Source organism: Sapajus apella, unplaced genomic scaffold (genome assembly GCF_009761245.1).
Source record: "Sapajus apella isolate SASKATOON/1434 unplaced genomic scaffold, GSC_monkey_1.0 scaffold1, whole genome shotgun sequence".
Lineage (NCBI taxonomy): Eukaryota > Metazoa > Chordata > Mammalia > Primates > Cebidae > Sapajus > Sapajus apella.
In genome coordinates, this window is record NW_022436941.1 from 44,576,788 (window position 1) to 44,648,876 (window position 72,089).

Sequence of the window (72,089 nt, forward strand, 5' to 3'; positions counted from 1 at the left end):
TTACAATAATTGTAAAACACCGTGCTCCTAAATATAAATTCATTTTGTTCCTTCATTAAAATATACCCAGCAGAACTCAACCTGGCAAAAACAGAAGCTCAATGAATCACAGGTATTGGAAGCACTTGATTAAATGAGTTGAACTGAGCAAGGTGCATACTGAAAGCTCCCACTGACCTTCATGCATGTCCATTTGTTCCAGCTCACAGCGTCCACTCCCAGCCCTTTCAAATCTCAGAGAGATTTTATGGTTTGTTGTTGCCCTCAGGTATAAATGAATAGTCTTTTTTTTTTTTTTTTTTTTGGTAATTGAGCTCAGTGTAATAAATAAATAATAATAATTTTGTTGTTGCTTTCAGGTCATAAATAGTCTTTTTTTTTTTTTTTTTTTTAAATGGAGTCCAGTTCAATGTGATAAACCAAATGTTAATCTCATTTCATTGAAAACTTCTTCCCATTCCCAGTTGAGTTTTGCTCCAGGCTTGGAAGTCTGCAGTGGAGGAGTGAGGGAACTCAGCTGCTTTTCCTCTCCTAAGCTCCCCTTCTCCCTCATTAGTTTCTCGTTTTACTTCTTCAATGCTGCAAGAGGGAAGGAGAAAAGGTAACATGGGAAAAGCTCTTACTTAACTGCATGGTTATGACTGACATTGGTGCCCTTAGGAGTGGCAAATAACCCGAGGTAATTTGTCTCTTGGAAGCCTTCTGGGAGCCTTCTACTGCGTTTCTGGCCAGGTAACAATCTAGTCCCTGAGCTTCTAGAAGTCTGCCTGACACTGCCCCTTCAGCAGGAGTCTGCTGTGAGAATCTGACTGGCTCCCTTCACAGGTGCTTGCGTCAAGCCCACAGCTGGCTGTGAACTTAGCCTTCCCTCTCTTTACTCTTGACCATTACATGCTCATTTCATTCCAGCCCACCATTTTTGCTTATTTTCCTCTCCCACGTTTCCTACTCTGCCAATCTAAATGTAATTCCCATCTAATCTCAGGGCACAGCTTTTTCCATGAAGCATTGCCTTATTTACTCCTTCCCACAGTGATTCTCCCAAAGGAAAGTCCCAAGCACTCTAGTCTGTACCAAAAGAGAAAAGAAGAAATCAGTTTTACTTAAGAAGCTTGAGTACATATATTAAATAGTGACCCCAGGGAACACATGATTTTAACATTCCACATAATTAAATATGAAGTAGACATAGGCACTTCTGCTGCTTACTGAAACACATGATTGCCTCAAGGAAATGCACTTCTATAATTGTTTGAGCTACAAGCTCCTTTTTTTTTTTTTTTTTTTTCATGGAATGTCATTTTCACTTGAAAGAATGACTGACAAAAACACCCAACTGTGGTTATAGGAGCTGGGTATTTGGCAGATATTTTCTCAAATGTAAAAGAAGCGAGTCTGTCATTTCAAGGAAAACAACTGACAGTGTTTATTGCCAATGATAAAATGAGCTTTAAAGCGAAGATTAGAACTTGGGAAAACTTGCAACCGGCATGATGAGCTTGATAATTTATGGTGGTTTTGTAGCTATAGGTATACATTCTTTGATACAGCTCCTTTCAAGAGGCGGAGATTACTTTCCCTCCCCTTGATTGTGGAGTCAATTTTTTCTAATGACTAGAATATGGCTGAATTGATGAGCTATCGTATTGAGATTAGCTATAAAATGACTGTGGCTCCCATCTTGAGTGGACCATCTTGCTCTCTGTGTCTCTGTGTCCCCCTCTCTTTCTCTTTCCCTGCCACCCCTCTTTCTTTTGAACTGCTCACCATGGGACAATCCACCAGGTTGTAAGGTGGCCCTGAGAGAGGGAAGCCAGCTGAGGACACACTCAAGCAGCCTCTGGAGAGGCCACGTGGTAAGGAACTGAGGCTTGCCAGAAACCATGGGAGTGAACTTGGGAGTAGATCTTCTGAAGCAGCCGAAAGGCACATGAGTGAGCTTGGAATTAGACCATCTTTCAGTTGAGTCCTAATATGACCACAGTCCAGTCAACAGCTTGACTGCAACCTCTTAAATGATTTCAAGCCAGAACCATCTAGCTAAGCCACTCTTGGATTCCGTACCCAAAGAAAGTGTGAGATAATAAAAGTTTATTGTTTTAAGTTGCTGAGTTAAGGGTAATTTGCTATGCAACAAAAGATAATTAATATAACAGGTTTCTAATATTTAAAGCTTTTCTGATAAGAGCAGTGGTGATATTAGCAAAGATTGGTTTTTTGTTTTGGGGCTTTTGTGGGGGCTTATAAAACTAAACATATCAGTGAAAGATCTTGAGAGAACCGATAATCAATAAATGATGTTATAAAATTATGCATTCGTAAATGAGCCATTCAAAGTGCAAGATAGATCTATACACTTTTAACATAACAGAGCATAAAAAGTTCATTGATATGGTATCTAGGTTGCAACTAGTCTTTAAGGAACTACCATTTTGTTTTGTTTGTTTTGTTTGGAGACAGGGTCTTTGTCTGCCAGCTTCGAGTGGAGTGGTACAATTCTAGCTCTTAGTTCACTGCAACTTTGGACTCCTAGATTCAGTGCTGCTCCCATCTCAGCCACCTGCACACCAGGCTAATTTTTTAAATTTGTTGTAGAGACAGAGTCTTGCTATGTTGCTTCGGCTGGTCTTGAACTCCTGGCACCAAGCAATACGCTTGCCTTGATTTCCCAAAATGCTGGGATTACAGGCATGAAACACTGTGCTAAGGCATCATCTGTTAAGTACTGCTGTAGGATCAAAGAGCAATGCCCACTGCTATCTGGAAAAACTGTTACAACACTCTTTTCTTTTACAATTACTTATCAGTGTAAAGCATGGTTTTCTTCATGTATTTCACCCAAAACAATGTACTGCAACAGCTTAAATTCAGAAGCAGATATGAGGAACCAAATGTCTCCAATGGTACTAGACATGGAAGAGATTTGCAAAAATGAAAACAGTATCCCTCAGCTTACTACATTTTTTATTTTAGAAAATAGTTATTTTTCATAGAAAATGTTATTATTGTAAATCTGTTTTAGTTCTTTGTAAATCTGGATATCAGCCCTTTGTCAGATGGGTAACCTGCAAAAATTTTTTCCCACTCTGTTGGTTGCCGATTCACTCTAATGACTGTTTCTTTTGCTGTGCAGAAGCTGTGGAGTTTGATTAGGTCTCATTTGTCTATTTTGGCTTTTGTTGCCAATGCTTTTGGTGTTTTGGTGATGAAGTCCTTGCCTACGCCTATGTCCTGAATGGTTTTGCCTAGATTTTCTTCTAGGGTTTTTATGGTGTTAGGTCTTATGTTTAAGTCTTTAATCCATCTGGAGTTAATTTTAGTGAAAGGTGTCAGGAAGGGGTCCAGTTTCTGCTTTCTGCACATGGCTAGCCAGTTTTCCCAACAGATTTACAAGAAAAAAAACAAACAAGCTCATTCTAAAGTGGGCAAAGGAAATGAACAGATACTTTACAAAAGAAGACATACATGAAGCCAACAAACACATGAAAAAATGCTCATCATCACTGGTCATCAGAGAAATGCAAATCAAAACTGCATTGAGATACCATCTCATGCCAGTTAGAATGGCCATCATTAAAAAATCTGGAGACAACAGATGCTGGAGAGGATGTGGAGAAATAGGAACACTTTTACACTGTTGGTGGGAGTGTAAATTAGTTCAACCATTGTGGAAGACAGTGTGACGATTCCTCAAGGACCTAGAAATAGAAATTCCATTTGACCCAGCAATCCCATTACTGGGTATGTATCCAAAGGATTACAAATTGTTCTACTATAAGGACACGTGCACACGCATGTTCATTGCAGCACTGTTTACAATAGCAAAGACCTGGAACCAACCCAAATGCCCATTGATGATAGACTGGACAGGGCAAATGTGGCACATATACACCATGGAATATTATGCAGCCATCAAAAACGATGAGTTCGTGTCCTTTGTAGGGACATGGATGAACCTGGAAACCATCATTCTCAGCAAACTGACACAAGAGCAGAAAATCAAACACCGCATGTTCTCACTCATAGGTGGGTGTTGAACAATGAGAACACATGGACACAGGGAGGGGACCACTACACACTGGAGTCTGTTGGGGGGAAACAGGGGAGGGACAGTGGGGGGTGGGGAGTTGGGGAGAGACAACATGGGAAGAAATGCCAGATATAGATAATGGGGAGGAAGGCAGCAAATCACACTGCCACATGCGTACCTATGCAACAATCTTGCATGTTCTTCACATGTACCCCAAAACCTAAAATGCAATAAAAAATAAATAAATATAAAAAATGAAAAAAAGGAAAATGTTATTATTGTTCATTTTAAATGAATTGTATTAGTTATATTTTACTATGTAAAAATTACCCAAACATTTAGCAGCTTAAAACAGTTGATATTCATTATCTCAATGTTACTGTGGGTCAGATGTCCAAGTGCAGCTTAGTTGGATATCTCTGACTCAGGGTCTCTCACAAAGCTATAACTGTCAGTGGGGCGATAGTCATCTTAAGGCTTCACTGGGCGAGGATCTGTTTTTAAACTCACTATATGACTAGTAACAGGTCTCAGGTCCTCACTGCTATTTGGCCAGAGACATTGGTTCCTTACCACATGGATCTTTCCATAGGACAACTCTCAACATGGTAGCTGGTTTTCCTCAGAGAGAGAAACGGTGATTCAGAGAGAGAAAGAGCAAGACAGAAGCCACAGCCTTTTTGTAACCTACTATCTGAAGTAACATTCCATCATTTCTGCTGTAGTCAAGGGAATGAATAAGTCCAGTCCACACTCAAGTGAAGTGGATTACACCAGGGCATGAAGACTAGGAGGCAGGGATCACTGGGCCACCAAGAAGCTGCATATCATATGAATTAACAAATATTGCATATATTTCTCAGTGTTTGTTTCTAATAAGATAATTGTAAATAGATATAACTCACATAAACAGAAGCTATTAGGGGGTTCTCAACAATGTATAAGAGTGTAAACGTGTTTATTTGTTTTTGAGACAGGGTCTCACTCTATCTCGCACACTGGAGTGCAGTGACATGATCTCAGCTCACTGCAACCTCTACCTCCCGGGTTCAAGCGACTCTCCTGTCTCAGCCTCCCAAGTAGCTGGGAGTACAGGTGCACACCACCACACCCAGCTAATCTTTGTATTTGTAGTAGAGATAGGATTTTACCATGTTGGCCAGGCCGGTCTCAAATTCCTGCCCTCCCTGGTAGAAAGGGGAGGGCAGAGAGCTGTTCTTGTGTCTGTTTCTTTTTAATTGACTTCAGTTCAAAATAATTCTTATGTCGAAGAGGCACATTCTTCAATCCTTCACAGGTAAGAATTATTTTTGTACAAAGTAATTTAGAAATCTCTAAGATAGTTGGTATTGGTTAAAAATAAATTTAGTTTCATGGAAATTTTAGATAAATTCACAGAGTGAATTATGTCATGTCCGGGCTCCCTCCTAAAGAAGGTATCATCAACAACTCACTGGCAGTGTTGGGTTAAAAGAAAGGGTGGGATGTATCCTTTAGCATTTTTATTTTTAGCACTGTTGAATGAGCATAACACTTTTTTATAATTACGTAGAGTTACATAAAATGACCAGTTTTCTTTTTCATTACGTTTGAACATTGTTGGTTTGACTAAGGAGATTTGCTTAATAGCTAGGTAATTAAGTAATACACTCTAAGACCATGGCTGAAGAGATTAAAATACAAAATCTATACTTTTAGTCATGCTCTGCAGAGGTTACAGTCTAAGTAGATAAATTTAAGACTTCTAACTAAAGATCATAACAATATTTGGAACTTACATATACATATATACATACCATATATATGGACTGTATATATACTTAAAATGTATTTAATATTTATTTATTTGCCTTTTTTTGAGACAAGTTCTTTCTCTCTTTCCCAGGCTGGGGTGTAGTGGTGCCAGCGTGGGTCACTGCAGCCACAACTTCCTGGGCTCAAGCGTTCCTCCCACCTCAGCCTCCAGAGTAGCTGGGACTACAAGTGCATGACACCACACCAGGCTAATGTTTCCCATTGCAAAGCTCATATCATCACAACTAAGACCAGTAGGAACCATTTCAAGCTGGCCTGAATTTCCCTTTAAAAGGACCCCATCAATCTTCAAAATGATCCTAACTTTCTAGCATAAGATTTCCCTGGCTCACTTTGTGCTTCTCCTGCCCCAGACTTGGTATCACATATTTCTTTAAGGAGTCCTGCTTCATTGTACTGAGAAATGGTATTAAAGCCCAGAATTTAGACACTAGGGTGCTCTTTTCTACTGGGTTGGCCATGATTCTAGCCATTTCTGCCTGTACATCTAGAAAAAAATATAATCTTAAAAATCATGAGTTCACGATATTTCCAATTCTGTTTAACATTAGAGTGTTTTACATTGTTCTTTTGTTTTCTTTTTAAAAAAACTTTTATTTTAGTGGTTCATATGTAGGTTTGTTATCTAGGTAAACCCATGTCACGGGAGTTTGGTGTACAGATTATTTCATTACCCAGGTATTAAGCATAGTACCCAATATTTTTTCTCATCCTCTTTCTCCTTCCAACCTTCACTCTCAAGAAAGCCCCAGTCTCTGCTGTTCCCTGTGTTGTTTGTTTGTGTCTATGTATTCTTGTTGTTTAGCACTCATTTATAAATAAGTGAAAACATGGAGTATTTGGTTTTCTGTTCCTGAATTATTTTGCTTATGATAATGGCCTTCAGCTCCATCCATGCTGCTGCAAAAAACATGATCTTATTCTTTTTTATGGCTGCATAGTATTCCATGGTGTGTATATACCACATTTTCTTTATCTGGTATCTCATTGTGGTTTTGATTTGCATTTCTCTAATTATTAGTGATGTTGAACATTTTTTATATGCTTTGTGGCTGCAAGCATGTCTTCTAACTGGGTCTTTTCTTCCCTTACAATGAAATTTTTGATTGCCAGAGATCTTTGGCAAAGTCTTAGAGAATGCCTCTTTTCCCTTTTTTGTTTTGCTTTCTGTGGAAGGAATATCTAGTTGTATAGCTAATTTGTGCTCGCTGCCTTAGAAAGTTTAGGAAGAGGCCGGGCGCGGTGGCTCAAGCCTGTAATCCCAGCACTGTGGGAGGCCGAGGCGGGTGGATCACAAGGTCAAGAGATCGAGACCATCCTGGTCAACATGGTGAAACCCCGTCTCTACTAAAAATACAAAAAATTAGCTGGGCATGGTGGCGCGTGCCTGTAATCCCAGCGACTCAGGAGGCTGAGGCAGGAGAAGTGCCTGAACCCAGGAGGCAGAGGTTGCGGTGAGCCGAGATCGCGCCATTGCACTCCAGCCTGGGTAACAAGAGCGAAACTCCGTCTCAAAAAAAAAAAAAAAAAAAAAAGAAAGTTTAGGAAGACTACTTAAGGCTTATCTTTTCATCCCTGTGGAATGTGGGCTCAAGGATATTGCTGAGGGACATACACCAGGCTGTGCTCAGAGTCACGCCTCTCCCCTGATTATTAAGGCCTTACTACCAGATTGGATTTGTCAGAGTGGGATGCCTTACTGAATCTGAGTTACCCACCCTCCTCAGGAGGGTCCTGCAGTCTCATTCACATAAAATTTCATTAGGTTTTTCTTTCAGTTCTCCAACATCGGGACCCAAATCTTTAATAGTAGGTGTTGTGACTTCTTCTGCACACTCAATTGATTTATATAAAACTTTTCACTAGTCTCAAAGCAAAGTGGTACACAATCATACTTTCAATTCATGACATAAACCTGGTATTTAATTAATTAGACATAAGTGAACAATCTTATGGAAATAATATTTCCTAGGTTTTTTTTTACTTGGAGCTTTTTGGTTTTTTTTTTGTTTTGTTTTGTTTTGTTTTTTGTTTTTTGTTTTTTTTTTTTTACTGCTAGATTACTCTCTAAGTCTCATTTGTACACATATAACCTTGGATGCTTATAAACTATATTGTTTTACATAATTTTACATTTTACAAATGTAATGAACAGAAACTTTTCCATAATCTTGAGGTAACAATCATTTGATGAATGTTGGGTATTTGAATTATTTTCATTCTATACTATTCAAAATAGCCCTGCTTTAACGATCATTATAAAAACTATTATTGGCCAGGCATGGTGGCTCAGGCCTGTAATCCCAGCACTTTGGGAGGCTGAGGCAGGTGGATCACCTGAGGTCAGGAGTTCAAGACCAGCCTGGCCAACATGGTGAAACCCCACATTTACTAAAAATACAAGAATTAGCTGGGCATGGTAGCTGGCGCCTGTAATCCCAGCTACTTGGGAGGCTGAGACAGGAGAATCACTTGAACCTGGGAGACAGAGGTTGCAGTGAGCCAAGATCACGCCACTGTACTCCAGCCTGGGTGATAGAGTGAGACTCTGTCTCAAAACAAATAAACAAACAAAAAACCTATTACTGAGGACTGACGTTTGATATTGATAATACAAATGTATTCATACTGATACTTTTAGAGTGCTTTCAAAACATTCCTACGTCAGAGTTGTTAAGGGAATTAAAAAAGATAAATGATGTTAACTTAGTCCGTAGCACAGATACTAGTACTTAGACTTTAATCTATATTAGTTCTCATCCTCCAGATAATGAGTTTGATCTACTGATCCTCATTAGTGAAGCAAAAATAATCTGTTCAGAAGTCTTTCTGAATTCACTGCTGGTGTTTCTTTTCTATTTGGCATCACATATGAAGCATTTCTTTTAAAGCACATGCCAATTTTTTTCAAAGGGATCTTTGTTCTCAGGTGATCCATTATTTGTGGTATCACTGCAGAATTTGGGACAAATTTCAACTTATATCATAGAACTCCTCAGTGTCTTTATTATTCAATCCCCTCACTCCTTCCCTTATGACTCCAAGCACATTCTTCCTCCTCTCACTGCCAGAGTGGTTTCAGAATATTCTGTAGTAAGTTCTCAGAAGCCTATTGTGCAGTAACAAAGAATTCCAGCAGTGAGCTGTGAGTTCCGTCTTTGCTGGCTTTCCCAAGTGGAAGGCTACACTCATCCTTCACTAATGGCAGACTAGGACAAGCATTGCCCAGGCCTGCAAGCTTGTTAAGCAGTAGGAACCCAAGCAAGAACTCATCATGCTAATCAAACCTGTTGGGTGGATATGTGGGCAGGTGTTGAAGAACTTTTCTGGAAGAAGTACACACAATCTTGTCGTAAAGGGGGTATGGGTGTGGGAACAACTGGGAATGAGATCCCCTAGAGCTCCTTTCCTTTCCCAGTCATCTAGGAATTTGATTCAGTGTTTCATGTTCTTTTGAATCTTTCAGGGGATGTTTACAAAGGTTTTTTGTTTTGTTTTGTTTTTCCGTAACCTTTTTTTGTTTTAGTCGAGGGGATCCAGAAAGTAATCATGGACCTTGTAGATGAGTTTAAAGATGAATTTCCCACCATCCTAGGATTATCACAGTCTAATCAGGTAAGGTGATTTTATAACCTTCAAAAAGAATACAAAAATTATTTTCTATTTTTAGTATTGTAACAATCATTTAATACTTGATTTTGAGAACAGTGCTCAAACTTAAGAAAATACTAATTTTGCCTCAGAAAAACAAATTTCAAATATTCTCATTAAGAGAGGTCTATGGGAAGCAGAGAGATTGTGGACCAAGAAGTGAGGTAAATCAAAAATTAAGTTTAAAGACAATCACTATGTCATTAGGTTAAAAACCTGGCAATCTCTCATAGCTACAATTGCAATGTAAAATCAGAAAAATACCTAAGATATTCTTCAGCAAAAATCTATGTCAATTAAATCAGTGCAAAAACTTGAGATAAATTGTAACAATGGAAAGATAAATACAACATGGATGTGTGTTTTAATACTGAAAGAAAACAGTAGCATCAGTCTAAACAAAGTATACATGTATATTTTGTAAACTTCTGTTCCAAAAAGGATTTGAAACAGATAAAATAATGGGAGTGAAGCAGGAGTGAGGTATATATTTTGAAGAGACATAAAGTCAGGAAAAAGTAACATCTGTTTAGGGAACACATATAACCTAATTTACTCAAAGGTTCACAGCCCTTAATGGAAAAATGTGGTTCAGTTATTTTAATCACAGTTGGAATAGAATATGCTATGAGGGTACATGGTACAGTAACAATCCTCTTATCCAGAAGTCAGACTCTTGGCAATGTCAAACATGAAGTACATAGACAAAACCTGGAAGTTAACAAAAAGCACTCTGAGTAAAACAGTAATCACAAAGTATACACATTTCATTCCAAAGGAGAAGTGATAGAGCTACCTTTAACCATACATGCAGACAACCCGCCATTAGACATTTACTAGACACCTCGCTATTGCTTGGGACTGGAGAGAAGAAATACAGAGATAAATAAGACATGATCCTTTCTGCCAATGAGCTTAATCAAATGGAGATAGAGTTGTAAACAAGTAATTGCATTAGAATAAGGTAACTGTTATACCTCTATATCTAATTTTGAGGAGTCAGCAACTCTACTAAGCAATGTCAGAGAAGGCTTCATGGAGGAAGGATGCTTTTAAGTTGGGTTCCAAAGGATAAATAGTAGTTCTCAAGGTAAAGAAAAGGGTGGGAATAGTGGGTAGGGGCCGGAAGCATATTCCATTGGCAGTGTGGTTTAACATAGTATGTTTCCAAAATGTCAAATAAATGTAAATTAAAGGCATGTAGGATAGAGGGGTTGAGGCAGGAAATAGTAGAAAACAGGAAATGTAACCAGGAGTTATGATGTGGAGGTCTTTGTATGCCATGTGAAAAAGACTGGACTTTCCTGTATATGTAACACAGATATCAGTCACAGAAAGGTTTTGGTCTTGGAAATGACATTCAGTTTGCACATTGAAAATACTTCTTTAGTGGTAATGAAGTCTGAATGGAGGCAGAGCTTCTAGGAATATTTTGTTGCAAATGACAGCTAAGAACAAGGACATTAACACTGGGAATAGAAAGAATGAGTTGAACACAAGAGATACTAAGCGTATTTTGAAACTGACAGTGTGGGATGAGAGAGAATATGTAGAGGTTGAGGAAGATTCTGGATTTCATGGGTGGCTAGAAGAATGGTGATCCTATTAACTAGGATCCAAGACAAGATGAGGAAGAGCAGCTTTGGAGATAATGAGTTTGATTGGATAGCAGTTTAAGAGGTCATGCTACATCCTGTCCAAGCCTTGGAGTTGAGTTATAAATTGCATATGTAGGTTGGAAGTGCAAGGGAAGCCCAGGCTGAGGATGTATATTTGGGAATCATCAGTGTATAGTATGTTGTTATAGTGTAGAGTTAAACCATGTGTTTAACTAACTGTAGTGCACATTTAAACCTAAATTACAATCATCACTGCTCAAGAAGATTGTGTAGTAGCATGAGGGCATAGGATAGAGCCCCCAACAATGCCATTGTTTAAAGGGGTTAGCGGGGAATCAGGAAAGAGTAGAATGAAGAGAATGAAATTCTGTGAAGCCACAGAAGTGGAGAGAAAAAGGAGAGAGAGATTAGCAGCAGTCAGAATCCTCAAAGATGTCAGATATAAGGTACATTTTTGAAAGTTACTTTTCATGTCAGTAAAAATTTAGCCAACACTAAGGGTAAAATTTTAGTTACCCAGAAAATTTACTTATGTGGAACCCCCCATTCACCAATAATGCTTGCTGTGTACTTAAACTCTTGTTTAGCAAAAATAATTTTCTGTTCTTTGATCTGAATAGGAGGTAATTGTTATACACACAGATGATTCAAATCACTGAGCCCATACATTTCTAAAAATAAATTAACTGATAGGTATTCTTGTTTACCATTGAATCGGTTGAGTTTTAACTGTCAGGACCTGCTGAACTCCCTTAGCGATAGTAGAGTTCTGGGACTTGTAGAATGGACTCCAGATGGTACAATAGAAGACAATACTGATTTAGCCTGTAAGACAATAGCCCTGGGGGAGGTGGACATTGCCAGTGTCAGTCATCACAGGAAGAGGTGGGCATGTTAGATATATGACACCAGAATGCAGAAGGTTGGCCTTTGGCTGTCAGGGGAAGCAACTTTGCTTTCTGCCTTTGGCTGGTCCTCTCTTGGGCCTAGTGTTTGAGGAGGGGTGACACTGAAGTGTAGGAGTCTGCAGGCACAGTGGTAAGATGGCATGCAGATGCTGGTCAGATCAGCTAAGCAGGAGAGATAAGTCTTAAGAGTTTCTGAGGGCAAACTGCGTTTTCTAATACTGTGTCTTAGACTTGGCATCCGGTTGCTCCCCCTCTTTGCATTCCCCTAGCCTTGGTATAAAGTCTTTTGAAACATTGGAGGCAATTTTTGGCTATGCTCTGGAGTAGGAAGGAAAGAGATGTACATATCTGGTCAAGGTCAAATAGCTCAGGCCATCACAGTAGAAATTATTGAGAAAACCTCAGGGTGAATCCTAGGAAGCCGGAGACAGCTGTGGAAAATCTCATTATCTTTTTCAAGTTTTGATTCTCCCACCACTGCTGAAATCAGAGAAACTGGGGTTTGAATTAATCAAATAAATGGCGACTTCATTCATTCATTTTTATTTTCTGAATAGCTTCATTATCACTAGAACCATAAGCAGGGTTTATGATGACATCAATTGATATTGTGATCCCAAAAGATAAAGCTCTGAATTCCTATTTCCAACTAATTGAAGTCATTTACTTATAGAACTTTGCCCAACTCAGAGAGAAACATAAAGTTAATTAGTTACTTTATTTCTCATTTTCAAAACACTTGACATTGCTCTTTTCCCACCATTTCCTTCAAAGAATGTGTTGCTGAGATTGGCAAGAAACTTGAGTAGTTAGGGGATATTTTCTTGTATTTGAAGTTATTTGCTCTTCAAATATAAATTATGTGGAAAACATTACTAATACTCAGTTGTTAGCCAGATTATTTTTAAAAGGTTAGATTATAAGTGCTGCAAATTTTTTAATTTCCAGGATGATCCATACTTCCCAAAAACACAGTGGAAGGAATGGTTTTAAAAATATTTAGAGGGCTTTATTATTTGGGTTGTATCTTAAATTTCTAAATTTTGTGATTAGTATTTAAATCTTCTCCTCCCCAGGCATGTATTTATTTAGGAAAAGGCCATTTTGCTGGCCTAGAACAAAAAAAGATTTGATGGGAGTGATGATGAAATTTTTGTAGAGGAATATACGTAGAATACAATCAGAATAATGCTTACTAAATTGTTCTTACTGGATAAAAATTTTGAAGGAACTTTTCTTTTTAAGGCTGGAAAAGTTAATTTAATTTAATTTAATTAATTAATGTATTTTGAGACAGAGTCTCGCTCTGTCACAGAGGCTGAAGTGCAATGGCACAATCTCTGCTCACTGCAACCTCTGCCTCCTGGATTCATATATATATGTAAAGATTTAAGGGCTGGGCCTGGTGGCTCACACCTGTAATCCCAGCATTTTGGGAGGTCGAGGTCAGGAGTTTGAGATCAGCCTGGTCAGCATGGTGAAACCCCATCTCTACTAAAAATATAAAAATTAGCCAGGCGTGGTGGTGCTCGCTTGTAATCCCAGTTACTCGGGAGGCTGAGGCAGAAGAATTGCTTGAACCTGGAAGGCAGAGGTTGCAGTGAGCTGAGATTGTGCCATTACACTCCAACTTGGACCACAAGAATGAAACTCCATTACCAAAAAAAAAAAAAAGATTTAAGTACATGACAGGGAATTCAAGGGGTTTCGTGGAGGGATAGAATTATTGGACATTGAATAAACACAGGATACTATGCACAATGTAGTTATGCAGTAGTCAGTCTCTGTCAGAAGTAGTTTTAATAATGCATTGGAGAATTACAACAGTTACTTTTCAAAGGCCTATTTTTCAGAAAAGAGAACCTGCACAGAAAACATCCAAAATCAGGATGGCTATTGCTTTAGCCAAGATTAATCGAGAAACATTAATTCAAGGATTAAACAGCATATCCAGATCCTCCAAATCAGTGGCCAAACTTCTGCATCCTCAGCTTGCATGCAGACTTTTAGAGCTAAGGCACATATCTGCTCGTCTGCTGAGGGAAGTTAACGTGCCAAGGCAACCCCTGTATAACATGCAGGTAAGGGAATACTGCATATGCACAAGGACCCCTTTTAAAGAAACTGTTTTGAATTTGCAAAATTTGAAAAGTAAAATGTAGTGAACCTGATTTTCTATGTGTAAAACAAAAATACTTGGATAAGAGAAATGAATGGTTGGGACTTTTTAAAATACAGTGTAATCTTTGGTTTAAATAACTTTGAAAGGAAAAGCAATGTGGATTTTCTTCTACCTTACTGTTTAATTGAACTGTATGAAACTGTCCATTTCAAATGGTGCAACTTAAATACATGCATGCAAATTACCATTTATGTTAAATCTAACAGAAATCCTACAACTAGCCTTAAAAATTGTATTTTATTTTTTTCCTCATAACTTTGTTATGTTTCCAAGATAACTTTTGCTTGCCATAATATATTGAGTATATTTACCTGTAAATTCAAATTATATTTTCTACATTGTCTTACTGAGGATCTGTTATATTTTGTTGAGGATAACAACTCTTAAAAAGCTTTTTTGGAACCAATTTTTTGTTTTCTAAACTTTGAGTTTTTCAATGTGGGCATTATACAAAGCATCCTAAATTTCACCACAAAAGATTCAGAATTTTGCAAGTCTGGCACGTAAACTCCAGGATGAATTAATTTGAACTCTTTGTTGAAGGAGAAGAAAATGAGGCTCAAATTGAATTAAACCAAAAAAGAAGATGAATTAGCTCCCGTAAACAATCCAGAGCTGTTAAGATTCCCGACATAGCTGGATGCTGGTATTCAAACGAGACCTTCCGGATCCTTTCTCGCTTTTGCTCCTGTTCTTGGTTCTGCTTTCTCTCTTGATGCCATTATTAGGCTGGCTTTCCCCTCGAAGTTGCAAGATAATTTGCAGCTGTTCCATGGCTGTATTCTTCCAGGTTGAATTCCAGCAGAAAAAAAGAGAGAGAAAACCTCTGACTCCTCATCCCTGGCAAAGTCTCCAGGTTCACTCCAAGAGCACAGCTTATGTGGTCAGTGCTTACCTCTAAACCAAGGACACGAGACGCACTGATTGGCCTGGAATTTGATTGCTTACCTATCCCTAGAGCTGGGGTTGCAGCCCTGTCCAGATCCACATGAATTGAGAGTGGTGTGGAATGGGGGAATACGCAAGCAAAAATCTGGGTTGCTTTAAGATGGTAAGAAAATGGATGCTGGTTGGCTAAAATCAACAAGTACCCTTCATGTAGGAGTCTCTCTTTAATCAAAGATTTTGGTATTTCTAGAAAGCATCATATATTTCAGCTACAAATTGCCTGAAAGCAGCATTTATAAAAGACTCTTTTATAATTTCTGATGTCCAAGAAAGTAAAAAATGGTGTGTATTTGCTAACCACTGGTTTCTTTATGAACTGCAAGCCTTATTCCTGTATCTTTAGATCATTAAAAAGAAACACAGCTGTGGCTCATGTCTGTAATTCCAGCTCTTTGGGAGGCCGAGGTGGGTGGATCATTTGAAGTCAGGAGTTTGAGACTAGCCCAGCCAGCATGGTGAAACCCTGTCTCTACTAAAAATACAAAATTAATCAGCATGGCGATGCACCTGTAGTCTCAGCTACAGGAGAGGCAGGAGAATCACTTGAACCTAGGAGGCAGAGGTTGCAGTGAGTCAAGATTGCACCACTGCACTCTAGTTTGGGCAACAGAGCAAGACACTATTTCAAAAAAGAAAAGAAAAGAAAAGAAAAAAAATGATGAACTATATTATCTTAAATCCCCACTGAAATATCTTTCTAAACCTAATATTTTGATGTTTCTTTCCTTGCATTGTCAAACCTATAGTTTTTATGAGGGTTGGAGAAGAAATGTCTTTTGAAGAATATTTCTGTATTTAATACGAAATCATGTTTAAAAACACTGGTCATTATTCTATTTATGGTCTTCCTTTTTGCTTCTCTGCTAAATCAGAACTGTAAAGGATCTGAGACCTTACACTACCTGCAAGCTAACAAATTAGCCTGCCACAGTTGTACACACACATATGCGTATGTACACACACACACACACACACACACACACACACACACACACACTCGAGCCTTGGGTCACAAACACATGGTTTGTTATTCACAGCAAAAGCATCAGCCAGAGCAGTATCTTGTGTTGGTTCCCTATGCTTACATTCCTTAGCGCAGTGTGATGCGGGCCAAATGTTACCTGTGCACACAGTACGTTGCATCACAGGAGAGAGGAACCTTGAAATCAGGGGACTCAGCTCTTTATAGGGACACTGGCACATCTCCCTACCCTCCTCTCCAAAAACTTACACAGATAGAGAGACAGAGAGTGAGAGAATGAGATTGAGATTAATTATTCATTACCCTGGAATATAAGTACATGTTTCAGGGAAAAAGGAGAGGGCTTTATCTTTAGTGCCCTGTGACACGTTCGGGGAGGTAATTCTCTAGATGTCTCTAGAGGGATATACTTTTTCTACTTTGCAAGGCTGTTTGCTCTTCAAACATGTCCTTTGCTCAGAAGGGCCAATCTGCACAGAATAAGAGAAATCCACGTAGGCATATCTCCCAACACTCATGAAAATTCAGTGGCAAGAAAAAAACTCTATCTTTCCAGCTGAGTTTGTGTGTTTTTATCCAGTAATGAGATCTAAAAGACACAATATGTTTGCCTTTTTACTTTGTCTGATAATGAGTTTCTGAGGTAAATTTAGAGATCAAATGTGATAACTTATTCCAGGAACCTAAGATAAACAGGCTTAGGAACGAAGTGACGTGAGCAAGGTCCATGTGTTAACTGTGACTCTCTTTTCTGAAATTATTTAAAATCCACGACTATGAAATCTCTTCTTCTTTTCCCTTATTCTAATTGTCTTATGTTCTAGCTTTAATTTTACAAATTCTTATCAAAGAAATATTCAAAATGTATAGAAGTTAATTGATTAGAAGTCTCACTTGAATTTAAACTAGTAGTAATATTTTGCTATATTGCCTTCAGATCTCTCCTTTATAAAACAAAACATAATGAACCATGCCCCAATTCCTTATCCTTTCTTCTCTACCAGAGGTAATCATTTTTTTGAAGTTGATGTGAACATTTACATGCATACTTTTATATTTTCTCAACATTTGTATGCATATAGTAATGTTTTTTTCCCCAAATATCTTGCTTTCTTTAATTATTTTAAACATATGTATGTATGGTCTTTTTAATGATTGTCCTTGACTTATTTGGAGGTGCTAATTTTTCTGACTATTGTGATCTATATTGCTTCTCACTTATAGATAATTTTCTTATAATTTTAACTGAAACTTGAAAAGAGAAAAAGAAAACTTCAGAGTTTTTTGTTTTTGTTTTTGTTTTAATCCCTTTTGGCCTTGGTGGTGAAACTGTCCTTCTAGAGAAATTGTACTTGTTGCTCCAGGAGTGTGAGCAACCTGAGACCAATCTTTATGTTGTTTTCAGTTTAGGATTCCCTGCATCAGGCTGATAAGATAAATTCAGGTCCCTTATAAGGGACAAGCTTGGAATTTTAATCTCTCATGGGAGCCCCACATAGAGACCAGCTTCCTTACTTTCTTCCTGTACTGGTGGATGCAATTATTTGAGTCCCAATTTCACTGAAATTGCAGCTCTGAAAAGGCTTGATCCCTACCTCACATCTTTCCAAGTCTCATATCCAGTCTCTGTTTTAATACTCAAGCACCCAACCATTATTTTAGGGTCTAGCACCATCTCCAGAGTTCCTGGACTATAAGCTCACACACTTGCTGCTCTGGCTTTTAGTTCCCTCTTTGTTCCTGGCACTGGGGGTGGGAGGAAAGGTCCCTTTCTTTTTTGTAAACTCGGTCTTGTATTCTATCTGTTGAGTTTCATTTTTATAGCATTTCTAGGTGTTTTTGTGTGAGATGCTCCATATTAGCTCAGTCTGCCATGTTTGTGGAACCAGATGTCCTTCAGCTTTATTTCTTAATATCTTCTTTTACAAGTTTTAAGATGATTAAATTTGTTGGAAGTGTAGTTCTACTTTTTTATTTATTCAACAAATAGTGGCCAAGAGCAGTGGCTCACACCTATAATCCCAACACTTTGGGAGGTTGAGGCAGTGGATCACCTGAGGTCAGGAGTTCGAGACCAGCCTGGCCAATATGGTGAAACCCAATCTCTACTAAAAATACAAACATTAGTTGGGCATGGTGGCAGGTGCCTGTAATCGCAGCTACTCAGGAGCTGAGGCAGGAGAATCGCTTGAACATAGGAGGCGGATGTTGCAGTGAGCCAAGATCATACCACTGCACTCCAGCCTGAGCAACGAGAGCAAAACTCCATCTCCAAAAAAAAAAAAAAAATTATTGAAAACCCGATATGCAAAATCACTCGTTTAGGTACCAGGGACTCAGAGATGTCTCACTCTTGCCCTGTGGTCTGTGGGGCTCACAGATAAATAAGCAAACATTGTCAGTAGGATGTAGCAAGTGCATGATCAAAGTATGCAAAGTGCACTATGGAAGCCTCAAGAAGGGGCCTATCATTCCAAAGAGTGGTCCATGTGGACATTCTAGAGATAGGATACTGTATCTGAGTCTTGAAGGAGTAAGAATTAGCCAGATGAGAAGTAGGAGAATCATTCCAAGAAAAGAACAGTATATATGAAGATACTGAGGTGAGAGAGAACATGACTTATTTGGAGAACATAAGTAGTTCCATATGGCTGGAGTGAGACAAGTGAGAACAGTCCCAGGTCAGAGGTTCCAGGGTCCTTGAGGGTTGTGGGTTGGGAAGAAGCTTTATATGGGTAATATACAGTAGCTAGGGTTGAGAATCAGAATTGCCTGTGAGGGAAAACTAAGTTGTAGTAAACAATGTGTCTCAAATCTCCAAGACTCTGTGAAGACAGAAATAGAACTGACTATGAGGACAATGGCCTGGAGAGTCAAAGGTACAACAGGAATGTATGAGATGTGGCAGAGGTCAATGGATTGGTCCGTAAATGGAGGGTATCCATGGAACCAGAGTGTGCTGAGAGGAAAGTTCCATAGTATGGAGAAGCCACATCAGACAGAGTTCAGCTTACCCAGAGTGGATTCCAGCATGAATTCCTTTCAGAATTGTCAAACTGCCTGTCTCAGGTGGAGCTTTGTGTGGGGAAGTAAAAGGGGTGAAAGCTGGAAGGACTATGCAGGGGGATATGCTTTGTGAATGCATGAAAGGTATCACTTTAAGAAAACTTAGCTGTAAGAATGTAAGCAGCCTGGTTAATTTATCTGAAGGTATGTTTCAAAGATCTGGATGTGCTCTGTCTGGTCACTGATTTGTGGATGACAAATGATGAAAAAATGCATTTGCAGCTGGAGTAAGTAGCTCTACCAAATCTCTCTATTATATGGCTAGGAATACCAGTGAGGCAGGTGACTTCCTTTGGAAACACAGAAATAGAGGAACATTTTCATTAGGACACGAACAGTAACTAGAAGAGTGTTTTAGCCCTTTGACGTGGGGAGTTCTGAGATGCAGCATACAGTAATGGTTTCCTCAGGGTAATCAGAGAATGGACACTGGCTCAGGAACTCCCTCTACCATCACCAGGGCCTTTCTGATTGGATGTTCAGCTCTCTAGAGCATGCTTAATATGTCACAGCATACTGAAATGTTGTGCCAAATAGAAGCCTCCCAAAAATCTAACCAACAAGAGTGGCCTAAAGCGATTCTAATGGCCTGTGAGGGCACAGACAGTTGGGGTCAAGCCTTTCCAGCTAGCCACTTTGTTAGAAAAGGCTTCCTTTGTACCTGGCTCTATGGATGCTGAGTAAAATTAGTCCTCAAACCCCTCCAGGTTCTGCAAGACTGAGACTGCAGTGATAGAACTGTGGCTAGTTCTATAAAAAGCCTTGGGAGTGGAAAACTCTTAGAGACTTTCCTGGTAGGTTTCACCATCTCCAGTGCCAGTACTTACAGAATGGTGCATCTGCTTAGCCTTGTGAGCTGCCTGCTTGAGTGGAGCCCACAGCTGCTCTAGGCTGCAGTGACCTAGATAATCGCCTTGAATGCTGACTTCAGCCAAGCCACGTCAGCTCCCAGACATCGTTGTTGATTCTGGCAGGCCAATGCAGGGCCACAGGTCAAAGAGCTCTTCCTGTGATAGACTCATCCCTATAATGGCATTAGAGTTGACTGTTTCTACTTTGTATAAGCACTGTCACATGGTATAGGATAAGATAGGGACAAAAGTGAAGAAAATCCTCAGCCTCTACAATGCCTGGGCTGTGGGTGGATCCCAGTGAACTTGTGTTCTTTTCAGGATAAGGATCAGAAGCTTACCTACTTAAAGTCTCTTCCTCACCCCACCCTCTAAGTTAGACTCCAAGTTGGGGTTTAAACTATGACCTCAGAAATACCAGGAAGTTCTGTAGTTCCCACATGGGCCTGCCATGAGACTAACTTGGCTGGTATAATCTAGACCTGGGGAAAGAGGATATTTTCTAGATAGTAGAACTCCTGGGCTCTTAAAGACTCCTCCAGGTTGGCAAAGGGATTAGGACATTTGAGCCTTTACAGGACCACTGGATTAAAAGCTTGTTTAACAACAATGTTCTACGGAATGTGAACACTGGTGTTAATAAAGTCCAGGTAGCTCTCTCTAAAGTCAGGAGTCTTTCCTGTATTCAAGGGTGTTGTGAGTTGCTAAGCAAAAACACAGTCGTGTAGCTTTTCCAAACTTACATTTTTTTTTTTTTATATAGAGATGTCCAGGAAATATTTTTTTTTTCCTGGACATCTCTACAAGTAAGTCACTGTTTCCTGCAACATTTGTCTGAGAGTTAGAATTTCCCCTATGACACCCTTTGTAACTCTCATCAGGGTGGTTTTGGACAATGTAAGCTACGTGGGGCCTGGTAATTCTCTAACCTTCAGATCATGTATAAGTGAATTTTTATTTTCTAAACTGCTTACTGTTGGCTTTTTTGTGTGATTTATCTTAATAGTAAAAATAAGATGAACATACATACTTCTTTTATGAGATAAGGCAGTCAAAATTATGTGGAAAAAGTTGAGTTAAATGTTCCAAATGTTTTTACTGCTCAAATCTCCATATATTTTACATATTTTCCGTGACCAAAGTTACAAAGAAATATATGAACATAACATTGATACCAAGATATTTTTAACTCAAATATGCAAATAAAGTAAAATTAATATAATGAGGTTGAGATAAAAATTTTGAAATAGGCCAAGATCATCGAAAGATTGCCCCTTACCAAATTTCTCCAGCTTTTTATCTTAGCTTTTACCATACACTATTCCTGCTCAAAGCAAGACAAAAATGAAACAGCATGGTTTATAATATGAAAAACATGTTTTATAAGTGAGTCATAAAGTTGAAAAATGGCTACTTGCCAGTAGCCACATATATTTTGGAGGAAATATATTTTCTGTAGGGATTACTTGTTACAGGAATAAAAAGTATTTGTTCAAAGCATTAAAATAATAAAAATGACCCTTAAACAATATAAAGATTATTCAGAAGCGTAACACATATTGAATACATAATTTATTTTGAAACTAATCAGCTTTAATTACTTTTAGGTGAAGGACAAAACCCGAGAGAGAAAGATGTAATAAAACGAAAAGAGTAATTTCTCATGTAGACGCCTGTATCAGTCCATTCTTGCACTTCTATAAAGAAATGCCTGAGTCTGGGTAATTTGTAAAGAAAAGAGGTTTAACTGGCTCATGGTTCTGCAGGCTGTACGGGGAGCACAGCAGCATCAATTTCTGGGGAGGCCTCAGGGAACTTACAATCATGGCAGAAGGCAAAGGGGAAACCAGCACTTCACATGGCTGGAACAGGAGGAAGAGAGGTGGGAGAAGCCACACACTTTTATACAACCAGATCTCAGAAGAACTCACTATCACGACGATAACTCCAAGGGGTCATGGTGTTAAACCATGAGAAGTCACCCCCATGATCCAGTCACCTCCCACCAGGCCCCACTGCCAGTACTTGGTGTTACATTTCAACATGAGATTTGGTAGGGACACAGATCCGACTCATACAACACCACTTTTATTTTTATTGTATATGGCCTACCAATTATTGAACGTGGACCTCCCACTATGAATTCATATATTCACAAACTCAAGAATCTTTTCAGTCTGCTAGGAGGTAGATCTGCCTTTCTTCCTCCTAGAGAGCCTGCTCTCTACTTGTATGTTTGTCTCCATGTAGCCTAAAAGTGGGATTCAAAGGCATGCTATCAATTTGATTCTTCTAGCAAGAGAGAAAAAGTAGCAGCTGCTTCATTTCCTGGAAACTCTTTCTTGAAGCCAGGAACTCTGGGAAATGCTGCAGGTGACCTGTGTAGGGAGTGGGGAGAAACTTTCCCTACCTATCTGTACATCTAGGAGTTAGTATGGCCCAAACAGAAAGGGGGAAGAAAGAAAACAGGCTTTCCCCAACCCCCAGCACTCCCATCCCCCACTCTTAGCTACTAAGCTAGATCCGATTCTTGGTTTCCTTGTTCTGTAAATCACTTAAGAGGGAAGAAGGAAATTGCAGTGGGCAATTTTGTTCTGCATTCAGCAGTGGCAGCACTAAGCAAACACTGAGCATACTAGAACAGGATGCACACGTATTTTAATAATTTCATTTACAAAAATACCATATGTGCTTTCAACTTACCATGGAAAATACAGAAAACAAGAAAGAATTGAATCTCTCTGAACCTGTGTTCCTATTTCACATGCTTTTTAGAGGATAAAATGAGACAATGCAAGGAAAGCCATTAGAATAGAACCTAACATGTAATGATTGTTCTACAAATGTTAACTATACAAAGCCACATTACTAAATCATAACAGCAATTAAAATTTGGGTGAATTTCTGTCCAAACTTTTTCTAGGCAATGTTAATTGTGTTACTTTTAATCATAAAAACATTGGACATAGAATTTTTAAACTTTTCAATTGAAGTAGATAGAAGAGTGTAGCTCCATGAATTTTCATAAATTGAACATATCTTGGTAAGCAGCACTCAAGAAATCTTCTCATGCTGCCTTACAGTCACTAATTCCCCCCCTTGCTAGGATAATTGTTTCCTTTCCTTCCAGCAGCATTGTTTTTGTATGCTATCTACATGGAATCAATCATACTTGTTATGCTTACTATTTTGAACCTTGATCTTTCTCAAGTATCATGAGGTACTATTAATGTCCCCTAATGCTACCCATGCACAGACATTCTGCTAAAAACTTTACGAGCATTTTCTTATTTACCTTCACAGCAAATCTATGAGATAAACATTAGCTATTATTCTCAATTTGGAGATTAGGGAACCAAAGCTTAGAGGGAAGAATTAATTTGTCAAAGATTTTATTACTCAAGAACTCTGGGGCCAGAGATGAACTACATCTGTTTACTCCAGAGTCCATCCCTGTACTGCATTCCTTTACCATTCTTCATAAGCAGTGTGTCCTAAGGCAGCGTAATTTAATGATTAGGGTAACAGCTTGTGCCCTGTAGTATGATTCCCAGTTTAAATCTTATTTTGCTACTTACCAACTATATTACCATAGGCAAGTTTCAACTTTTCTTTTTTCTGTTTTCCAGTTGTGGAATGAGGATAATAATAACATAAACTTCATAAGATTGTTTAAGAATTAAATATGAATTTTTTTTTTTTTTTGAGACGGAGTTTCATTCATGTTACCCAGGCTGGAGAGCAATGGCGTAATCTCGGCTCACCGCAACCTCCGCCTCCTGGGTTCAGGCAATTCTCCTGCCTCAGCCTCCTGAGTAGCTGGGATTACAGGCACGCACCACCATGCCCAGCTAATTTTTTGTATTCTTAGTAGAGACGGGGTTTCATCATGTTGACCAGGATGGTCTAGATCTCTTGACCTCGTGATCCACCCGCCTCGGCCTCCCAAAGTGCTGGGATTACATGAACATTTATAAAGTACATTGAACAGGACCTGGTAGGCAGTGCCATGTAAGTGTTTGTTCAACAAAAGGTTATCACATGTTCTTCAGAAGTACCTTTTTTATATTTATTTTGAGATGTTGTTTCGCTCTTGTTGCCCAGGCCGGAGTGCAATGGCATGATTTCAGTTCAGTGCAACTGAGGAAGGAGACCCAGGCATCTAGGATCACCTCCCCCTTGACCTCCACAATGCATTTCAATAGAAGAAAAGGCTGGTGTCGCCTCTTGAATCACCTTCCTATAAAATAGCAGGCATGGTATGGGGGAATCTCTCCGGAAGACATTGCTTTTACTTAAACAAGATCACACCCCCACCCCACTCCTCCATCCGGAGACCAGAACCCTTTCATAGGTGATTTCTAAAGCTGTAAACCCAAGACCCTTTCACATGTAATTCCTAAAACTGTAAACTCAAGACCCTTTCGTATATGATTCCTAAAGCTGTAAACCCAAGACCCTTTCATATGTGATTTCTAAAGCTGTAGACCCAAAACCCTTTTCACTTGTAATTTCTACGGCTGTAAACCTAAGATCCTGTCCCGTGTAATATCTAGAGTGTAAGCCTATATAAAGGCAGAGCTTCTCTTTGTTAGGGGAGCTTGGCCATTTGGACAAAACATAAAGCCTTGTTCCCGGGCCGTAATAATAAAACCCCTTCCTTTCTAGTTTGGTGTCCGAGAGGTCTGTTTCTCGCAGCTGCGCCTGCTTCACAACCTCTACCTCCCAAGTTCAAGCGATTCTCCTGCCTCAGCCTCCCAAGTAGCTGGGATTATAGGCATGTACTACCATGCCTGGCTAATTTTTGTATTTTTAGTAGAGACGGGGTTTCATCATGTTGGTCAGGCTGGTCTCAAACTCCTGACTTCAGGCCACCCACCTTGGCCTCCCAAAGGGCTGGGATTATAGGTGTCAGCCACTGCGCCTGGCCCAGAAGTACCTTTTAAAAGGCTGCATATTACTGACAATACCCAAGATATAGAATCAACCTACATGTCCAACCACAGGTGAATGGATAAGGAAAATGTGATTTATATACAAAATTGAATACTATTCAACCATAAAAAAGAATATTCTGTCATTTGTGATGGCAAGGATGAATCATCTGGAGATCATGTTAAATGAAATAAGCCAGACACAGAAAGACAAATGACACATGATCTCACCAACACATGAAATCTCAACAACAACAATAACAAAAAAAGTTGTTATCATAGAAGCAGAGAGGAGAACAGTGGTTACCAGAGACTGGTTAGGGAAAGAAGAAAAGGGAAGGATAGTGAAAGGTTGTTAAATGGGTACAAAATTACAATTATATAGGAAGGAAGGAGAAATTCTGGTGTTCTACTGCACAGTAGGGTGACTATGGTTAACCATAAAATACTGTCTTACAAAATAGCTAGAAGAGAGGATTTTTGAATGTTCTCGCCACAAAGAAATGATAAATGCACAAGGTGATACAGATGCTAACTACCCTGATTGGATCATTATATAACATAGATTTGTATGGAAACATCAAATAGTACTCCTTAAATATGTACCATTACAATGTGTCAATTAAAAATACAGAAATTAAATGTTTTAAAAAATAAAAGGTTGCAAAATGTACCATTGAGTGAATACAACAGAATTTTCATAACTATTCTGGAATCATTGTTTTAGTTTTTTTCAATGTTATAACTTTTTAATGAACATTGTCTAATGAACATTATGTGCATGTTTTTACCAAGCATTTATATGATTTTCTTAGCTACAGCCTGTGCCTTTTGGAAGTTCATTGAATCCATTGAGTTGCTTGGCTCTTACTTCAGAGGAGCCTGGCTAACTGCCACTTCACTGCTGAATGGAAAGAGAATGTTTTTCCTAACGTCCTCATTTCATATCCTGCTCAAGGCAACAGAGGTGGCCCATAAGACAGTATAAACTGAATATGTTAGTCTGATCTGTTTGAGGCCAGTACACCTACTGCCAGAAACTGGAAACACAGGAGAGCAACTTCATTATTGGTGTAAACTGCTCTGTGTTTCATGAGAGCCGGTTGGATATGCGCAGAGAACATTTCCGAAGCTTAATGATCATCTAAGGTTAATGCTGGCCTTCAGCAGTCTCATGATTAACATTTCCAAGCAGGTCATTAATCTCTAGGAAAAGCTTATTATTTTGATTGCTGTTTACTTAATTGAGGTTGTGAATAATTAGTAAAGAATGGTTACATGAATTTGAACAAAGGAAAGACTGTTTTTCTAATATGCAGAGCAGCACCTCCTAGTGTGCACAGTTGGTAATTGTGAAAAGTTAAAGTCATTTAGATCGCAGAAATGCAAGGTTTTTATAGATTTGTGGCAGGTTTTGATTAGCACAAGAAAGTGTCTTCTTGTTAAAAAAGGAAAAGTAAACAATTTTCACAACGTGAAAAGCGCAGGTAGCTCTAAAGTAGATGACTTTCTTTAGAAAAAAATAAATTATCATTTTACAGTAACATTGTACAATATGACATTGAAACATTGAAAACTTTTAATAGAAAATCTTTTCTGTTTTTGCAGATCAGAAAGGGCTCTTTGTTTGAAATCATCTCCTTTCCAGCAAAGACGGCTTTAACTAGCATAATATATGCTTCATATGCAGCACTAATTTATTTGGTGAGAAAATTATTAGAATCTAGAAATAAATCTACTTATTTTATGTAATGTTAATGATAATACTATGCAGTAGTAAACTGTACAATATTTACTGTTACCATTCACAAACTATAACATTCTTGTTACACAAAACAATTTTATATTAAAAATTTCCTTTTCTGATGAGCCAGGTCAATTCACCAAAAACCAGTTTGCTTAAATAGCTAAACTTATTTTATTTTTATTAAGTTTATTACCACTTGAATATTTTTGATCAAGAAATTTTAGTTTTACTTTTATTTAGCTACAGCTGTTTTGGTTCACCATTGTGCCATGGTTGGCTAAAGTTCAGTATTCTATCATTTGGGGTCTCTCACTCTGGGGAACACAGGTATTAGTGTATTTTGGATTACAAGTGCTGTGCATGACAAAAATATCAAGGATTTCTTAAACTGTAAAGGTTTTATTTTCTATTAGTAGCCACTTAACTTAAAAAAAAACTATAACATACAAAATGAAAGTGCACAACTTATTGAATTATCACAAAATCTGTTAATCCTTATACCACCCAGGTCCAGAAGAAAAAAAAATTGCCATTATTCGAGAAACCTCTTTCTTGCCCCTCACAATCACTACCCTTTCTTATACAGGATATCACTATTTTGACTTGTAATACTACTGATAATTTGACTGCTTGAATTGCATATAAATGAAATCAGATAGTATGTATTCTTTTGTGTTTGTCTTTGCCCGACACTGTTGTGAGATTATTCATTGCCTGTCGCAGTAGTTTGTTCATTATCATTGCTGTGTAGTATCCAACTGATTGACTGTATCAACATTTATTTATGCATTCTACTGCTGATGGACATTTGGATTACTTCGTTTTGGCTGCTATGAATAAGGTTGCTATAAATATTCCTGTACATGTTTTTTGATGAAACTGCTAGACCGTAAGTTATACATGTGCTGATACCCAGTAGACATCGCCAAAGAGTTTTCTAAAATGATTTAACAATTAACACAAATCTCAGTAGATTTTATAAAAGTTCCAGTTGCTCTACATCATTACTGACACTTAGTATTGTCAATCTTTTTCATTTTAGCCATTTTCGTGGGTATGTAGTATTATCACAGTGTGGTTTTACTTTACATCTCCCTTATTATTAATGAGATTATCTTTGTATACATTAATTGGACATTTGGATATTCTGTTTGTGAATTTCTGTTAAAATCTATTCTTGTTTTTCTATTTAGAGATGTCTTTTTAAAAAAGATTTTTTTACTTTAAAAACCATAATTCTAGGAGCCTGTCCTTTTAAAATTATATATGGACAAATTTCTTCTCATATCCTGTGTCTTGCCTTTTCATTCTTTTGGCAATGTCTTTTAAAGCAAAAATTCTTAGCCAGGCATGCTGGTATGTGCCTATAATCCCTGATACTCAGGAGATTCATGGGGGAGGCTGAAGCAGGAGGATCCCTTGAGCCCAGGAATGAGACCAGCCTGGGCATAATAGTGATATCCAGTCTTAAAATAAATAGAAGCTTATCATAATTTTAATGTAATCCAATTTATTAATCTTTTCCTTTATGTTAAGTGATTTTTGTTTCAAAAAGAATCTTGACTTACACCTAAGGTCATGAAAAGATTCTCCGTTACATTCTAGAAGCTTTATTATTTTACCTTTCACCTTTAGATTTGTAATCCATCTTGAACTAATGTGAGGTAAGAGTCAAATTTTTCCCCATGAGTATCTAATTAATTCAATCCAATTTATTTTTTCTTTAAAAAAGCCTTTTTCCTATTGTCCTAGAATACTATTTTTGTCATAAATCAAGTATACCTTATATGTAGGTCTGTTTATGGATTCTCTGTTCTATTCAGTTGGTCTATTTGTCTATTCTTGTACCAATTCAGCAGTGTATTAATTACAGGAGCTTTATAATATATCTTAATAACTGGGAGAATAAGTACTCTTTCCATAATATATCCTTCTGTTTATTTTGGTCTTCTTTAATTTCTTTTAATTATTTTTATGGGTTTTTTTGTTAGCATTCTTACACATTTTTGTTAATATTTTCATATCATATCAAAACATATAAGAAGTCTCAATTAAGAGCCAAGCAGGGGTGTGTGTGTGTGTGTGTGTGTGTGTGTGTGTTAGGTTGACTAGATAGTTCTAAAATGTATAAGGGAGTGTACAGGGTCAAGAATAACCAAATACCCTTGTAAAAAGGTAGAACTTACTTTTAAGTGTATTATTTCAGTTTTTAAAAAATTAATATTTTCAAATATTTTGCCACTGTTTTAAATTTTCAAGAAGTGCTCAATATCTTAAATGTGAATCTCATATAAAATTGGCATTCAACTAAGCTAAGATGCAAATACATTGCAAAAAATGAACAGGATGACATGTCTATGTAGAAATAAAAACTAGACTAAAACAAAAAGAATGTTCATCATCACTGGTCATCAGAGAAATGCAAATCAAAACTACATTGAGATACCATCTCACGCCAGTTAGAATGGTGATCATTAAAAAATCTGGAGACAACAGATGCTGGAGAGGATGTGGAGAAATAGGAACACTTTTACACTGTTGGTGGGAGTGTAAATTAGTTCAACCATTGTGGAAGACAGTGTGGCGATTCCTCAAGGACCTAGAAATAGAAATTCCATTTGACCCAGCAATCCCATTACTGGGTATATATCCAAAGGATTACAAATCATTCTACTATAAGGACACGTGCACACGAATGTTCATTGCAGCACTGTTTACAATAGCAAAGACCTGGAACCAACCCAAATGCCCATCGACGATAGACTGGATAGGGAAAATGTGGCACATATACACCATGGAATACTATGCAGCCATCAAAAACGATGAGTTTGGGTCCTTTGTAGGGACATGGATGAACCTGGAAACCATCATTCTCAGCAAACTGACAGAAGAGCAGAAGATCAAACACCGCATGTTCTCACTCATAGGCGGGTGTTGAACAATGAGAACACATGGACACAGGGAGGGGAGCACTACACACTGGGGTCAGTTGGGGGGAAATAGGGGAGGGATGGTGGGGGGTGGGAAGCTGGGGAGAGATAGCAAGGGGAGAAATGCCAGATGTAGGTGATGGGGAGGAAGGCAGCAAATCACACTGCTACGTGTGTTCCTATGCAACAATTTTGCATGTTCTTCACATGTACCCCAAAACCTAAAATGCAATAAAATAAATGGGAAAAAAAATTAAACTTCAATTTCTCAAACGTTGTTGAAATCATCTCACACAATTTCTCATGCGATGAACTTTAAAAGTAGGTAACAGAAACAAACTTTTGGTGATCTGATAATTGGTCATATAGGCATCTAAGGCCTGGGAGAGGTGGGAGCTAAAATTTTGGTTTTGAAAACAATATATATGTTAGACGTTAATGTCCTATGAGTGGAACCATGTCAAGAGAAAAGAGTAGTACGTCAACAGAAATATGAAGAAGAGCAACATTTAGGTGAGCTGAAAAAGAATCCATTTGGGAGACAAGAAAACAATCAGAAAGGCAGAAAAAAAAATCAGGAGAAATAGTGCCAAGGAAACAGAGACTTAGGATGTTGTGAGTAGTTAAGTGTCAAATACAAGCAGAAGTCAAGTGAAATGATGATTTGAGGTGTCCATGAGATACAGTAGTAAAGATGTTGAAGTTAACCATCTCAAAAAAGATTTCAGTGGCATAACTGGATAAGGAAGACAGAAATAGCAGGTTTCAGAGTGAACAGAAGGTAATAGCATGGAAACAGACTCTGGTTTGACTAAGAACACAGTGTGTGTAGCAGTTAATGAGCATGTTACAGTTTGCAGGGGAAGAGCCAGTCAAGAGTAAAGAGGTGGAAGAGACAAGGAATAACTGATAGAGAAAATGGTAGGGTGTAGGTTGAAAACAAAGATAGAAGAATATTGACCTTAATCAAGACCATTCATTTTCTGAGACTGGAAAAATGTGGTTAGAATGTACACAGATATAATTTTGTTGGTGAGGGACGAGATAACGTTTCAGGTAGGATAGAACTTTCCAGCCTTTCTCACAACATGGCATTCATAGACAATGATCATATTTGGGATAAATGGATGAGGCTATTTACAGGTAAAGGTCATGACTTTACAGGTTTTTAGTGCTGGGTTTGGATACATAAAAGTGCAAGTCACAAAAGATATCTGAATGACAGTGCCTTAATCAATAAAGACATTTAAATATCTTAATTAGAAATTGGGAGTTAGGCAATTCCCAGGTTTGTACATTTAGGTCCAAAATGTTATCAAAACCCAGGTTTGAATGTCTGTACTTCCCCCGAATTCTTATTTTAAAATCTAACCCCAAGGTGGTGGTATCAGCAGGTGGGACCTTTGGGAGGTGATTAGATAATGAGAGCAGAGTCCTCATGAATGGGATTAGTGCCCTTAGAAATGAGGCCTGATATGAGGGCATAGCTAGAAGGTACCGTCTATGAAACAGAAAACCAGCCCTCACCAGTCACTGAATCTGCCAGTGCCTTGATCTTGGATTTCCCACTCTCCATAACCGTGAGAAATAAATTTCGACTGTTTATAAGCTACTCAGTTCAAGCTGTTTTGTTATAGCAGCCCTAAAAGCCTAAGACAACAGGGTCTTTCTCTTTTTTTTTTTTCTAAAAACTTGTTTTTAGAAGTCCCTTCTATGATTTAAGCACTGTATTTGAAGACTCATAATTCATGAATTTTCTGTTCTCATTGCTTGCCTTAAATACCATCATCATCTTTATCACTAGTAAATTTACAGAGTAAGTTTAATGAATGCAGTCCTTAGCTGTTCTGAATTTTTGAAGTTATTTTTCTTTGTTTTATTTTGACACTCTTCTCCTTAAAGTACTGAGTAGCATTTTTGGAGGGGACAGTGGATCACATATTTGCTGGGAAACCACTGATAGCAGCTTACTAAATTCTTACTGATATGTTGATGTCCTTCCATTCTGCATGTAAGTATAACCAAAGTCTAGGGGGAAGAAAATTAAAACAAAAATCCTACTTTGAGAAAAACATGTTTGAGGACAAATCCTATCTCTCAGAAAATGTTTCATTTAATTACATCAAGAGAAGATGTAAAACATCTGATGAATTGGGGGGAAAAGATGTAAAACATATATTTATTAAAGTATACTAGGTTTAAAATTGCTCTCTAGATTGTAGTGTAATATTTAGAACCATCTCCCATTGCTTATTATATTGTGTGCTGGGAGGTCTTGAAAAGAGGTGTTTTTTATTAGATTATGTAGATTAATGACTTTATGTTAAACACTATATTGTATTTATCTGTGGTTAGTAGCTTAAAAAGAAATTTTACTTTTCAACTCTTTTTATTATATAGGCAGTCTGTGTTAATGCTGTGCTGGAGAAGGTAAAGAATATCTTCCAAGAAGAAGAATCCATAAGGCAAAGCAGAGAAGAGAGTGAAAATTGTAGAAAAGCCTTTTCTGAGCCTGTGCTTTCGGAGCCTATGTTTCCTGAAGGTGAAATCAAAGCAAAACCTTATAGGTCATTGCCGGAGAGGCCAGACATTTCATGTTACCCCAAGCTTCCTGCTAATAAGCAGAGTAACAAGATCCAAGTTTTACATTCTGTGTTTGACCAATCAGCTGAAATGGATGAGCAAATCTGAATGCAGATATCACTGAACAGAACTTAAAAGTTACCTATTTTAATGGCACATTTCATCTGACAAAACTCAGAGACTAGTTTAAATATTCTGAATTGCTCTGCTTTCTTTTAAAAAAGAGAAGGGGACTACAATTAAAATGTCATTTTCTAGTATTTACATGATAGAGTAAATAAAATGAATATTGATGTGGAATATATGTACTGACTACTTTCAATGAACAAGAAAATCCACCCTTTGGTGGGTTACACTTTACACTGTGGTTTATAATATGAACATATATATATAAAATACATTAATGTTTTTAGTAAAGACGAGTGTCTAATTCTTTACTTGGGAGAAAAAAAGCACTATCAAAATAAAAGAATATTATTTTTTATATACAGCCTGCAGAGTTTGAGTCTGCCTATTATTTTATAAATCATGGAAGGATTTGCAATTCATAGATGCCATAAATTTATAAAACAAAGTATTATTTACAAATGTGATGAGAAGATTTCTGTATATGAAGACAGGACATGATATGATTTTTTTTATTTCTAGATTTAGAGATACAAATTTAGAATGAAAATTCAAGTGCACATTACTCACTATTGCCAGTGGCTTTTGTGAGAAGATATTTCTGTAATTATTCCTGCAAACCAGGGCTACAGTTTTTGGCTGCAGAAAGTACTTTGATTTCTTCTATACACTTTCCATTCTGGACACGTGTTAAGACCTGAGTGAGCATTGAAGGATTATCACATGATCGAATCCTTCTGGGATGAAGGATTAGAAACCTTCCTGAGAGATAGGACATTTTCTGTACTTAGTGAGTAGCTGCTACCATAAACAGTATCTATACAAAGCCCAAGTCTGGCTCATTGGTTGTCTGAGAAATGAGGACCAAGTGCTACTTATGCTACCCATACTCCAACAGAAAAGGAAGTGTGATAATATGTAGCAAAGGTCCCTGTAAGCAGAGTCTTTACCATACAGACCTTATTCATTTACTACTTTTATAATAACCAAGGGAAAGAGTCCAGGTGGGCTCCTTAGAATGTTAAGTATTACGTTTAGATTCTTATTTTAATTCCATTCCACTAAAAATATTACTGTTCTTTGAGACTAGGTTCCAATCTTGACAAACAGTTCTTTTCACTCTGAATTCATCGTCTACTCATTTTAGCTATTTCTTGTCCCAAATAATGGTGATTTTTGCATGAACACCGACCATGCAAAAATTACCACTATGTGCTGCTGATTTTTATGGTGGATGCTCGGGGCATTATTTTAAATACATAACAACCAGTATAATAGCACCAGGCAACAGAACAGTACTTACCACAGATAACTGACATGAGAAAACCAGGGTGAACCAACTGAACATCAGCCTTGCCTGGGAACTCCAAGGAATAGAACCCTAGATTTCCTCTCTAAAACATTTATAGGAAACACTTAGTTGTGCATATATTCACAAAGTTCTAAAAAAAAATTGAAAACCTTTATTTGAAAATTTCATATAGGCATTCAAAGTACACTGGCTCATTGAATAGGAGACTTTACATTTCCAATGGCTCAGCAGCAGCTGTGTGTGGCTTCCTTATTTCAAGATCTGCCTTGATCATAGAGAAACTAACCCAAGGTTTATTTGGTTTTAATGTCTAGCACAGTGGTTAAGTTTCTTATTTTCAAGTTTGGCAGGTAAACTTAGCTCATTTGTGGAGGCATTTTTTAAGTATAAAGAGTCTGCTATATTATTTGGGAGAATTGTACAGTCCAGATTTGAACATTTCAATGTATTTAAAATTTACCCAAAAATATAAAAATAACAATCAAATAGGAGAGGTAGGGAATCCACAGAGGTATAAATAAAAAAAGAATAGAAGAATGCTAATAACTGTTAGAGCTGAGTGATGGAAGTTCATTATATATTCTGTTTACTTTGTATATATTAAAACTTTTCCAGAAGAAAGTCTACTATGTCAAACAGGGATTTTTTCCTATTTTAAAAATTAAATTTTTTAAATTAAAAATTTTTTTCTGACTAAACATTAATTTTTACATATTATTTATTTTGTTTACTACAAATTTATTTTCATCCTTCTTAAACAGAACATCCCAAACCTATAACCTTCAGCTTCTAATTAATCCAGAGGATTAGACAAAATGTATTCTATTGATCCTGATGATAATCCTTACATCATACTAAGTATGTATGCTCTTTAACCTCTCAAATTTACATAATTTTTAAATTGTTCTGCCTACAGTGAAAAATATCATCACCTTTAAAACTAAAGCAGAGTTATTCTAAAAATGTTTTTAAGCATACACAATATTTTTCATTGCTACATATTTTTTGTTCAGGAAGAACTCTTAATTACTTTGAAGTCTCCAGTGGCATAAAAATCAGAGTCACACTTAAAAGGTTCATTAGAAAGAGTCACATAAATATTCCCATTGTCTACTGTCACTGTATGAATCCTTTGCTTTATTCCTTTGGAGCACCACTTGGGTTTTGCTGATGGATCTTTAGGGTTTATAGACTGGTACAGACTTTCTCCTGTTGCCAAAGTAATTTTGTATTTATGCCAGGGGCAAACTATACATGGTCGTCCATCAAAATCCTGGGGAAGAAAATAACTCATTAAAATTCTGACATGTCAAACATTCTTGATACACCATAGACTCTGAACAGAATCTGCTGCAAAAGAACCAGGTTAAAAAACAGGTTAGCTTCTCTTTCTTCCTCCTATTTACAAATTATTCAGCATAAAGCAGACCCTAATCTGAGAAGAGTCATCAAGCTCTTTTACAGTTGATTAGAAAGGCAGTTAGAGCTCTATCAGAAGACTGACATGCTCAGGCAACTATACCATGTGACTGCAGCTGTGCTGTTATCTATTAGGTGTTTATGTGCCTCCTTGACAGAAATGGGGCAAGGACGTCAAGTGCTTCTATAGGAATTTTCATTAGCTGCTAGAAGAATTGTAAGGTCTAGATATAAATTCTAAAGGAGTTACTAAAGGCATGAGTGCATATGATAATAGAAGAGCAATTTGTGATCCAAGGTAGTTAACTCCCAACTTTTTAACTGTCTTGGTGAAGTGCTTCTTAAACTTTAAAAAACATGGGAATCACCTGGATCTTGTTTAAATGCATGCCTCTCTGTTTAAATGCAGTAGCTCTAAGGGGTTGGGGTGACAAGATTCTGAATGTCCAAGAAGCTTCCATGTGACACCAAAGTTGCTGGTCTATGGACAACACTCTGGACTGAAACTGGGAAAAATTCTATGAAACTATTATCAGCTTACAAACATAAGTGGGTGCTTTCATTTTCCCCTCTACCACCAAAAGTGCAGGAATACTGATTTGTACTTTCATAAAACTGTCAGCATTCACATTTTCATAATTTAAACACACATATGTGGCCTTGGACAATGGGAAAAATAGAAAAAATAAACACACATATGTTCTTTAACATGAGGACAGGTATGTACACTCATCAAGTGTAGAGAGTGTGGAATGCTAAGTTCAAGCTTGTACTTTGCATCAGTTAGAGAGAGACCAATTTCATAAAGTAAGAAACAAGAAATTAGATGACTAGTTTTGGAATCCAAGGAAGCAAAGAAAATTTCCCCTATTCCTCCTCAGGTAAGACTTCAAAGTGTGGTTTACTTCTTTAAAAATATATTTATACTGCATATTTTTGTTATATTATAAAAGTAATATATACTCATTGTAAAAGATTCAAATTATGCAGAATGTATAAAGTAAAAGGTGAATATTCTTTTTGATTAAAAAATGGGATCTCATAAGAACTATTCTTATGACTTGCTTTTTTCAGCCATAAATACATATATTCACATCTCTCCATACTCATACAGACCTTCCTCATTAATTTAATGATTGCATGACACAGTTATTCCATAGCATGGCTGTATCATAATTTAGTTAACCAATTTTCTATTGTTAAAACATTTAGGTTGCCTTCAATTATTCATTATAATAAATAATGCTACAATGAATCATTCCTATAAAAATACTTGAACATCTGTACAATTATGGCCATAGAATATAGAGTATAATTGCTAGGTCAAAGGATATGCATATTTTTCATATTTATCTTATGAATTCCCAGAATACTTGAAATTATATTGAAAGCAGTAAAATGTAGCTCAAACCAATTTTAAGTTATTTCTGAATAAAGAATGAGATAAGAATATAAATAGGAAACATCTGAATTTGCTGAAAATAATTTTACATACCTCTATATCTCCCAAATGTAAAGGTCCTCCTGAGTCTGAAAAGGAATTGAATATTACATGTAGTCACTAAAAAAATGAAATTTTTATACTTTTATGGTTTAAAATTTTACAAATGAAAAATAAAATCTTACGGTAACAGCGAATATCCATGGCATGATATTCTCCCCTGTGGTAGAAAATGACCACTTCTCTATCATGGACAACAGCTGTCATTCTTTCAGATTTTTTAATGTCATCTTCTCTGCCAACACAGACAGAAGAACCTTCCCTCTCTTCAGGATCTTGTGCAGAGCCATCAAGATTCATGCTAGTTGAACATAAAGAAGGAAAGTTGCAAGAAGTATTCACTAATTTGGTTCCAACTTAATAAAGATAATCTTAAGAGTGAATAGTTTGAACTTTTCAAGATTAATGCAGGCACTTTCTGTAGCTATATAAAACATTTATAAATACTGGGTTATTATTATTTTGAAACAGAGTCTCACTCTGACATCCAGGCTGGGGTGCAGTGGCATGATCTTGGCCCACTGCAACGTCCGCACCCGGGTTCAAGGGATTCTCCTGCCTCAGCCTCCCAAGTAGCTAGGATTACAGGGGCCCACCACCATACCTGGCTAATTTTTATATTTTTAGTAAAGACAGGGTTTTGTTGTATTGGCTAGACTAGTCTCAATCTCCTGACCCCAAGTGATCTGCCCACCTCAGCCTCCCAGTACTGGGATTACAGATGTGAGCCACCACGCCTGGTCATGAATACAGGATTATATTAAACAGGTAGTCATTACTTTGGGTTAGAGACTCTTAAAGACTGCCAAAATTAGGAAGGATTCCTCACTCTGAGGACAGAGTTTTGTTAGATTCATTTCAAGGTCAAGAAGAAAATTTCAGAACTTGTAAAACACAGAGATTTAGATTCCTCTATGCCTTTATTTCCTATCAAATTCAACACTAAACAACATTCAGTTATTATCTGCATTGTTTTCAGCCTTCTGCTGATGGCAGGATTCTCTGTCTGAGCAGTCTTCAGCCCCCTGGCTAAGGTGGTCCACTTGGTTTTGCCTAGAGTACACAGCTGGCTCTTACAGGCACAACCAGCTAGCTATTACAGCAAGAAAGGATGGGTATGAATGAAAACCTTTTGTTTTCTTACCTCAGATAAAAACTGGTCACTGAGATGACAGTTGAGCTGAAATGCCAAAAATGCAAATGAACTAGGCTTGACATCAGCTGGGGGAAGAGAATTTCATACTGAAGGAATAGCAAATACAAAAGCCTGAAGGAAGGAAAAGCCCTCGTTAAAGTGTTCCAGATTGGAACACAATGAGCAAGACTGGTAAACAGGCAGGAGCCAGGTTGTGCAATGTTGTGTATGGATTTTACTCTAAGAGCAGAGGGAAGCCACTAAAGAGTGTAAAGCAGGAAAGTGTGACTTGATTTCTTTTTGGAAGAATGCCCCAGCTCTGTGGACAATGCATTGTAGTAGAACAACAATGGATGCACAAAAATCAGAAAGCTACTGCAGTGGTCCATGAGAAAGATGGTGGCTTGCCACAGGGTGTTGATTCCACAGGGGAGAAAAAGTAATAGTAACAGTAGCAGTAGTAGCTACAATTATATTGTGTTAACTACGTGCCAGGTATTTAATCCCCCATGTTACCAAAAAGGTATTATTATTTTAATTTTACAGTACAGAGAAGGTGGGTTGATGAACTAGAATGAAGATGCTACAGAAAAATAAATAAAGATGACTCCCAGGTTTTAGGTTTGTGCAGCTAGGTGAACTGTAGTGCCAAAGACTGGGAGTATAAAGGCCAAGAAATGACTGGTATTTTTACAGGATGAAAAATCAAGAGCTATATACATTTTGCACATATTGAGTTTAAGGTATCTCAGAGACATCCAAGTAGAGATATCAAGTCAGCAACCAGATATAAGAGACTAGAGTCAAGAATTTCTAGAGAGAAAAGTTTGGGAGTTTTCATGTTATAGAATTCTATGTACTCACTTGGAGAGGAATTGTAGATAAGGAAGAAGGTCTAAGACAATTCCTGAAGCACTTCAACATTTAGAGGTCATATGGAAGAGAGGTTGTAGAGAGGCAAGACCATTAGAGTGTCCAATCTATTCCAAATCAAATGAAATTCATTCACTACTTTCTTCTCTATCCTGTATTCTCCTTGAATTGCAAATAGGTAGTAACCTAGAAAAAAAATGCAGGCAATAAGGTCAGATAAATTCCAATGCTGGTCACCTCTGTGTACTAAACAATAAATAATACATGAAGAAAACTCGAGGTTCCTAGGAAACTGTCCTGAAACTTTGATTGTTCTATAAAGAGCTGGGCCTACCCTATACCCTTTTCTTTGTAAATTCACTTACTCCCTATATATTCACCCTCCTAGAAATCAAATACTGATGAGTATCCAAGTAACAGTTTATATTCAGAATATAACAATTACTACTCTCTTTTCCCTGTATTTCTAAAGTTTGTCTCCTATTCTACTCTTTAATATCCTTTTGGCTAAATACAGAAATTAAAAAGTGGGAAAAAATCAAGGCTAAGATATATCTCAGTATTATTTTTAGGAACAGGCTTAAGGGCTATAGGTTTAATCCTGTCTTTGAATCAAAATAATGACTCAGGCCAGTGGCTCACACCTGAAATCCCAGCACTTTGGGAGGCCAGGGTGGGAAGATCACTTGCCAGGGATTCAAGACCAGCCTAGGCAACATACTGAGACCCAGCTCTACAAAAAAATGTTTTTAATAAATTAGCCAGGCGGAGTGGTAGTTGCCTGTAGTGTTGGCTACTTGGGAGGCTAAGGCAGGAGGATCACTTGAGCCCAGGAGTTTGAGGCTTCAGTGCGCTATGATCACACCACTACACTCCGGCCTGGACAACAGAGTGAGACCCTGTCTCTAAAAATATTATTTTTAAAAAGAAGTTTGCTATGGAAGGCTCAAGATATTAAACGCACACTTGTCCACAAATATTTAACAAAATTACAAATCAGATGTCAACTCCAAATAAATATTCTAACTGTAGGAAGATACTTCATTGTCCATACCCTCTTCAAATATAGTAATATTGTAGTATTTCACAGGAAGTTAAAGAGGATGATAATGTACCTTTCCTTGATCAATAGGAATCTGCATTTTAATTCCACTCAATTTTAGGTTACCATCTTACATAGAAACACATATGTCCAACTTCTTTAAAGAAGGCATTTGGAAGATGGCCGAATGGGAACAGCTCTGGAGGGCAGTTCCCAGCGACAACACCACAGAGGGTGAGTGAACACCACATTTCCAAATGAGTTATTACTGCCCACAGACCAGGAGACTACTAGGCTGAAAAGCGCCATGAGTTTCCAGCATGGCTGTTTCAGCTGGCGCAGGGGGTCTCCACACAAAAACTCACACAAATCTGGGCAGCTGTTTCAACTGGCACCTAGAATGCCTAAGAGACAGAGTCGCCCATTCAACTGTAAAAAAGGGGGCTGAAACAGGGAGCCAGGTGATCTGGCTCGGTGGGTCCCACCCCCACAAAGACCAGCAATCTGAAATGCTCTGGATTAAGAGTTTTGCAGCAAGCACAGCTGGACCCAGGACGGTCTAGCTTTGTTGGGAGAAGGGCATCCGCCACTACCAAGGCAGTCCACCATTACCATGGCAGTCCACCATTACAGAGGCAGTCTGCCATTACTGAAGCAGACTGCTGTTACTGAGGCAGTTCTAACTATACCTCTATAAACAAAATCACAAGAAGTTCACACAGCAGCTGGGCAGAGCCCACGGCAGCTCAGCAATGCCTCTACTGGCAGACTGTGACTAGGCTACCTACTTGCTGGGCAGGGCAGCTCTGAAAAACGGTAGCAGCACATCAGGAAATTATAAATAAAGGTCCACCTTTCCAGGACAGAGCACCTGGGAGAAAAGGCAGTTATGAATTTGCTGCAGCAGACTTAAATGTACCTGCCCAGTAGCACTGAAGAGAACAACAGAACTCCCAGCTCAGCACTTGAGCTCCTATAAGGGACAGACTGTCTCCTCAAGTAGCTCCCTGACCCCCGTATAGCCAGAGTTACCTCATAAAGGAGAGCTCAGGCTGAATCTGGTGGGTATCCTTCTGGGACAACGATAACAGAAGAAGAAACTGGCAGAAACCCTTACTGTTCTGCAGCTGCCCCAGGTGATCCCCAGGCAAGCAGGGTCTGGAGTGGACCTCTAACAGTCCTACAGCAGAGGGGCCTGTTAGGAGGAAAACTAAAAAAACAGAAATAAATAACTTCAACAAAAAGGACATCCACTCAGAGACCTCATCTGAAAGTCACCAACTACAAAGACCACAGGTAGATAAATCTACAGAGATGGGAAGAAACCAGCACAAAAAGGCTGAAAATACCCAAAACCAGAATGCCTCTCCTCCTCTAAGGGATCACAACTCCTCACCAGCAAGGGAACAAAGCTGGATCAGAATGAGTCTAATGAATTGACAGAAACAGGATTCAGAAAGTGGGTAATAACAAACTTCTCTGAGCTAAAAGAACATGTTCTAACCCAATGCAAAGAAACTAAGAAACTTGAAAATACGTTTGACGAAATGCTAACGAGAATAAACAGATTAGAGAAGAAAAAAATGACTTAACGGAGCTGAAAAATACAACACGAGAGCTTCGTGCAGCATACACAAGGTTCAACAGCTAAAGAAGAAAGGATAGCAGAGATTGAAGATCAACTCAAAGAAATAAAATGAGAAGGCAAGATTAGAGAAAAAAGAGTGAAAAGAAATGAAAAAATCCTCCAAGAAATATGGGACTATGCGAAAAGACCTAATCTTCGTTTGATAGGTGTACCTGAATGTGACCGAGAAAGTGAATCCAAGCTGGAAAACACTCTTCAGGATATTATCCAGGAGAACTTCCCCAACATAGCAAGGCATGCCAATTTTGAAGTCTATGAAATACAAAGAACACCATAAAGATATTCTTCAAGAAGAACAACCCCAAGGCACATAATTGTGAGATTCACTAGGGTTGAAATGAAGGAAAAAATGCTAAGGGCAGCCAGAGAGAAAGGTCGGGTTACCCACAAAGGGAAGCCCATCAGAATCACAGCAGAAACCCTACAAGCCAGAAGAGAGTGGGGGCCAATATTCAACATCCTTAAAGAAAACAACTTTCAACCTAGAATTTCACATTCAGCCAAACTAAGCTTCATAAGGGAAGGAGAAATAAAATCCTTTATGAACAAGCAATTGCTGAGAGATTTTGTCATCACCAGGCCTGCCTTACAACAGCTCCTGAAAGAAACACTAACAAAGAAAGTAACAACCAGTACCAGCCACTCCAAAAACATGCCAAATGGTAAAAAGCATCAACACAATGAAGAAACTGTGTCAACTAATGGGCAAAACAACCAGCTAGCATCAAAATGGCAGGATCAAATTCGCACATAACAATATTAACCTTAAATGTAAATGGGCTAAATGCCCCAATCAAAAGACACAGACTGGCAAATTGGATAAAAAGTCAAAAACCGACCGTGTGCTGTATCCAGGAAACCTATCTCATATGCAAGGACACACAAAGGCTCAAAATAAAGGGATGGAGGAAGATTTACCAAACAAATGGAAAGCAAAAAAAAAAAAGCAGGAGTTGCAATCCTAATCTCTGATAAAATAGACTTTAAACCAACAAAGAGACAAAGAAGGGCATTACATAATGGTAAAAGGATCAATGCAACAAGAAGAGCTAATGATCCTCAATATATACACACCCAATACAGGAGCACCCAGATACAGAAAACAAGTTCTTAATGACCTACAAAGAGACTTAGACTCCCACATAATAATATGGGGAATAGTGGGAGACTTTAACACTCCACTGTTAATAGCAGATCAATGAGACAGAAAATTAACAAGAAAAGCCAGGACTTGAACTCAGGTATGGACCAAGCAAACCTAATAGACATATACAGAGCTCTCCACCTCAAATCCACAGAATTTGCATTCTTCTCAGCACCACATCACACCTACTCTAAAATTGATCACATAATTGGAAGTAAATCACTCCTCAACAAATGCAAAAGAATGGAATTCATAACTAACAGTCTCTCAGACCACAGGGCAATCAAATTAGAACTCAGGATTAAGAAACTAACTCAGAACTGCACAACTTCATGGAAACTGAACAACTGGCTATTGAATGTTGACTGGATAAACAATAAAATGAAAGCAGAAATAAAGATGTTCTTTGAAACCAAAGAGAAGGAAGACACAACATACCAGAATCTCTGGGACACATTTAAAGCTGTGTCTAGAGGGAAATATATAGCAATAAATGGCCACATGAGAAGCAAGGAAAGATCTAAAATTGACACTCTATCATCAAAATTGAAAGAGCTAGAGGAGCAAGATAAAAAAAAAAACCTCAAAAGCTAGCAGAAGACAAGAAATAACTAAGATCAGAGCAGAACTGAAGGAGATACAGACAGAAAAAAAACCTTCAAAAAATTAATAAATCCAGGAGCTGGTTTTTTAAAAATATCAACAAAATAGACTGCTAGCCAGATTAATAAAAAAAAAAAAAAAAAAGAGAGAGAAGAAACAAATAGATGCAATAAAAAACAATAAAGGGGATATCACCACTGATTACACAGAAATACAAACTACCATCAGAGATTACTATCAATAGCTCTATGCACACAAACAAGTGAACCTGGAAGAAACAGATAAATTCCTGGACACTTGCACCCTCCCAAGCCTAAACTAGGAAGAAGTCGAAACCCTGAATAGACCAATAACAAGGGCTGAAGTTGAGGCAGCGATTAATAGCCTATCAACCAAAAAAAGCCCAGGTCCAGATGGATTCACAGTCGAATTCTACCAGACATACAAACAGGAGTTGGTACCACTCCTTCTGAAACTATTCTAAACAATCCAAAAAGAGGGAATCCTTCCCAAATCATTTTATGAGACCAACATCATCCTGACACCAAAACTAGGCAGAGACTCAAGAAAAGAAAACTTCAGGCCACTACCCATGGTGAACATAGATACAAAAAATCTTCAATAAAATACTGGCAAACCAATTGCAGCAGCGCATCAAAAAGCTTATCCATCATGATCAAGTAGGCTTCATCCCGGGGATGCAAGGCTGATTCAACATACGCAAGTCTATAAACATAATCCACCACATAAACAGAACCAAACACAAAAACCACATGATTATCGAAATAGATGCAGAGAAGGCCTTCCACAAAATTCAACAGCCCTTTATGCTAAAAGCTCTCAATAAACCAGGTATCGATGGAATGTATCTCAAAATAATAAAAGCTATTTATGACAAACCCACAGCCAATATCATACTGAATGGGCAAAAACTGGAAGAATTCTCTTCGAAATCTGGCACTAGGCAAGGATGTCCTCTCTCACCACTCTTATTCAATATAGTATTGGAAGTTCTAGCCAGAGCTATCAGGCAAGAAAAAGAAATAAAGGGTATTCAATTAGGAAAGGAGGAAGTCAAATTGTCTCTATTTGCAGATGACATGACTGTATATTTAGAAGACCCCATTGTCTCAGCCAAAAATCTCCTGAAACTGATAAGCAACTTCAGGAAAGTCTCAGGATACAAAATCAATGTGCAGAAATCACAAGCATTCCTGTATACCAATAACAGACTTAAAGAGAGCCAAATCAAGAACAAACTGCCATTCACAATTGCTGCAAAGAGAATGAAATACCTAGGAATACAACTGGCAAGGAATGTAAAGGACCTCTTCAAGGTGAACTACAAACCACTGCTCAAGGAAATAAAAGAGGACACAAACAGATGGAAAAACATTCCATGCCCATGGTTAGGAAGAATCAATATCGTGAAAATGGCCATACTGCCCAAAGTAATTTATAGATTCAATGCTATCCCCATCAAGCTACCTATGACCCTCTTCGCAGAACTGAAAAAAAAACATCTTAAACTTCATATGGAACCAAAAGAGAGCCCACACAGCCAAGTCAATTCTAAGCAAAAAGAACAAAGTTGGAAGCATCATGCTACCTGACTTCAAACTATACTACAAGACTACAGTAATCAAAACAGCATGGTACTGGTACCAAAACAGAGATATAGACCAATGGAACAGAACAGAGGCCTCAGAAGGAATGCCACACATCTACAACCATCTGATCTTTGACAAACCTGACAAAAACAAGAAATGGTGAAAGGATTCCCTGTTTAATAAATGGTGTTGGGAAAACTGGCTAGCCATGTGCAGAAAGCAGAAACTGGACCCCTTTCTGACACCTTACACTAAAATTAACTCTAGATGGATTAAAGACTTAAACATAAGGCCTAACACCATAAAAACCCAAGAAGAAAACCTAGGCAATACCATTCAGAACATAGGCATAGGCAAGGATTTCATGACTAAAACACCAAAAGCATTGGCAACAAAAGCCAAAATAGACAAATGGGATATAATTAAACTCCAGAGCTTCTGTATAGCAAAAGAAACAATCATTAGAGTGAACTGGCAACCAACAGAATAGGAAAAAATTTTTGCAATCTAGCCATCTCACACAGGGTTAATATCTAGAATCTACAAGGAACTAAAACAGATTTATAAGAAATAAACAAACTCATTCAAAAGTGGGCAAACGACATGAACAGACACTTTTCAAAAGAAGACATTTATGAGGTCAACAAACATATGAAAAAATGCTCATCATCAATGGTCATTAGAGAAATAAAAATCAAAATCACATTGAGATACCATCTCACGCCAGTTAGAAGGTGATCATTAAAAAATCAGGAGACAACAGATGCTAGAGAGGATGTGGAGAAATAGAAACACTTGTACACTGTTGGTGGTAGTGTAAATTAGTTCAACCATTGTGGAAGACAGTGTGGTGATTCCTCAAGGACCTAGAAATAGAAATACCATTTGACCCAGCAATCCCATTACTGGGTATATAGCCAAAGGATTATAAATCATTCTATTGTAAAGACACACGCACACGTATGTTCATTATGGCACTGTTTACAATAGCAAAGACTTAGAACCAACCCAAATGCCCATCGATGATAGACTGCACAAGGAAAATGTGGCACATAAACACCAAGGAATACTATGCAGACACAAAAAATGATGAGTTCATGTCCTTTGTAGGGACATGGATGAATCTTGAAACCATCATTCTCAGCAAACTGACACAAGAACAGAAAAAAAAACACCACATGTTCTCACTCATAAGTGGGTGTTGAACAACGAGAACACATGGACACAGGGAGGGGAGCATCACACACTGGGGTCTGTTGTAGGGGAACAGGGGAGGGACAGCTGGGGTAGGGAGGTCGGGGAGGGATAACAGGGGGAAAAATACCAGATATAGGTGACGGGGGATGGAGGCAGCAAACCACATTGCCATGTATGTACCTATGCAACAATCCTGCATGTTTTGCACATGTACCCCAGAACCTAAAGTGTAATAATATATATATATATATAAATAATAAAATAAAATTAAAAAAGAAGTCATTTGTACCTCGTGTACCTAGCTTAGAATGGTTACACACTATGGGCCAATCCCTTCCCAAAAAATGGGAAAATGTTTTCATGGAAGTACCAACTGACTTCAGACCTTCTACGGAGAATAAATATTGCTCTAAATATTTATTTAATTCTGTATAACTGATTGGAAGTTTTAAAATGTTAACAGATAAAGAACATGGTTCATTTAAAAAGTAAGTTTATAAAACAAGAATTATTAAGAGTAAAATCTCTGTGTTAGTGTTAGGAGTGAACTTTAGAAAAATAGAATTTATAGGTCACTGTTTTGAGAAAAATAGTTCTGAGCCATGTGAAAGACAGATATCAGATATCATCATAAATCTGGGGTACAAAATTGAAGTGTAGGTAGAGAGGCATATGTTTGCATGTTTGTGCATGTGTGCGTGTGTGTTGGTGGGGAGAGACAGGAGCTTTGAATTCAATGTATAAACGAAGGCATTATATACATCAAGCTTGGAAAATTACAGGGATGTCAAATTTTGTACTCTGAAGTTTGTATTTTTAATTCTTGCTTTAACAATTTCTTTTAAAAAGGGGAGAAGGTAGAAAAGCAATACACATGCTATTTTTAAAAATTATCTCACAATAAAAAGCCAAAGTTTATTATTTTAAAGCAAAGGCAAAGAGGACCATGGCCACAACTTTCTGGATTAGCTCTGGCTGATAGGAAGCTGGAATACTATCTCTGAATTGTCATCTGGTTTTATTTGATTTCGGCAGGTACTCAAAGAACACAAATTGCTCAGGTGGTAGTATTTACCTTCAGAGTTGGGCATGCAGCCTTCATCACATTTTGTGACAGAACAGAGGAGTAATTATAAGAAAAATGGGAACAGACAAGGGAATGAACTGAAAGAAGGGGAAAGAAGCTAAATAAAATGAAACAAAAGCAATGTGAAATCTGCAACACATATAACTGACAAAGGCTTGAGAATCAACTCCTATAGGCCAGTAAAAAAAGTAACAAATAATCATAGAAAAATGAGCAAAAGACATGAACAAACATTTCACAAATAAAGAAATCTGAATGGCCAGCAATCACATATAAAGACACTCAACCTCATTAATAGGAAAACACAACGGAAATGCAAAGCAAAGCCATTAATGTGATACTTCAGACTTTTCTATCTGCCAGGCTGACAAAAAATTATACCAAGTTTTGGTGAAAATATGGAACTACTAGTGATAACACAAATTATTGCTACCACAGTTTGGCATTAACTAGTAAAGTTAAACACAATAATAATCTCCCACTTTGAGTATATGCCAGAGAAATGTGCACAGGTACACCAGGGAACATACACAAGAACGGTTACAACAGCAAAAAACAAGAACAACACAAAACCCTTCAACAGTGGAACAGATCGTGTACGTTCACTCAATGGAACACTGTACAGCAGTGAAAAATGTATCTCTACATCAAGTTGGATTAATTTCAAAAAACGCAACAGCAAGAGAAAAATTTGAAAAGGAATTCAGAGTATGTTTCCATTTTTATCACAAAAGTGGCAAAACCAGTGTATTATTCATGGATATACATACTATAGGGTAAATATATAAAGAAAAGCAAAGGGATAAGAAACATAAAATATCTTAAATGTCTAAAAATATTTACTTATTTCTTACATTTAAAATTATTCTGTTTTCAAGATTTAAGTTGTATCCTAGTTTATATTTATGTAGCAAACGACCCCAAGCCCAAGAAAAATGGAATAAAATTGTCCTTTCTAGCCTCAGAGAATATGACTGTGCATAGGTCATAAATGAACTATTTGAGAATTTTGTACAGCTAATTTCAAAATTTGGCATCAAAGGAGGTAATAAATAGTTCTTTTTTTTTCCCTCCAGGCAAAAAACAGAAAAGTACTACTATCAAAAAGTAACAGAATACAAGAGATGAAGTATAACAACAAAAGTGAACTACATTTTCCCAACTCCCAAATAAATGAGAACCAAATGCAGGCCTTTCTCAAATGTGAGTCTCTTCAAACTCCTAGTCTTTGCAGGGTTTTGCCTTCAACCCGAAAAGCTGTGGTGAACTTTGAAGGGGCTGATAAAGGAGCAGAGAAGACTGGGGCTAAGTGATAAAGGTTTCAGAGAACTATGATTATGGCCTTGCTTTTTACTTAGAAAAGTACTATTTTATATGTCAAATAATAGTTTCCTCTACCATAAATGACACTATTTATAATATCGGATGACTTTTTACATTTAACACCCATATTATTAATACTGTGAATATCATGATCCATTGAGACAACAGTAAAAGTCCATGTGTTCACCTTAATTATTATTTTGATGAACTATTCATAAACTCCCAATATATTTCTTCTATTTTAAGTGTACTTTAAGTTAGTAGAATCTTAAGTGAATGAAACAGAAAATCAAAGGACTCATCCACTTTGGGGGCTACAGGAAAACTTCCCTTTGAAAAATTGAGTTGTTTTCCATGTTCTCTTTGAGAAAAATTTTTCGCTTGTCCCTAAAATTGGTTTCTAAAGGTGCTAACTCCATATAAAATTACAAATTAACTAAATGCATACTCGGTCACTATTAGATCCCTTTCCAACATGGGGAATAAATATAAGTTGAATTTTTAAAAATATTTAGTGTAACTCAAATTTCCATAAGACATTGGAGATAAAAGCGACATGAAGTGAAAAGCACTTACTTGTCAGTGCTCTCAAGCCATGACTAAGGTGCTTTTACTAAGTCTGGGTATTTTGCCTACACATTATCAGAATGTTTATCTCAAGTATGACACCCTTGCTTTTAGGTTCAGGGGAGAGATATGCCTTAGTTTTGGTATCTCTCTGAATGGCAGAATAAAAATAGATAAAACTAGCTGTCCTTCAGTAAGTGCCCACTGCTTGGACGTTTTGAATATAATTTCATTAATTTTCACAAAACCGGTAAGGAGCAGGCATTAGTTTTATTCAGGCAGCACCCACAGATTTGTAAAAACATGTAACTTGCAAGTAAACTATCCTGAAGACACAAAAACCTTTTAGCAAAGCACAGCAAAGATGTATATTGGTGATATATATAGTATTGATATTTATATGTCACCAAAGAAGATGGTACCAAATTAAAAAAAAAAAATTAGGAATGCTAATGTGCAACAGCTATGTTCACGAATGTTTACAACTGAACGCTTGCCCAATAATTTTATATTAAGTCATGTAGCTGCTCTGGAAATCAGCACCATTGTCTGATGTTGAACTGTGATCACGAGTGAGCTACACCTGCGTTTGCATCCCAGTTCTGTGTGACTTGGGGCAAGTTGCTTTACTTCACTGTGCTGCAGTTTCCTTTACTGTGACAAGGGCCCGCCACATAGGGGTGTGGGTAAAGCACATAAATGCTTTAACACACGTCAAATGTTTAGCGCAGGCCTAACCGCAGGAAATACAGCGCGTTCGCTGGCCCCTCTAAGGTCCTTCCAGCTCTGGCAGTTATCCTGTGTAACCCCAAGCTGTGTTTAACATTTTGGTGAAGACGGCCCGCAGTTCTGAGGCTGCACGTGGCTGTCCAGGTGCAGGAAATTCTCGACTACAGACTCCAGGAGACAGTACCTAGGACGGCCGGGGGGCAGCTTCTATAGAGCGCACAAATGCCAACAAAGCTTGTTAGAAACGACCCGCCTGCACCCCTGAGGTGGCGGGCCTCAGATGTGGCCAAACTTTCAAGGTGAACAAGCCCAGTGGATCTCCTGTGCCTGGGCGGAAGCCTTCCTTGGAGGGTTAACCATTAACTAAGGCTGAACCGAAGCCCAGGAGGGCCACAGGCCTCGCAGTTTCCAGGAGCAAACGCCGCGAGATTGCTGCCCGGACACCGCCGGAACGCAGAGTGCAAGCCCCCGGCCCGGACGGAAGCAGCTGGACCCGCGAGCCCCGAGCCCCGCCCCCGCGCGGCGAGAACAGAACTTACTGTTCCCGAGTCCTCGCTCCGCCTCCGCGTGACGCGACTATACCAGCCGGAGCTCCAGCCACGCGCGGCGACTCGACGGGGTGGGGCGAGGCCGTCCACGTGACCTGAGAAGGCCCGCCCCCGGGACCACCTCTATGGCATTGCTGGCGGACCCCTGGCTGATAGAGATCGCTGGCCAACAACGCCCTTCCAGCACCTTCAAACTGGCAGGCCTACTCGTGTGCTTGACAAATGTGGATAGCATCAAGTTTACTTTTTAGGTGTTTGTTCATCTCATTACATTTATTCAAATTTTAGATAGGACCAGCGATTTCACTCAGGAATTTATCCTATAAAAATACTCGCAGAAGGTCGTTGCGAAGCTTGTAATCCATGTTTAAGGATGTTTATTGCAATGAAATAATGAGAATAGCTAAAGTGATAACACGGGGGAATGGTTCAATAAAACACCGTACAGACGTGAATTACTTCCTACCTGTGTACTGTATACTCAAAGGACAGATCCATGATGTAATGAATATTAAAGGCAAAGCATATGTGGTGTGCTCTCTTTAATGTAAACAAAAATTATGTCTTGAAATACAAACATGCAGATATGTACATAAACTTTTTCTCAAAAAATCAAAAGAAACAATAGTGGTTGCTTTGGGAGGAAATGGAGGGTTTTTATTTTCATATTTTGAACTTTGCAATTTTACTTTTTTCTTTTTGTACCTCCCTGAATTGACAACAGCAACAATAAAAAACCCTCATATTTGTGTTCCGAGCTGGGAAACTAGATGAGCCTGATAAGTTTTTAAAAGTTTCCTTAACTACATTCCAATGCGGTGATTCTTAACCCTGGCTATGCCTTAGGGTCGCTTGGGAGTTTTGAAAGGGTCGTAATGCCCAGTCTGCATGCCAGACCAACAAAATAAAATGCATATTTATCTGGGAGGTGGGGAGAGCAGATTCAATATATGTTTTTAACTTCCTGAGTGATTCCAATGTGAACCCAAGGTTGAAGACTGCAACCTGTATATAGGTGACATAGTGATCTCAGGCTCTAGGGTGGCCCAATGAACCTGGGGCAGCTGAAACCCAGGAACTTTGTCCATTTACCTCAGTGTGCTATACAAATACCATTTTTAAAATGAGCCTCAACATGTAAGAAGTTGAACAGCTCAGAATAATTTGCCTCCAGTGCTAGTTTCTGATTCTATTCTCTTCAGTATAGTTTTAGAGTGATCAATAATATTTTATGGGATCATTTCGCTTTTGGCCATTTGTTTCACTGACTCAAACACAAATTATCTAGTTTTGATGTATCACTTATCAAAGAGATAAAATATATTTTGATTTATCATAATTTCCATTTTCTGTTAGTCATCCCAAATGATTTTATTGGCACATGGAAGGTGTTAGCAGTCTCCAACTTGTCATCAAAGGACTAAATAAGGTTTTCCATTTTAGAATTCCTTTTCTGCTTTGGCATATTCCAGACATTAAAAAAGGACACATCTTAGATCCATCCACCTTAAGTTTGATTTTGAATAAACTGAAGACCTCAGTAGTTATGCACATGCACACAAGAAAGATGAAAGAAGAGAAACTTTCTTTTATCTCTACCAAAAGTATTCATATGGTTAGTAATATGAGGTTTGGAAAGCTATAACAGAGGTCAGAATAAATTACCCTTCTCCACTTCCCAAGTGCACACATACACAAAGGCACAAAACCATTCACACACAGGCAGGCACATTAGGTAACAGCAAGAACCCATCCAGTCTATTTGGAAGTCATTATTGTTCAGAGTTAAGTTCATGATTTCTACTGTTATTTTGCCTTTTTTTTTTTCAATAGAACAATGTGAGCAACACTACCACTAAGTTCCACCTGTGGACATCTTGGGGCATGTTCTACCTTTTCCCTTCCTTCATTTGTTTTAGCCTTTCCTTTTCTGTGCTTCTCACTTTGGCCTATTAGTGACACCTAGTGGTACCTGTGGCCAGCTTTTCCCCTGATTTTGGCTCTCAGTATCTTCATGTATGATTTCAAGTGTTCCTTCCACCTTTGTGAGCCTAGTCCCTCTACTGTAAGCATCAGACTGTTTCTAGACATACATTTCAGGCACCAAGACTCTCCTCTTAGAGAGTTAAAAATTTGCCTTCAATCCTAAGCCAAAATCCTAAGCTAGTGAAGACACCTGTGTGCTGCTAGTTTCACTACAGGGAGATTTGAAGGGTATCCACCAATCTGGGTTTCCCTCTCCTTCACACCAGAAAAGGATAATAATACTGCCCTTATGAGGCTCTGGAATTCAGATTACGAGACAGTGAGGGTGGCTCTAAATACCACCTATGTGCTTTTGACTCCTAAATGAATGTCTCGAGACAGAAACGTTTGTTGGGGATACCTACTTGACATTTCCATCGGGCTATTGTGGCCGAAACTGTGGTGTTCACCAAACATCCCATCGACCACCCACATTTTCCAGCTCCACTTACGGTTTGTTGCCGCCACGTGGCCAGTTTTGAACAATGGGCTGTAGACTGAAGCATAGAAAAGCTGAGATGAGCTTTCTCTAGTTGCATCTCTTTATGTCATAAGAATTAACAATATTCTGGATGCTGGAGCCTCCACCAGCCTGGGTCCCTGAGTGACCATGCAAACAGAGAACACATCCCCCCACCAATTCCCTAACTTCCACCAAGCCGTGAAATTCACATTACTTAAGTGAGAAATAAATTTTTATTATGCTAAGTTCCCTGAAATTTTAAGACTTTATTATTATATGATAGTTTAACCTGATAATTCATAGCTATCTCTAATTTCATTATGTTCAAAATTGAAATATTAATTTTCTCCCATAAATCTGCATTTCTTTGTCCTCTCCATCTCTATTAGTGACAACACTGTCCATCTTCAGGCTTAAGGGAGAAATCTGGATGTCTTCCTTGCCTTCTTCCTTTTCCTTACCGCACCCCTTCCTGCCCACCTGCCGCCACCCCATACAGAAGGGAGTTTGCATCACTGACCTGAGACTGCTATCCTTAAAAAGGTCTGCTTGCAAGGTTGGCCTTTGGCTGACATGTGAGAACTTGGCTGGTAAGTAGTCTCCTACTGTTGTACCAAAGCCCTATTAACCTCAGTAGGAAAGGAACCAGGCTCAAGAGACTGAAGAAGAGACCTAGAACCAGCAAACAAAACACAATGTTTTATTAGGTGCTTAGAGAGTCCAGTGGTGGTGGGCTGGGCAGGAAAACTGCAACCGCCTGGAATCGTCATGCAGTTTATATAGTATTTTCATCTAATACCCTCCCCATAACAACATCCGCCCAGCAACCTTCATGTACCCCGAAACTCAGGACCTGAATCCCCTGTATGGCCTATGTTCCACTGGACAGGCCAAGGGCTTAGATGTTTATTACAAAGAATGAATCTCCAGGTTGGCGACCCCCAGATTCCCTAACTCACAACATACACTCAGATGCATCTACCATACAGGGTCATTCTAAGGGTATGCACAAATTATTACCAACAGGTGAGTTTACCTGACACCTACACCTAAACATATGAAGAGTTTTCCCTAAATAATAAAAGTGACTCACTGAGCCTAAACTGTTTGTACAATGTGATATATGCTGATAACTTGCTTTCCTTCCGAGATTCTAGAACTTGGTACCTGCTAGGCAGAGGTGCTTGTGACCAGAACCTAATAAAAACTCTGGCTGCTGAGTCTTGGCCTTTCCTGAGGAAAAACATTGAAAGCATGTTTCTGCATTTCATTTTTGGAAAAAGAATGCAGTCTGTGTGACCCCCTCATAAGAGGGAGAATGCATAGGAATCCTGCACACAAAATCTTCCACGCTCTGCCTGAGTCTTTTTCTTTACAATCCAGCTGTGTATCCTTACTATGTTTCTGTAATAATCTTAGCAACACTGTAATAAGTCCCAGAATCTAGTGAATCTCCAAATGTGAAGGGGTCTTAGGGACCCCTTGATATCCACCCATATCTAATCTAGCACTGAGTCCTGCCAATTCTTCCTAAAATGTATCTGAAATTACACTGCTCCTTACCTTATCTGCTATCACCACCCTGAAGGTGCCATCATCTTTTATTCGTGTTGGACTTCGTGAGGGCTCAATAACACCCTTCTTTTCTGCCTGAGTTTGGAACAAATGGAGAGACACAGAAAAAAGAGATCAAGGTGTAAGCTTTATTTAATTATAAACATCTCAATTGGGATGGCTTAAACATGCAGCCAAAGGGACTAACAGTCTCCTGAATTAAACGTATGTACCAAAACTGTCTTAAAACTGTCCTCTCTAGAGAACCAATTAGATTTGTACCCTCTCTACAGGTACACAAATCTGTAGAAAGAAGAAAGGAGCTAAGCTGAGCATACCAGGAGAAGTGAGAGAAGGCTGGAGATTTGAATAGCTGAAACACTTCTTGTTTCCCCCTGATTTTTATCTTCCTGGTGGAACTCCAAGTCCTGGGTATTAGGCAAATGATACACAGCTGGCCATAAGTGGAGGCGTGGAGAGGAGACTGTGATCAATCAGCAAACGCTGAGTCTGCATTGAGCCTAAGCAAAACACTGGCCATTTGTACCAAGCCAGGCTTAGCAAATCCACACAGAGCTACGTGGGCCCAGCAAAGGCAAACCCCAGAGGGCTGTAGGTGATGGGGCCTCGGGTGCAAGCTGCTGCTCCTTGACCTTGGACAACATTCAGAACATACTCATTTTGCTACGCTGAGTGTAAGCAGAGACAGGGAGGCCACAAAGACCTAGGAAAGCAGGTATAACTAAAGACTAAATTCTATCTTTCAGTACTTTGGCCTTTCAGACCATAGTGGGTAGAGTCAGGTTTGCTGCAGTTAGAGGCAGTGATATTAATGAAACTGAAGCTTCAGATTCCCACACATGCATGGGCCTTTTCCAAGATCCTGAGGTCCCGAGGGACACTAGTAATGTGTTCGCATGGTCATATGCTCTCCCTCTCTCTCTTATCCCTACCCTTCATATATATAATTATATTTAATTTGGTAACAAACACAAAAATACAGAAAAGTGCAGGGAAACTCTATTCCCAAACACCCAGTTGAGAGTATAGTGCCAATCTGATACCCCATCAGTCCCTAATACTTTAGTATGTATTTCCTGCAAATCTGGACATTCTTGTGCATAACCACAATACAACTATAAAAGTCAGGAAGTTAGCACTGACACACTTACTACCATCTAATCCTCAAATTCAGTTCAGAAGCAAGGTTGTGTGTTGAGCTGTCAAGTCTCTAGCCTTTTTCAGTCTGAGACATTTCCTTAGTCTTTCCTTAACACTTGTGATATTGGCATTTTTGAAGATTACAGGCCATTCCTTCTGTAGAATGTCCCTCAATCTGAGTTCGTGTGATGTCTCCTCCTGATGAGATTCAGGTAATGAAAGCACATCACAGAGATTGGACTTTGTGCCTCTGTAGGCTCCCCCTTGATTCCCTTTCCACTGGGCTTGAGCTGGCTTCACTACGTCACCAGACCATGTTGCCATGTATCCCACTAGGGCTCTGACACTCTTCTGTGAGCCACTGTGGTGGCCCCTCCTTCCCATTCCCCTACCCAGCATGTGTGTCTACCCCACTCTGTCCCACCTACTGGCTTTGGGACTGAGTTGTTTAGAGAGGAGAAAGAAGAGTAGGAGGAATAATGATAATAGTGTTTTTGTAAAATGTGTAAAAGCAAGGTGATTTAACTTCTGTGGATCAAGGCCATTGTCTGTTTTCCTTCTGTCACTCAGGCATTTTGGGGACCTGGCTAAGGGACATCTGAGCTGGAAATACATTTAGTTTGGGTTTAGTGGGATATAGTTGTATGATTTATAGCTTCCAAGAATTTTTTAACTGCCCACTGTGGTGACTCTTCCTTTATGCCCAAACAAGGGTGAGGGGCAGAGTCCTCTCAAAATGTGAAGGTGGGATAGTCCCCAACATTGGAAGTACCTGAGTCCTGGAGGGGAAGCCAGGTTTGAAATGGACGGAACCAGGAATTAGGCTGTGGGAAATTCTATGATCAGATGTTTGGTAATGCTGTAAGTATGGGATTCTGTTCTCATTGACAGTACACATGAAATGTGCTTAGTAATAACATCATGTAAGCTATAAACCCACCATGTCTTTTTTGACAAGAATCACATGAAATAGAATTTATCAGAATTACTATATCTGAAGTACACAAACTTGTACTGCGTCTACAAACTAAGCTTGTTTTATGCTTCCTGTCAATTAAAAAAAAAGATTAATACTGTAGGAAAGATTGAATTATCTGTTCCATTAATATAAAATATTATCATAAAATTATTGTGTGAAGGGATGACTAAAGAGAAAGTAGATAAAATTGCATTCAAAAAGTATTATAGGCCGGATGCGGTGGCTCACGCCTGTAATCCCAGCACTTTGGGAGACTGAGGCAGGCGGATCACAAGGTCAAGAGATCAAGACCATCCTGGCAAACATGGTGAAACCCCATCTCTACTAAAAATGCAAAAAAATTAGCTGGGTGTGGTGGCGTGTGCATGTAATCCCAGCTACTTGGGAGGCTGCGGCAGGAGAGTCGCTTGAACCCAGGAGGTGGAGGTTTCAGTGAGCTAAGATCATGCCACTGCACTCCAGCCTGACAACAGAGCAAGGCTTTGTCTCAAAAAAAAAAAAAAAAAAAAATGTATTACAGAGGGATGTCTAGCAATTACTGTTTGCTATTATGGCTGTTTTAAAATATTTGTATTTTTTGTGATTATTTGTTCTTTCTAATTAAATATTCACTTTTATATGTATTTTTAAATTTATTGTTTTCTATCTTTTTCTTAAAGAGAACCTTTCCCCACATTGTCACCTAAGTCTATACCCAGCTACATTTAAACTGCAAAGCAGCTGAGCTCCGCGTGTGCCTAACTGGAAATTGTCCATCACCGGGATGGGCATGCAGCACTGCTTCACATTTCATTCTGCATTCTGGGCCAGAGAGGGAACTGTGGAGGGACAAACCTTGGATTCATGTAGTACGTCTACATGCTCAAAGTCACTCCACATCATCCATGGAAACACAAGAGCTCTGGAGAAAGTGTAGCTCAAGACAGATTGTTTAGCCTCCACTGAAAACAGCCATCGAGGCACAGGATTGAAAAAACACTCCCAAGACAGCTCCATGTCACTAGATAGAGATCTTGCTCAATTAAGTATAAGGGTTCAGAATGGAAATGGTGATGAAGAGATTTTTAATTGATAAGAAGAGAAAGACACTTGGAGACTGTGGCCTCCACCTTTATAAATTTCTAAACTTGTTGGAAGGCAGAATGCCTCTGTTGCCTCTGTCTTAGATACATCTATGAATGTCTCTCCCTCTGCCCACTTCATCCCCCAGATTTGTTCGCATGTACCCAAATTAACCTCTTTTTTCGTATACATATATATATTCATATATATATATATACACACATATACTTTATTACACTTTAAGTTCTGGGGTACATGTGCAGAACATGCTGGTTTGTTACATAGGTATACACGTGCCATACACATGGTTCGCTGCATCTATCACCCTATCATCTACATTAGGTAGTTCTCCTAATGCTATCCCTCCTCTATCCCCCCAGCCCCTGCTATCCCTCCCTTAGGCTCCCTCTGCCTGACAGGCCCCAGTGTGTGATGCTCCCCTCCCTGTGTCCATGTGTTCTTATTGTTCAACACCTACTGATGAGTGAGAACATTTGGTATTTGGTTTTCTGTTCTTGCATCAGTTTGCTGAGAATGATGGTTTCCAGCTTTATTCACGTCTCTGCAAAGGATATGAACTCATCATTTTTTATGGCTGCATAGTATTCCTTGGTGTATATGTGCCATATTTTCTTTGTCTAGTCTATCACTGATGGGCATTTGGGTTGGTTCCAAGTCTTTGCTATTGTGAACTGTGCTGCAGTAAACATCGGTATGCATGTGTCTTTATGATAGAATGATTTATAATCCTTTGGGTATATACCCAGTAATGGAATTGCTAAGTCACATGGTATTTTGAGTTCCAGATCCTTGAGGAATTGCCACACTGTCTTCCACAATGGTTGAACTAATTTACACTTCCACCAACAGTGTAAAAGCATTCCTATTTCTTCGCACCTTCTCCAGCATCTGTTGTTTCCAGATTTTTTAATGATTGCCATTCTAACTGGTATGAGATGCTATCTCAGTGTGGTTTTGATTTGCATTTCTCTAATGGCCAGTTTTTAATATCAGCTTTTTTTCATATGTTTATTGGCTGCAGAAATGTCTTCTTTTGAGAAGTATCTGTTCATACCCTTCACCTACTTTTTGATGGAGTTGTTTGTTTTTTTCTTGTAAATCTGTTTTAGTTCTTTGTAGATTCTGGATATTAGCCCTTTGTCAGATGGGTAGATTGCAAAATTTTTTTCCCATTCTGTTGGTTGCCAGTTCACTCTAATAACAGTTTCTTTTGCTGTGCAGAAGCTGGGGAGTTTGATTAGGCCCCATTTGTCTATTTTGGCTTTTGTTGCCAATGCTTTTGGTGTTTTAATCATGAAGTCCTGCCTGTGCCTATGTCCTGAAAGGTATTGCTTAGGTTTTCTTCTAGGGTTTTTATGGTGTTAGGTCTTATGTTTAAATCTTTAATCCATCTGGAGCAAGTTAACCTCTTATGAAAAGGTTTCTCCCAAATGAGTTTACCTGCACAGGATATAGATTTGAATTGTCTGCACTGACTGACTGACAGCCACCCTGAGAAAGTTGAGACATAGATTCTCTTCTCTCAGGTCCTAAGCTTATGCTAGAGTTTTTGGGTTCTAGAAGCATGTCTTTGTTTGGCAATTGCTCCAGGAACAGGAAACGGTTTGCTTCCTAACTTTGGTAGGTAGGTAAGAGGCTAGTGCTGCAATAACGTTCTGGTTTCTGCTAACACTTTTAACTCTTTAAAAAGAGTGAGGCTTATCAGAAAATGTGGAATGACCAAGTACAACTTCAGAGATAGACTGTAGCTGCGGCTGCTGAAGGCTGCAGGAACCCCTCAGCTGAGGCTGTGCAGAATCAGAAATAGGAAGAGCTTTGATTTTTTTTTTTTGTACAAGTACAGACAATTTTGATTTTCAAACTTCGACCCTTCGGATTTTGGTATCTTTGGGCTTTACCTTGCAAGAGGATTTAATCTCTGAACCTCAATTTCCCCCTAGACATTAGTTTAGAGCCAAGATACGATGTTTTTGTTTTTTGTCTTTTAATCGTTGTTGTTTCATTTTTAACTGGGCCCCTCTAGCCTCAACAGAGGAGAGAGTCCAGGAGTGGGAGTCAAATTGAAGTCGCTTCACTTGAAACTCAAGGGATAAGGCATGTGTGTTTCCATCTAACACTCTGCTAAGGCTGGTGTTTCTGGCATGTGTGTGCTTCATTGAGCCTGGGCTCTATTATTTAGTGTCAATGTCTCCACATCACTTGTGGGCAGCATTTTAAGTCCTGAACACAGTGGCTGACTTCACATCCCCTTGTTATGGAATTGCTTAGGTTCATTGCAGTCTGCTACTTGAGGATGATTACTCAGTATCTTTCACACTTACTCCACTTGTGGTATCTCTTGCAGCACATTTCTGACTGCCGTTGACACCTCTGAATCTGGTTCCTCAAGTCTGAGGGAGCAACAGTACCTCTGCCACATGCTCTTTAAGACACTACTTTTCTGCAGGTCTTAAATATCCTAAGATTTGCATGGTGGCATGTGTCTTCAGTGCTTTAGTTTGCTCTGCTGTGCCCCTATTCATTTTGGGAAGGCTCAGCTATGTTTCTAACAGTGTAACTTGCTCCTTAAACCGATCTCTTTCTTTCTCTGCTACATGCATCGTTTGCCAAAACTGAGTGCCTGCCTGCCTGCCTCCCTCCCTCCCTCCTTTCCTCCCTCCCTCCCTCCATCCCTTTCTTCCTCCCTCCCTCCTTTCCTCCCTTCTTCCCTCCCTCCCTCCCTCCCTCCCTCCCTCCCTCCCTTCCTTCCTTCCTTCCTTCCTTCCTTCCTTCCTTCCCTCCTTCCTTCCTTCCCTCGTTTTACTTTCTCTTTGCTTTCTAGCCTTGGCTTTGTTCCTCCTTGGGCTTCCTAAAACATATCCTGTGCAAACAAAATTTTGTTTAGTTGGATGACCCTAATGGGAGATAACTTTCTGTTAGACCAACGTCTAAGCCAGACCTGTATTTCCTCTTATTGTGCAGCCTGGCTCTACCTTAATATATGTCATCTTGGCTGCGCCTTTTCTAGAGCCCATCTCAACACATTTCTTTTGCCTGTTTCCTCAAGGTGCAGGCATCTCCAATATCTGCAATTACAACAACTGTATCACTTTTGAACTCATCTAAAACTCTTAGTATCTTACCCAGATTTTTCTAGTCTTCTCCTCCCTTAAATCTGTCCAAATTTCTATAACCATTGGTTATATTTGCCCTAGTCTTTAAGAGGGTGGCTCTAATGAACTAGCCAGGAAGATGGGGTTACAAAGTCTATGTGTGACTGCTGGGGGCTCTGTGTGTGTTTGTGTCTGTTTAAGGTATGAACAATTCCCAAAGGAAGATTATTGTGAAGATGGCAGAGGCTGCTAGAAGGTGTCCATTTGGAGAGTAATTTTGCCCATTGACCTATTAAAGGTTCTGAGAGGTACTGCTGTAAAGAAACCTGGTTGAGAAGGGAAGAATAAATGAGAAGATGTCATGTGAAAATATTCAGAAAAATCCAGAATGTGGGACAACTGGCTTGGTCTCATTAAAAACACAATCTCTTTTTCAAAAGGTCAGGAAGACTGTTATAAAATAAAAGGGTCTAAACAGGCACAACCATCAAATGCAGTGTGTGAACTCTAATGAGATTTTGGTTCAAAAGAAAAAAATCTATACAAGTTATATTGAAAATAAAAGAGAAAATTTGAACATGGAATGGGTATTAGATGGTATTAGAGAAAATTATTGTTAATTTTCTTAAGTGTTACGCTTCTGTGGTTATGTAAGAATGTCTTAGGAGATGCATGCAAAAGTATTTGGAGGCAAAGTGCAATGCTATCATGAGTCTGCAACTGATTTTCAAGTCATTTACCACCACCAGCAACTACATATATATATATAAGACGGCAAAATGTTAACAACTGCCAAATTTTAGTGGTTAATATGTGGGTGTTCTTTTGTGTTACTTTAGCTTTTCTGTAACATTATAATAAGAAGTTGAAGAAAAAGAAGCCTATTTAACCTAGTGTTCCAAACATTTGACTATGAACCTCATTTTCTCCCTTGTAATAACATCAATACTGAAGCATCTTCTGCTTCTTAGACTACACTCTGGGACTAGGGCGAGCTCTTAGTAGCTACATTTAAAAATATGCAATAATGATAAATGCTAAGTGAAAAATAAAAATCTTCTTGAAAATTCGAAATGTACTTTAAAAACGTATCTCAATAACTCAGAAAGAACGGGTCTAATGCTGTTAACATAGTAGTGTGACTTCATTGACCAGAGAGATGAAGGTCAGAACTTGCACAATGATTCCTGAATGTCTAGTACGCATTTCCCAAAACGTTTCTCTTAGTATAACCTCAAGGATGATGATCCAGGTTAATGATTTAATCATCTGTATACTTCTGTGCTTAAAGAACTACATGAAATAATAATCACTTAGAGCACATTCAGGAAGAGGTGTGAAGAAAAATTTGCAGGCATAATTGATGCAAAGTATGCAGAATAAGATAAATAAAATTATTATCATCTTAATCTGAATCCATAGTACTTATAAATGTGTACCATTTTATTTCCTTCAGTGGAGATTTGGGGATGTATAGTTGACTTTAATGTAATTTACTTTCTCTTTTTTCTGGTAAAGTTTTTTTAGGGAATTCCTCTTGGGCAACACTTCTTCCACGTGGTCCAAGTGAACCACATATACATTGTTACCCCCACTCTTTTATATAAAAAGAGTGCGCACATAACCCACATCTGACCATGCACCCAATTCAATGCAGTCGATTCTAGACTTTTGGCTGAAATTATGTGAAACAAGGCACTCCCTTTCTATTGGCTTCATGAACCTGGTCATATGTGCTGTTGGAAGCCCCTTTGTCACTAGGGAGGTAGCCTGTCTAAGAGTGAAGCCAAGCCAGAGCAAAGGAGACCTGAGAGATAGGGAGCAATGGATTCCTGGTGACATATTTTCTGCAACTGGATCCAGCTTTGCCTGAAGCTATTTTATGTTCTTGGACCCTTTGACTCCAAGAACCTATAAATCTCCTTTTGGTTGAAGTCAGGTTGACTGAACTTTTGTTCATGACAACTAAGCAAGTCCTGAATTATATTAGGAAGAGATAGAAAACTCTTTTATTTTCCCCTTTGAGAGTCACAAAACTTGGGCCAAGTGTGGTGGCTCATGCCTGTAATCCCAGAACTTTGGGAGGCTGAGGTGGTAGGATCATTTGAACCCAGTAGTTCAAGACCAGCTTGTACAACACAGTGAGACTCTGTCTCTATAAAAATTGGAAAATTAACCAGACATGATGGTGCATGTGTGGGTGACAGGCTAGGTGCGGTGGCTCATGCCTGTACTCCCAGCACTTTTGGAAGCTGAGGCAGGCGGATCCTTAGACTAGCCTGGGCAACATGCAAAACTCCATCTCTATTTCTTGATTTTTAAAAAAGTCACTGAATTTGAAATTTCCAATTTCAAAATAAAATTTGAATGTATCAATATCAGTATTTTTTGTGACTTAAAAAAAAGCACTGTTTCTTCAAATAGCCAAATAACAGTGATGGTAATAGTGAAAACATTTAAAAGAGCATTTTCCTAATCATTTTGATGAAATCATAGAATTAAGAGCTGTAATTAATATGACCACTGTTCTTTCATTATTATTATAACTGCCCATGTAATCTTTATGAAATTTTGCAGCTGTTTATAGGATAAAATATCCTGATTTTTGTACTTCACGATATAAATTTTAGCCGTAATCTGTGTTTCCTCAGCTCTGTAAGTCTGGCTGCAAAAACTTATTGTATTAAAGCATCTAGTTAGTCATTTCAGCCCAAATTCACCACTCAGGGAATACTAGCATTTCTTTAAATTCCTCCAAAGATAGCTTGATAAATGCAGGTAGTATCACATGTGTGATGGCTTGTGTGTCTCTAATACTGTTGTCCTGGGGTTCTGTAGATATTTTACTAAAACACTGATGGATCTGGATGGGCACAATTTGACCAACAGACATAGAACTGATTTAGACTCACTTATTCCTCTAACCTTGGGTCCTTGTCTTACCTGTCTCTATTTTCTTTTCCCTTAGGATGAAATCTTGACCTGAAGGTCCCTTATGCAAATAAGCCCTGGAAGAGTGCCCCTTGGCAGTCCTTCAGTCCTGTCTACCATATTTGAAATCTTCAGTAAAAACTGTTTGCACTCTCAAGGTGAGAAGAGATGGTCAGGAATTACTTTTTAAATAAGCATTTTAATTCTAAGGTTTGATGTGGTAGCGTTAACCTATGACAGCAAATTCTTTGACACTCCTTCTATAAGAAGGTAGGGTGTATGTTCCCTGCCTTTGAGTCTGGGCTGATTTGTAATTACTTCAACCAAGAGTACAGAAGAGGTAATGCCAGGTGACTTCTAAGTCAAGGTGATATAAAGCCAGGCAGCTTCTAACTTGTTCCCTAGGATACTTGCTCTTGGGAACTTAGAAGTTTGACTCCTCCAAGGCCACATGGACTTCCATGTGGAGGTGTTCTGGTCAATAGCTCCTGATAAGCCCAGCCTTTGAATAGCCCAGCCCAGGCACCAGACATATGAGTGAAGAAGCTCCTAGGTGATTCCTGCCACAACCATTTCAGTCTTCCCTGCCAAGAGTCCATGTATCATGGCACAAAAACAAGCCAATCTGCTGTACTCCATATGAACTCCTCCACAGAATCCATGGGCATAATAAAATGGTGGTAATTTTATACCAAAAGGTTTGGGATACTGTGCTACACAACAGACAGCTGGAAAAGGTTGATCCTGAATAAAACCAGGGTTCGTTAGCAGGGCAGGAGAGTAATGGCTGTTAACATGGGCAATAGAGAGCCTGACACATTTCTGATGCCTGCTCCTGAACTGATATCTGTACACATGAGGTTTCTTTAATATTCCCAGGTTTTAGATGAAAAAAAAAAGGTGTCTCCTGAGGTTAAATAAATTCCTTGGGGGCAAATATAAGATATATCCCACAGGCATGATTTGGATACAGCCAACCTCACCTCTGAGGAATTTCACATTGTAGACAAGGGTCCACCTGAATTCCCACCAACCTGCCCTGGAAACACACAGGGTCCCTGGAATAAAACACTGAGGAACAAATCAATACACTTGCTGAATTTAACACCTTAGAATATTATTTGAGATGAAGGCTAATCTAAGGACTGGCATGGTGGCTCATGCCTGTAATCCTAGCACTTTGGAAGGTTGAGGAGGGAGGATTGCTTGAGCCCAGAGGCTGAGACCAGCCTGGACAACATGGCAAAACTCCCTCTACAAAAAAATACAAAAATTAGCTGGTCATGGTGGCATATGACTATAGTTCCAGCTACTTGGGAGGCTAAGGCAGGAGAATCACCTGAGCCTGGGAAGTTGAGGCTGCAGTGAGCTCAGATGGTGCCACTGTACTCTCCCCTAAGCCAACACTGTCTCAGAGAGGAAAAAAAAAAAAAAAAAAGAAAGAAAAGGTAAATATGTTGTAACAAAGAGACCCACAGAAGTCAGTGGCTTAAAGAAGATATAAAAGCATTTCTGTCTCATGTAGTCTTGCCAGTTCAGACTGTCTCCACCTTACAAAATCCTGGAGTAATCCAGAATCCTTTCATGTTGTTACTCTGCTAGCTCCCAGTGTTAGCAGTGGCAAATCTGTATGGATCTACAGCAAGTCAATTCTTGCCTCCTTAAAGGAAAGAATTCTGCCAAGGGGCATAAGGCAGAGTGAGAGGCTGAGAGAAATTTAATTTTAAAGCAGGAATGAAAGTTTATTAAAAAGTTTCAGAGCGGGAACAAAAGGAAGTAAAGTACACTTGGAAAAGGGCTGAGTGGGCAATTTGAGAGATCCAAATGCGTTCAACAGTTGACTCAGAGCTTCTATACATTGTCATGGTCCTGAGGTTTGCATTTCTTCTCCCTTGATTTTTTCCTTGCGGCAAGCTGTCAGCATGTGCAGTGTGTTTACTGAAGTTGTGCACATGCTCATTTGAGGCATTTTTCCCATACCAGTCAAGTATTCCTAGAGGAAGGTCATATAGCAGTTCAACTCCCTATTTTGTCTTAGTGCATGTGCCTGAGCCCACTTGCCCAACTCCTGAGAACTTTTTCAGGAAGCTGCTGATCACCAGTTTCAGGTGTTTTCTATCTACTAGGAGACTGCCTTTCCCTGGTGGTTGTTTCCAATTATTATTTTAGAGAGACAACTTAACAACTACCTATCATCTGATTGTCACCTGACATTCCTGGCAGTGGGGCCTCTCCTGCCCTGTTCTTGTCTGCCTGGCTGCTACTCTAGCACTAGCACACTGTCCTCATCTGCACAGTTGAATCCGAGTTGCTGCCACGTTGTGTGACTATCACAGCATGTGTTCTGGCCAACAGCAAAGGGAAAGAAAACATGGAGGAGTCCAAGCCAGGAAGACACACAGGTCACTTTTGCTCATATCCCATTTCTGAGAACTGAGCCATGAAGCTATAGCTAAGCAAAATGTAGGCTGGGAAATGTAGTCTCTAGGCCAAGCAGACTTATTTAAGCATAAGAAAGGGATAATGGATTTTGGTGGACCGCTGACATTCTTCTCCATTTCCAGCAAATGAATCATTTACTTGGATTGTTTGGGGGTTGAAATGATAAAAATTCTTAACATAATTGTATACTGTTTTTCTAAAATGCATTTTGCTCTTCAGGTAGCCATGTTTTATCCAAATACTCTCCCACTGTGTGTCCTGGCTGAGACTTTAACAGACTTACAGTGTTGTAAAGCAAGACCTACACCTTAAGATACAATTGACTTCTTGGCTATATCTTTTCAGAGTAGGATGGGGAAGCACATGACCCAGACTGAGCAAGTTATCTTCAGCCCTATTTGTTTATCTGTATCCTTATATGTAAACTGGAGATGATTATGATACACACCTTTCAGGTTGTTACGAAGATTAAGTTAGTTAATGGTTGTAAATGCCAAGCTTATACCAGCTTCATAGAAATCATTTAACAAATTTAAGCTATTAGGATTATGTTAGAAGATATTTACAGTTTTAAAGTTTATTTGGGCAGACAGTGATTCATGAGTCAGGCAGCTCCAAACTGGCAGTGCCTCAAGGCTCTTCTGAAGGGATTTAAGGGGAATCACTTTATAGGGTAAATGCAGAAGCAAAGCAAAGAAATTACTATTATTACTTTTTATTATGCTTCAAGTTCTGGGGTACATGCGCAGAATGTGCAGGTTTGTTACATAGGCGTACGTGTGCCATGGTGGTTTGCTGCATCCATCACCCGTTCATCTACATTAGGTATTTCTCCTCATGCTATCCCTACCCTAACCCCCACCCCTACTATCCCTCCCCTAACCCCAAACCCCCGACAGGCTTTGGTGTATGATGTTCCCCTCCTTCTGTCCATGTGTTCTCATTGTTCAAACCCACTTATGAGTGAGAATATTTGGTGTTTGGTTTTCTGTTCTTGTGTCAGCTTGCTGGGAATGATGGTTTCCAGCTTCATCCATGTCCCTGCAAAGGACATGAACTTATCCTTTTTATGGCTGCATAGTATTCCGTGGTGTATATGTGCCACGTTTTCTTTTTTTTTTTTTTTTTTTTTTTTTGAGACGGAGTTTCGCTCTTGTTACCCAGGCTGGAGTGCAATGGCGCGATCTCGGCTCACCGCAACCTCCGCCTCCTGGGTTCAGGCAATTCTCCTGCCTCAGCCTCCTGAGTAGCTGGGACTACAGGCACGCGCCACCATGCCCAGCTAATTTTTTGTAGTTTTAGTAGAGTCGGGGTTTCACCATGTTGACCAGGATGGTCTTGATCTCTCGACCTCGTGATCCACCCGCCTCGGCCTCCCAAAGTGCTGGGATTACAGGCTTGAGCCACCACGCCCGGCCTGCCACGTTTTCTTTATCCAGTCTATCATTGATAGACATTTGAGTTGGTTCCAAGTCTTTGCTATTGCAAACAGTGCCACAATAAACATACATGTACATGTGTCTTTGTAATAGAATGATTTATAATCCTTTGGGTATGTACCCAGTAATGGAATTGCTGGGTCAAATGGTATTTATATTTCTAGATTCTTAAGGAATTGCCATACTGTCTTCCACAATGGTTGAACTAATTTACACTCCCACCAACAGTGTAAAAGCATTCCTATTTCTCCACATTCTCTCCAGCATCTGTTGTTTCCTGACTTTTTAATGATTGCCATTCTAACTGGTGTGAGATAGTGTCTCAGTGTGGTTTTAATTTGCATTTATCTAATGACCAGTGATGATCAGCTTTTTTTCATATATTTGTTGGCTGCATAAATGTCTTCTTTTGAAAAGTGTCTGTTCATATCCTTTGCCCACTTTTTGATGGAGTTGTCTTTTTCTTGTAAATTTGTTTAAGTTCTTTGTACATTCTGTGTATTAGCCCTTTGTCAAATGGGTAGATTGCAAAAAATTTTTTCCCATTCTGTTGGTTGCCAGTTCACTCTAATGGTAGTTTCTTTTGTTGTGCAGAAGCTCTTTAGTTTAATTAGATCCCATTTGTCTATTTTGACTTCTGGTGCCATTGCTTTTGGTGTTTTAGTATAAAAGTCCTTGCACATGCCTATGTCCTGAATGGTATTGCCTAGGTTTTCTTCTAGGGTTTTTATGGTGTTAGGTCTTATGTTTAAATCTTTAATCCATCCAGAGTTAATTTTTGTATAAGGTGTAAGGAAGGAATCCAGCTTCAGCTTTCTGCATATGGCTAGCCAGTTTTCTCAATACCATTTATTAAATAGGGAATCCTTTCCCCATTGCTTGTTTTTGTCAGATTTGTCAAAGATCAGACGGTTGTAGATATGTGGCGTTCCTTCTGAGGCCTCTGTTCTGTTCCATTCGTCTATATCTTTCTTTTGGTACCAGTACCATGCTGTTTTGATACCAGTACCATGCTGTTTTGATTACTGTAGCCTTGTAGTATAGTTTGAAGTCAGGTAGTGTGATGCCTCCAGCTTTGTTTTTTTCACTTAGGATTGTGTTGGCTATGCAGGCTCTTTTCTGGTTCCACATGAAATTTAAGGTGTTTTTTTCCAATTCTGCACAGAAAGTCAATGGTAGCTTGATGTGGATAGCATTGAATCTATAAATTACTTTGGGCCATATGGCCATTTTCATTATATCGGTTCTTCCTAACCATGAGCATGGAATGTTTTTCCATCTGTTTCTGTCCTCTCTTATTTTCTTGAGCAGTGGTTTATAGTTCTCCTTGAAGAGGTCCTTCACATCCCTTGTTAATTGTATTCCTAGGTATTTTATTCTCTTCATAGCAGTTGTGAATGGGAGTTCACTCATGATTTGACCCTCTGTTTGTCTATTACTGGTGTATAGGAAGGCTTGTGATTCTTGCACGTTGGTTTTTTATCCTGAGACTTTGCTGAATTTGACTAACAGCTTAAGGAGATTTTTGGGCTGAGGTGATGGGGTCTTCTAAACATATAATCATGTCATCTGCAAATAGAGACAATTTGACTTCCTCTTTTCCTAATTGAATACACTTTGCTTCTTTGTATTGCCTGATATCCCTGGTCAGACTTCCAATACTTTGTTGAATAGGAGTGATGAGAGAAGGCATCCTTCTCTTCTGCCAGTTTTCAAGGGAATGCTTTCAGTTTTTGCCCATTCCATATGATATTGGCTGTGGTTTGGTCATAAATAGCTCTTATTATTTTGAGATACGTTCTATCGATACCTAGTTTATTTAGAGTTTTTAGCATAAAGGGCTGTTAAATTTTGTCGAAGGCCTTCTCTGCATCTATTGAGATAATCATGTAGTTTTTGTCTTTGGTTCTATGTATGTGATGGATTATGTTTATAGATTTGCATATTTTGAACGAACCTTGCATCCCAGGAATGAAGCCGACTTGATTTTGATGGATAAGGCTTTTGATGTGCTGTTAGATTCAGTTTGCCAGTATTTTATTGAGGATTTCCACATCAATGTTCATCATGGATATTGACCTGAAATTTTCTGTTTTAGTTGTGTCTCTCCCAGGTTTTGTTATCAGGGTGATGTTGGTTTCATAAAATGAGTTAGGGAGGATTCCTTCTTTTTATGTTGCTTGGAATGGTTTTCAGAAGAAATGGTACCAGCTCCTCTTTGTACCTCTGGTAGAATTTGGCTGTGAACCCATCTGGTTCTGGACTTTTTTTGGTTGGTTGGCTATTAATTGTGCTGCCTCAATTTCAGACCTTGTTATTGGTCTGTTCAGGTATTCAACTTCTTCCTGGTTTAATCTTGGGAGGGTGTAAAGTGTCCAGGAATTTATCCATTTCTTCTAGATTTACTGGTTTATGTGCATAGAGGTATTTGTAGTATTCTCTGATAGTAGTTCGTATTTCTGTGGGATTGGTGGTGATATCCCCTTTATCATTTTTTACTGCATCTATTTGATTCTTCTCTCTTTTCTTCTTTATTAGTCTGGCTAGAGGTCTATCTATTTCGTTGATCTTTTCAAAAACCAGATCCTGGATTCACTGGTTTTTTTGAAGCGTTTTTTGTGTCTGTATCTCCTTCAGTTCTGCTCTGATCTTAGTTATTTCTTGTATTCTGCTAGCTTTTGAATTTGTTTGATCTTGCATCTCTAGTTCTTTTAATCATGATGTCAGAGTGTCAGTTTTAAATTAGGCAGAAGGAACTTGCCTTATCTCAGATGAGACTTTTGACTTTTGAGTTAATGCTTGAATGCGTTAGGACTTTGGGGGACTGTTGGGAAGGCATGATTGTATTTTCCAATGTGAGAAAGACGTAAGATTTGGAGGGGACAGGGGTGGAATGATACAGTTTGTATCTGTGTTTCCACCAAATCTCATGTTGGATTGTATTTCTCAATGTTGGAGGTGAGGCCTGGTGGGAGGTTATTAGATCATGGGGGCAGAGTTCTCATGAATGATTTAGTACCATCCCCCGTTGGTACTGTGCAGTGAATGAGTTCTCATGCAATCTGGTTGTTTAAAAGTGTGCAGCACCTCCCCCACTCTCTCTCTTGCTCGAGCTCCAGTCATGTAAGATGTAACTGCTTCTCCTTTGCCTTCTTCAATGATTGTAAGTTTCCTGAGATTTCCCCAGAAGAAGAAGCCATTGTGCTTTCTGTATAGCCTGCAGAACTGTGAGGCAATGAAACCTCTTTTCTTTATCAATTATGAAGCCTCAGGTATTTATTTATAGCATATGAGAATGAACTAATACACTACCCCATCACATTTTGTTATTGTCACTTTCCAATCTACCCATGGAAAAGGGCAGCATAATAACAATAGTTAGTCCTAAGTTTTCATTCAAAAGCTGCATTTTAAATGAAACATATATCTGTGGTAAGTGATATATATTTATATATGTAATAAAGTTCCTATAGTACTTTGCATAGGATGAATCTTTATAAACATCAAATGACTCGATTGAATTAATAGGTTAATAACATTACCAATAAAAGAGTTTGCAAATAACGTTCTGTAACATTAATAATTGTAGGTTGAAGCCAGGCACAGTGGTTCATGCTTGCAATCCCAGGTACTCAGGAGGCTGAGGCTGAAGCATTGCTTGAGCCCAGGAGTTCAAGGCAGAAGTGTGCTATGATTGCCCCACCACACTCCAGCCTGAGTGACAGAGTGAGACCCTGTCTCTAAAAATAATAATAATTGTAGATTGAGGTTTCTCAACAAAGTGCTACCATAAAAATAATGGTTCTTTGTAGAATACATAGTTTTTAAAATGTGAAAGTTATAACTCTGCTTTTCTCTGATTTGCCTGATTGTGCCCAATACAATGTCCAGTGCAGTGCCTCAGTACATACTGGTTGATGGACTAAATAAAAGTACACTTAGAATATTCCTATTTTTCTGATAAGAACATAAGCCATTATGCAATAGGCTAAAATGGGACACTCTTTTCCTTGCCAAGCTTCTACTTCAGTTAGAGATTGCTTGGTGCTGCAAATAACAAAAAAATTCAACTCAACTGCTTTAATCAATAAGAACTTGTATTGGCTTATTTCGTTGGACATCCAATAGCCCGGCTTCAGTGGTGTTTGGTCTGTCAACACAGTGAGGTCATTAAGGACCTAAGTTCTTTTCATCTCTCTACTCTGCCATATCCACAATGTTGACTTCATTTTGTGGCTGCCTTCCCTCTTGGTGAGAAGTAGCTGCCAGCAGCCATTAGGGTTACATGCTCCCTCATTTACCTTTAATGTGGAGAGCCATTGAACATGCTAAGTTCTATGGCTTTCCTAGAAGAGATAAGAGGTTCCTTCCTAGATTCCCTGAAAATCCTCCCTTACTTTCATTGGCCTTCATTGCATCCCATGACCGTTCCTGAGCAACATATGGTGGTGAGAGGGATGAAATACTCCAATGGCATAGACTAATCAAGTCACGGTCTTGGAGTTGGGGAGGACTGGGGTTTTCTCAAAGTGCTGACTGTTTATAGAAGGTATAGACATTCTAAGAAGAATCTGAGAATTGTCAGAAAAGGAGAAATAAATGCTAGGAAGGCAATGAACAATGCCTGCTATTCCTTCTGTGAAGCCCAGCTCCCTACTTTTAAATACTACCATTGCTGCATTAATCTTCTGTGACAATTCTCTAAGATCTATTGTTTTTCTTCATGTAATATTATTAAACTGGACTTTTATCCCTCATAGCCCAGTGTTAGAAAGTAACCATAGCTATCATGTAGTGAGGGAATCTGAAG

General features: G+C 38.7%; 2 protein-coding genes and 1 long non-coding RNA gene across 7 annotated transcripts; 1 reads left to right on the top strand and 2 right to left on the bottom strand.

The window, feature by feature from the left end:
* Window positions 1-353: 353 nt before the first annotated feature.
* Window positions 354-8,911, bottom strand: LOC116550255. The gene is made up of 2 exons (XR_004268301.1): window positions 8,631-8,911; window positions 354-579 (listed from the first exon to the last, which is right to left on the bottom strand). It is a non-coding gene; the product is annotated as an uncharacterized LOC116550255 (long non-coding RNA).
* Window positions 8,911-32,658, top strand: SPATA9 (spermatogenesis associated 9). Its single transcript, XM_032276133.1, has 5 exons — window positions 8,911-9,180; window positions 9,372-9,460; window positions 13,877-14,104; window positions 26,595-26,690; window positions 32,064-32,658. Exons 1-5 carry the CDS (start codon window positions 9,120-9,122, stop codon window positions 32,352-32,354), a joined length of 765 nt encoding a protein of 254 aa, XP_032132024.1. The 5' UTR covers window positions 8,911-9,119; the 3' UTR covers window positions 32,355-32,658.
* Window positions 32,659-32,710: 52 nt separating this feature from the next.
* On the bottom strand, window positions 32,711-50,187 carry RFESD (Rieske Fe-S domain containing). Of its 5 annotated transcripts, none has more exons than XM_032276093.1 (5): window positions 50,102-50,187; window positions 37,749-37,871; window positions 36,730-36,905; window positions 36,599-36,633; window positions 32,711-34,957 (listed from the first exon to the last, which is right to left on the bottom strand). In XM_032276093.1, exons 2-5 carry the CDS (start codon window positions 37,820-37,822, stop codon window positions 34,694-34,696), a joined length of 549 nt encoding a protein of 182 aa, XP_032131984.1. In that variant the 5' UTR covers window positions 37,823-37,871; window positions 50,102-50,187; the 3' UTR covers window positions 32,711-34,693. The 5 variants fall into 5 exon arrangements, with proteins under 5 accessions (XP_032131984.1, XP_032132011.1, XP_032131994.1 ...); XM_032276120.1 differs by lacking the exon at window positions 50,102-50,187 and adding an exon at window positions 38,604-39,955 and having other exon boundaries at window positions 37,749-37,846; XM_032276103.1 differs by lacking the exon at window positions 37,749-37,871.
* Between the last annotated feature and the right edge of the window lie 21,902 nt (window positions 50,188-72,089).

Bases quoted from the DNA above. Each gene is read 5' to 3' on its own strand.
- SPATA9 (XM_032276133.1), top strand. From the start codon at position 9,120: ATGCTAATCAAACCTGTTGGGTGGATATGTGGGCAGGTGTTGAAGAAC. The intron at 9,181-9,371 runs GTACACACAATC...TTTTTGTTTTAG, and splicing joins GAAGAACTTTTCTGGAAGAA to TCGAGGGGATCCAGAAAGTA. The intron at 9,461-13,876 runs GTAAGGTGATTT...CCTATTTTTCAG, and splicing joins GATTATCACAGTCTAATCAG to AAAAGAGAACCTGCACAGAA.
- RFESD (XM_032276120.1), bottom strand. From the start codon at position 38,663: ATGTTGAAGTGCTTCAGGAATTGTCTTAGACCTTCTTCCTTATCTACA. The intron at 36,906-37,748 runs GTAAGAAAACAA...ATGTTCAACTAG, and splicing joins GTGACCAGTTTTTATCTGAG to CATGAATCTTGATGGCTCTG. The intron at 36,634-36,729 runs GTAAGATTTTAT...ATTCCTTTTCAG, and splicing joins CATGGATATTCGCTGTTACC to ACTCAGGAGGACCTTTACAT.